Source organism: Magnolia sinica, chromosome 2 (assembly GCF_029962835.1).
Source record: "Magnolia sinica isolate HGM2019 chromosome 2, MsV1, whole genome shotgun sequence".
Taxonomy (NCBI): Eukaryota; Viridiplantae; Streptophyta; class Magnoliopsida; order Magnoliales; family Magnoliaceae; genus Magnolia; species Magnolia sinica.
In genome coordinates this window covers 31796350-31868438 of record NC_080574.1, presented here as the reverse complement: position 1 = coordinate 31868438, position 72089 = coordinate 31796350, and the positions used below count along the sequence as shown (strand labels likewise).

The window sequence follows — 72089 nt, the reverse complement described above, 5'->3', positions numbered from 1 at the left end:
TCAGAGCATTTCACGGTCATGCCCCTTCACTTCACGGTCATTTTCGCACATTTCACGGTCTAATCACCTCACTTCACGGTCATTTCCATGCATATCTCGGTCATTCCCGCCTATTTCGTGTTGATTCATGGTCATTTCGGTGCATTTCACGGTCATGCCCCTTCACTTCATGGTCATTTCCATACATACCGCGGTCATTCCCGCCTATTCCATGTTGATTCACGGTCATTTCGACGCATTTCATGGTCATTTCCGCACATTTCACGGTCCAATTGCCACACTTCACGGTCATTTCCATGCATATCTCGGTCATTCCCGCCTATTCCGTGTTGATTCACGGTCATTTCGGGGCATTTCACGGTCATGCCCCTTCACTTCACGGTCATTTTTGCGCATTTCACGGTCCATTTGCCTCACTTCACAGTCATTTCCATGCATATCACGGTCATTCCCGCCTATTCCGTGTTGATTCACGGTCATTTCGGCGCATTTCACGGTTATGCCCCTTCACTTCACGGTCATTTCCATGCATACCACGGTCATCCCGCCTATTCCATGTTGATTCATGGTCATTTCGACGCATTTCACGGTTATGCCCCTTCACTTTACGGTCATTTTCGCGCATTTCATTGTCTAATTGCTACACTTCATGATCATTTCCATGCGTATCACAGTCATTCCCACCTATTCTGTGTTGATTCACGGTCATTTCGGCGCATTTCACGGTCATGCCCCTTCACTTCACGGTCATTTCCGCGCATTTCCCTTCACTTCATGGTCGATTTCATGCATTTCACGGTCAATTCCCTTCACTTCACGGTCATTTCCACGCATTTTACGGTCGATTCGCTTCACTTCAGGGTCATTTCCGTGCATTACACGGTCATTCCCGCCAATTCCGTGTTGATTCAGGTCATTTCCACGCATTTTACGGTCGATTCGCTTCACTTCAGGGTCATTTCCGCGCATTTTACGGTCATTCCCGCCAATTCCGTGTTGATTCACGGTCATTTCCTTTCACTTCACGGTCAATTCCTTTCACTTCACGGTCATTTCCACACATTTCACGGTCAATTCGTTTCACTTCAGGGTCTTTTCCGAGCATTTCACGGTCATTCCTGCCGATTTCGTGTTGATTCACGGTCATTTCCCTTCACTTCACGGTCATTTCCACGCATTTCACGGTCGATTCGCTTCACTTCAGTGTCATTTCCGCGCATTTCACGGTCATTCCCGCCGATTCCGTGTTGATTCACGGTCATTTCCACGCACTTCACGGTCAATTCCCTTCACTTCACGGTCATTTCCACGCATTTCACGGTTGATTCGCTTCATTTCACAGTCAGTTCCGTGCATTTCACGGTCATTCTCACCGATTCCGTGTTGATTCACGGTCATTTTCACGCACTTCACGGTCAATTCCCTTCACTTCACAGTCATTTCCACGCATTTCACGGTCCATTCGCTTTACTTCATGGTCATTTCTGTGCATTTCACGGTCATTCTTGCCAATTCCATGTTGATTCACGGTCATTTCCACGCACTTCACGGTCAATTCCCTTCACTTCACGGTCATTTCCACACATTTCACGGTTGATTTGCTTCACTTCAGGGTCATTTCCGTGCATTTCATGGTCATTCCCGCCATTTCCGTGTTGATTCACGGTCATTTCCGCGCACTTCATGGTCAATTCCCTTCACTTTACGGTCATTTCCACGCATTTCACGGTCGATTCGCTTCACTTCAGTGTCATTTCCGTGCATTTCATGGTCATTCCCGCCGATTTCGTGTTGATTCACGGTCATTTTCACGCACTTCACGGTCAATTCTCTTCACTTCATGGTCATTTCCACGCATTTCACGGTTGATTCGCTTCACTTCACGGTCATTTCTGCGCATTTCAACATGGAATTGGCAGGAATGACTGTGAAATCCATGGAAATGACAGTGAAGTGAAGGGAATTGACCGTGAAATGCGTGGAAATGACCGTGAATCAAACCAGAATCGCCGAGACTGACCATGAAATGCATGAAAATGACCGTGAAGTGTAGGGAAATGACTGTGAAATGCATAAAAATGACCGTGCAGTGATGGGACTTGACCGTGAAATGCATGGAAATGACCGTGAATCAAAACGGAATCGTCGGGATTGACCGTGAAATGCATGAAATTGATCACGAAGTAAATGAAATGAATGAAATTGACCGCTAAGTGAATGAAATGGATTTTCGACCATCGACCTGATGGAATCTTGAAAAATAACCAGGTTGGTTGGTTAAAGTAGCTTCTCCTACCCCAAAATCACATATGGTATATTAAGTAACTAATTTTAGTTTAGAAGATATTCTTGTTAAATGAATAAAGAAAGAAATGAAAAAAGAGAGAAAGTTTTATATGCTTATATATACATATTTATATAAATATGTGTTAGAGAAAATTATAGGTAGAATAAAGTTCTCCATGTAAAATAAATAAATAAATAAATAAATTTATGGACCGTTGTGATGGTAGTTCGTTTATGGCTGCGGTTATAATCCGTAGCCATATGGGCGTGGCCCCGTCGGACAGGCTAGCAAGTGGCGCGGGTGCCGCTAGTTCGGCGAGCCCACCCCGGATAGACCTCTATGGCTACGGATTAGGGTATTTATGGTTATAATCCGTAGCCATAGATTTGACCGTAGCAAATGAGTTTTCTATTATGCTTTGAACGTCTAAACGTTGAAACCCTTTTAGGGGGTCACGGAAGTTTTGGACCATTATGAAATTTGTTTTTCCTCTTCATCCAGGTCTTTGTGGCCTTATTCAATTGGATGGAAAATAAATGTTATGGTGGGCCCTACAAAAGTTTCCACGGTGAAAATCAATTTTTTGCTGCTCTTTGTGGTGTGGTCCAGTTGATCTTTGGATATGATTTTTTTTTTTTTTTTTTGGATAATGCTCCGAAATGATTTCGAAATATGGATGAACGTCGTGGATATAATAAATACATAACTGTGGGGCCCACGTAACGTTGATCTCTTTGGACCGTTCGTACAACTCGGAGTTCGAGGAGCGTCAGCACTCGTCTTCGAGCACCAGCCGATCCGCTTGAAGGTAAAAGCAAGCGGCATTTTCGACCTTTGGCAAGTCGTCCGTACAGCCAGGGCTTATTCTTGCAAGGGAAAATGAGGTGGGCTTCGTCTCGTAAATGGGTCATAAATAGGTCGTACAGTCGTAAATTTCCCTTGATTATTTGTCAGGTTTGGACCATCTGTAATTTTTGGACCATGGGCCTATCAACGGTAGTGCTCGACAGATAAGTGGTTCTTATTACATGTACGATCATTGCTGCATGCTGGCATACTCAATGATGCTGGGGAACCGTTCATCCGCATTGATGTAAAGTACAGCGATCATAGATCTAAGTCAACCATTATTGGAGGACTTTTACCCGAAGAATGATGGCAGGTTGGATGTTTTTCTAGATACCGATAATCCTAAAGAGGCGTCGAACCAGGGACATGAATTTGAACGGTGTAATTTTCTGAATTTAGAGCATCCCCTGTGTTAATATAATGTAAGACGTGGCACATGTACATACACGACTTCATTCAAAAGAAGGCCAAACAAAAGTGGACGTATTTCCCCAATTTCAGGCTTAGTTATATATAGGGCATGACGTAATTAAGCATTATGTACTAATGGTGCGAAAAAATTCAATCCAAATAAGAAGAAATTGTTGTTTGAAGGCCACGATTGAAGAAATTCAATCCGAGTAAAGAGAAATTGGTGTTTGAAATGTGAACTCCAAATCAAGCATAACTTTTGATCCGGCATGACTATGAGACAAAATAACCTATTAATTTCTATCCTAACAGGCCATCCAAAGTCAACAAACTCACAAAATGAGTTGTCGCAGTCCATTTTTCTATCAATCTTTATCGCAACAGGTCTTCTAGAATCAACAAACCACAAAATGATTCGTGGCAAATTGTTTTGCAAGAAAATGTGTGCTTCCAATTGAAAAATAGGACTTTAAAAAAGATTACTATTTTTAATATTTTTAATTTTTATCATATATATATATATATATATATATTAGAGTTTTAGTCTTTCTATATATTTTTTAAATTACTTGTAATGATACTAGTAATCTTCTAGTAAGGTTTATCTAGACTTTAGTATTTTTGGTAAATTAAGTTTTAGATGAATTTTATTATTTTGGATAACTTTTATTAATATTAGAATTTTATAATTATAAATTAAGATTTATTTTTTATTTTATTTATCAGTGGTGTAATCGAAAAATCATGAACATTAGACATTATTTAATAAAAATATTTGAGTTATATCTTTTTTTCTTATGAATTTAAAAACTACCTTCTACATTTAAAGTTTTAATAATCTTGAAGAAGACGGTAATCTTTTCTTCATTATTTCACTCTTTCGTATGTTACAATAAATGTACATTCTATTGAAAAATGTGGGTAGTTACTAACTTAATTACAGAGTCAGCGTCACTGGCTATTTTGTGGAGGAGGGTAATAAGAGACTTCCCCCGTCATCAGAAAGAAATTCGTTGTGATGAATGATCATCACTTACGTATGACTTATAAGAGTTTCCATACCATCGAGCTTTGGTGATTAGGTAAGGAATCCAAACCGTGCATCAGGTTCCACCATCTCACGCCACCAAATGCTACAAACATAAAACTGTTTCGAAACCCAGTTCAGCCACACGGTAGGGAACAATGTGCCATCACCACCTAAAATGTCTCAAATCATGTGGTGTGGCCCACATGAGTAATGGGATGGAATTTTTCTCTTTTTTCTTTTTTTTTTTTGTTGGTACGGTGAATGGATTGGATGCTCATCTACGGTGGAAGTTCTATTTCCACGTCCGATGTTCCTTGTGAATGGGTGTACACGAACCGAGCTAGCTCGGTTAGCTCGCTCGACTCGACTCGAAAAAGCTCGATTCAACTCAGTTCGAAGTTGAGTTCGAGCTGATTTTTTGAGCTCGAAAATGAGTTCTAGCTGAGTTTGAGCAGGCCCCAGCTCAACTCGACTTGGATCGAATCCAGCTCGAATCGAACTCGGATCGAACTAGTTCGGAGACTCAGTTACTTTGCCATTGATGTTGCTCACCAACTGTTTGATAAAATGACTCAACGAGATGTGGCTGGTGGCAAGGAAGGTTTGGTTGGTGGCCAGGAAGGTTTGGTTGGTGGCAAGGTGGCAAGGAAGGTATGTACATGAAACAAATACTTTTTTTCTCTTTGTTTTTTTGTTTTTTTTTTTGTTTTTTTGTTTTTATTTTTGTGTTTTTTTATTTATTTATGTTACTTAGAAGGTGTTTGAGAAAATACATGTAAAACCATTGCCTCTGTTTGTAAAACAGTGAGATTTTGAAGTTGCAGTTCAGTTGTTTGTAGAAATGCCTCAAAGGTGAACTCGGCCCGAGCTGTTGATCGAACCAAGCCGAGTTGGCCAGTCAAGCTCGAGGACCGAGCCGAGCCGAGTTCTAGCTGAGGTCAACCACTGTTCGAGCCGAGTCGAGCTGAGGCTAGCTCGACTCGGTTTAACTCGATGTACACCCCTACTTGTGAAGTTACCTACCTGAGTTTTGGATGAGGCTAATTTTTTGGACCTTAGCCTTGGAAGCAGTGGCGCATATGACGCATGGTTTGTATCCAACGGAAACATCATTATGGGCCCCATGCATCTGGTATGTATGAGAATTTACATATACATAGTGTTATTATCAAAATCTGGTTGAACAAATGTGATTTATCGCGGATGCGAGACTACTAGTGGACCTGCACAAAAATATAAAGATGTAATCAATGAGGGGAGCCGGTGATGACTATAGACTCTCTGATGCCTAAGTTAGGTTGGTAGACTCAAATTAAAAGGCTTGAACTTGGGTTTGTTATCTTACCTCCCTTCGATTGTAGTGGGAGTACTTATAGGGTCCATAGGTGGTGTCGAGACCTGTGTATTCCTTGTGATTCTTGGATTCACTGGAAGATCCTTATTTGGATAGGGATCTACCTCTAAAAATATTGTCAAGTCCGCCTTGGTCGGTGTGATCTTCGAATAAAATCGTACTGAATCTTTCTTTTCTTAACTCAAGGTGGGATTCTCTTCGGGATTTCCGTCTCACCTCTGGATGTTGTTGATCTAGTTAGTTCGGGAGATGATCCCCACTGAGCTCTCCCCTTAAGCCGCTCAGCTCGGAGTTGGCTCAGGGCCCATCTCTTCGTTAGGAGAGTCATTTATTATATCTTCTGAGCTCGAGTCCTACTAGCTCAGAAAGCTCGTCCTGGTACCCTAATTGGCTCAGTTTCAAGATATTTTTCTTGTGATCGGTTATACTTCTTATGTAGTGGACCAGTTCGATTTTGCCCACAACAGATAGCATGCATGTGATTATTGCTGTTCTTTCTCCACCTGACAGTTGATTTGGGAGTTTAAAATCCAAATTCAAGAGAATGCTTGCTAGCCATACATGCACACACCCTTTCAATGCACCCGACTTTGAACGCAGCACACATGCAAACCTGACAAGTGAGTGGTGCATCTATTCTGTGCACAAGGTACATGTCTACACAAAAAATTAGTCTGGTCCACTACTCAGGTGAACCACCCTTATAAGAAGAGAACAAAGACTTAATAAACTTTCAAATGCATAGTTGGAAGATAAAAGGTGTAGATATTTCTCTACACACCACCTTATTTATGAAGAAAATAAAGTTATAACAAAAAGCACTAACTTTATATGGCAAGATCCAATAATAAAATGGAACACAGATTGGACGGTTTATCACAATATCCCAAAGACTCGACTCGAAAAAGCTCGATTCGACTCAGTTCGAAACTGAGTACAAGCCGAGTCGAGCTAATTTTTTGAGCTCGAAAAAAATTTTGAACTAACTTCAAGCTTGCCCGAGCTCGGCTCGACTCGGATCAAACCCAACTCGATTCGAACTCAGGTCGATTCAGTTCGGTGACTCGGTTACTTTCATATTGCTGTTGCTCATCAAGTGTTTGATGAAATGACTCAATGAAGTGTGGCCAGTGGTAAGGAAGGTAAGTATATGAAACAAATACCATTTTTTTTTTAATTTTTATGTTGTTTACAAGGTATTTGATGAAATACTTGTAAATCCATTGCTGTTGTTTTACATACAACAAGATTTTGAAAGTGTAGTTCATGTGTTTGTGAAAATGTTGAAGAGGGGAACTTAACTCGATCTTGGCTCGAACTTAGCTCGAACTGGCCCGAGCTACTGACTGAACCGAGCTGAGCTGGCCAGTCAGGCTCGAGGACCAAGCTGAGCTGAGTCCGAGCTGAGGTCAGCAAGTGGCCGAGCCAAGTCGAGCTCTCGGATTGACTCGTGTACACCTCTCTCTCTCTACACACACACACACACACACCACCGACGATGTAAGGGAAACATAACTGCTACTCACCCTGCCACTAGCCAATGGCTAGTGGTTGGTCCTATGTGGGCCCCACCATGATGTATGTGTTTCATCCATGCCGTCCACTCAATCTTCGAGATAATTTTATGATATAAACCCAAAAATGAGTTTGTTCCAAATCTCAAGTGGACCACATAGATTGAACGCCCACCATTAAAACCTTCTTGGGAGCCACAAAAGTTTTGTATCAAGTTGATATATATATATATATATATATATATATTCCCTTCATCCAAGTCTGTATGACCTAATCAATAGGTTAGATATCAAATAACCATTACAGTGGGCCGTAGGAGGGTTTTAATGGTGGACATTCAATCAGAACTGTTTTCCCATGGTGTGGTCCACCTGAGATTTAGATCTACCTCATTTTTTGGATCAAGCTCTAAAATTATCTTTTAAAATGGATGGATGGCACGGATAAAACACATACATCATGGTGGGGTACCACATAGCACCGACCACTAGCCACCTGGCTGGTGGCAGCGTCACTAGCCAAACCGCTTCCCAATATAAGTTGGGTGAAGCCGAGCTTTCCGTACGGTCATCTTTTATGGTGGGGCCTGAAAAATACTGGAGAGAAGTGATCACGGGATTTGTCGGGTCTTCCATAAGCACTAGTGAGGAATTTTCAGGTTAGCTTTGATTTACTTGATCGTTAGTGGGCCGAGAATATGGGTGGTGGGCCACCAATTTCCATCAGCACGAGCTTGGTTGGGCTTGGACTAATGCTCTTGAGCTCACGGACTGGATTTGGATATACTTGAATCTAGGTTGGCCTAGTTGCATTTATCTCCACATCTGGTACATATCCCTTGAGACACAATTTCTAATTCCATATAAGAGTTAGTTTCCTTGTTTAGAAATTAGTGAGTTGGGTTTCTTATAAGAAAGGATGGTCAGAACTAGACTTCACTTATGAAATGAGAAGTGAAAGGACTTGAGTGGATCAATGACTACCTAGTCAACTCAGGAAGTTTGAAGCGCACCACAGAACTGATATGAGCTGGTTCGTATCTCTCGGATGGATGTCCGACTCCTCAAACTGTTGGGTGTGACTTTTAGGGCTAAGAAGGCCAATGTGATATAACCTGAAGTTACTAAAAGTGAAGTGATAGGAGTGGTGATCAACTTGCATGCTGGATATTCTTCTTGTCGGAGGTTTCGGAATCTATGAAAGGACATCTATGGCTAGTATGGGTCTTTTTATTGGATAACTATACCCTTAAGCTTACCACAAGAAAGATCAGACAAGCCTACTATCCTACATGGCAGTTAACCCATCAAGTAGTTTGGTCTAATTGTAAGTTCCATTTGTTGGTGCCTCACCTAAAAACAGACATACACTGTGTTTTGGTCTCAATTCAATTCAAGTTTGGGTTACACGTGTGAGTGAGGGTGTGGATTTGATTAACATATGCGATTATGATGCATGGGCATGCCAGAGTCCATCTTACTAAGGGTTGATTGAATTGTTTGTGTCTCCTGCATCGAAACAAATAAATTGGAGACTAGACACAGGATCCAGAGTATTCTCGACCACCTATATTGCAATTTGTTCAAGCGATTTGTGAAAGAGTAGGAGGTTAAATCTTCCAAATGAGTTCCTTTTACTTTTTGATAATAGACATGAGTCTATGGATTTAAGCACCTTTTCTTTTAGTGTGATTCACTACCATAGTTTAACATTAAAAAATAATAACAAAAAAAAGAAGATAAAATTCAAAAGTGTTCTTCTATTAATGATTTTTACAATAATGACACACACGATAGGCTCGAGAGACGACGATTTATTCGTTGCTCAATCAGGACTGAATTCCCTAGCTGGACAGTCGTGATGTGCGAGATGGACGTCTGTTCATCGCTTGATCAGAACCGGGCGTCTTGGCATGATGACTACTGGAGAGCGGATCTTCAACAATCTATCTGTTGTTCAATCAGAATCGGGCTTCGTAGCGAGATGGTGAGGTGAAAGCTTGTTTGTGGTCTTGATTGGAACCAAGTATGTGGCGAGATAGTCTTTGATCGACTATCCGTTTGTCATCTGGTGTAGACCAGACTTCATGGCAAGATGGTTGACAGAATCACTTAACACATATAAGTAAAGCTCCACAACCTTCCGTTCGAAATTAAGTGATCTTCCTTGTGATCTGGCAGGGTGCTGTTGATGAAAGATGGAGAGTTAAATAAAGATTAAAAATTAAGGGCCTCATGATGTGAGAAACGATGAGACTACACTAAAATAAATAAATAAAAAGATAAATGTCCATGTTGGATGGGAAAGTAAAGACATATTTGGTTGTAATGGTTTGAGGCCTAGAGCTCTTCGTGAAATGATGTTTATATAGGCTTTTAGGAGGCGGTGGCTTTGCATAGTTTTTAATGTCACGAAGGATTTGGGCGATCAGCCGTAAAAATCTACTTTATTTTTCTATATCAGAACAACTTATCGTGTACGACCATGTATACAAGAGAGAGAGAGACTTTTGCTTTTTTTGAATTGTGCATTGGTTAGAGTCCTCAGTCCCTGGACTCTTACATTGGAAGGTTGTCGGAGTGCTTACGTTGTTTGGTTTTTCAATCCGTAAAGAGTTGCTTTTGGCAAAGATCTAGCATTTAATGTTAGATATAGAATTTTTTGATAGGATATTAACATTTAATACTTAAAGAGAGAGATGGGGAGGGAGAGAGAAAGACTTTAATGAGACTCTTGTTTTGGCATATAGTACTTTTGATAAGAATCTAACACATAATGCTCTCTCATATGCACATCTCTTACTCATCTTTTAAGTTATCTACACTACATGTGGCAAGACTACCACGTGTCATCTCCTGAACTGTTTGATCTAGACGCGCTACATCATATGTAAACAATGCTTTCGGTCTATGATTAGGATTTCACCTATCATTTAGCATGTAGTTCTGACACATGGTGACATCTCATTAGCCTATGTAGGTGTGCAAAAAATGGGTATAAACAATGCCCCCCACATTTCTTTGCATTCATAGAATGTAAAGAAATGTTGAATAATAATTTTTGGCTTCTTTTCTCTCCTTTTCTACCATTTACAGCCGACACTATTTGTAACACTTCGATTTTTAGGACCCGAGTATACAACTCGTTTCTTAAAAACTCGGGTGTTAACTGAAAATCAAACCAAATCAAAGTGCGATTAATGGAAACTAAGCGTAGTATAAATGTAACTCATCCAAAAGCAATATCTTGGGCCACTCAGCTGGGGCCCATATACAAAACCTTAAATCTCAAAATGTACTAAAATGATCATCAGTAACTAATCCATTGATTTAATCCAAAGTACGCAGCCGCTTCCTGGTACGACTCATCCTTGAATGGCTCCTCCTCTGCCGCGATGGTAGCAGTCTCGTGGTCCACTACGTAGTCGTCCACCCCTACTCCTGTATTCTCTGTACATTTGAACATTGATGAATGGGTGGCCAGCTCAGTGTGATTTTCTCTCAAGATTTCACATTGCCGTCCTAGACAAGAAATAACATAAAACATCCAGGCAATCAAAACATAGTAAATGCAATCTTATTATATGCATGGATGCGTGTATGCAATCATCGCCTCCGGGGATGCTCATCTGTGCGGGCATTGGGCTCGTCACCCATGCAATCATCGACTTGGGAATGCTCATCCAGTCGGATAGAGGGTGGCTGTTAGTGAAGCACATCACGTGTGTACATCGCATATTGCATAACGACTGCCGATCGTACATCACTTACGTTAGCGATAGATGTTGGTTTGTGCCATGTATGCATGATTAACAAAACCATTATTAGTCCAGTTACAATCATCCAATTTAAATAAGCTTATGGTCACTACGGGGGCTTGTCACCAGCGTAGGCCGATGGCTTGGACATAGTGTCTCATGACCACCATCCCCGGCCCATGAGTCTACCGTCTTAGGGTGTGGGTAGAACCCATCAATACGTGGTCAATCAACTCGTAATGTATGAGAAACTACCATCGTATGCTGACTAGGAATGAAGGGTTGAAGTTATTAAATACAACGACTAAATGAAGACGGTATGTATGATTTAAACGCGATTAATCCTCAACAATGAAAGTGTGGAAGGGTTCATTCCATAGTCAGGTAGGTGGAATCACTCTATAGTTGGTAAATCCCATGAATCAGACTACCACTAACATAACTTGCATGTTGAGGGTCTAGTTCTATCATAATTAATTCCGTTACACCCTAAGTACAGACTCTCTTCAATGGAGGTTTCCCTAAAGAGATTTTGAGTCACATGTGTCTTAAAATCAATATAATACTCTGATAGGATGACATGGAGATTTAATAGCATGATTCAAAAATCAAGTAAAGCTCATAAATCCATATTATTCAAGAGACCCTTAAGTAGTCAAGTCCTAACATTCATATGATCATAACTTATCAATTCTAAGACATATGTCTAAGCATGTTAATCAAGTGATTTAATTCATTCCAAAACATGTGTTCGAGTAATCTAACAAATGGTTTAATAAATTCTAAGACATGCGATTAGGTAAACTAATCAAGTGATTTAACCAGTTCTAAGACATGTGATTAAATAGGTTACTCAAGTGATTTGATAAATCTTTAAGACATGTTTAAACAAACTAATCAAGTGAACTTAATGGATTCTAAGGCACATATATAAGTAAAATACTCAAGTACTCTATTCAATCCTAAGGCATTTGTTTGAGTAGACTAGGCAAGTATTCAGGTCAATTCTTAAGGCGTTTGTTTAAGTAAACAATTCAAATATCCTTAATCAATCTATTTAAGTAAACTACTCGGCTATGTAAACTACTCAGATATTCAGATCATTTATAAGGTATATATTCAAGTAACTACCCAAATGATTATCCATTTCTGTGTCATCATTCGTAGTTATAGTGAAGACTACCCATAGCCTAGTTTAGAGATGGAAAGCTCAAGGGAAGAAGTCATCACCTCAAGAGTTGTAGTCCCGTCCTTGATCCGAATTACCGTATGAATCTTGCGGCCCCAAAGTCACACAAGGAACTTCCCAGAGTCATTTCCAAAATAATAACTTGCATTTAGAAGGCATTCAAACCCATGAAATAAATGGGGTTTGTAAGGGCCCGATAATCAAGGGAACTTGGGCCTATTTCATGGTGACCAGGTCCACCAACCATGGCCCGATGAATGAGGCCTGGGCGAGGCCTGAAATGGACTAAGACTAAGGCTCGAACTGGGCCTGGACATGGCTTAATTTGGCCTAATAGTTGTGATCCGAACTGGGCCTGGTTCAGCCCACCCATCACTGCCCAACGGTGGGCCAGAAACTGGTCTAGCTTGGGCACATACTGACCCAGCAGTGTGGCTGGGCAGACCGTTCGGCCCACCAATGTGGCTGGGCTAGTCGCCTGGCCCACCTGTGTGGCTGGGCCGATTGCCTTGGGCCTAAATCTGATGGCTGGGCTGGTCGCCTGGCCCGTCCCAGCTTCTGAGGGTGGCCCACCTGTACCATACAAGGTGAGGCCCACTGGTGTGTGTGGTGCGGCCTAACTTCTAGGCTGGTGTCAGCCCAGTCCACGCGGCTGATTCCGACCTAGTTCTGGGCTGGCTTTCAGCCATTGCAAGGCCTAGATAAGGGCCTTTTTTAGCTCCTCTTTGAGGTTCATCTTCCCGCATGATACCGGGCTCGGCTGAGACCTGATTTTAACATGATGCACAGCCCAGCTGGGGCCCATTTCCAGTCTAAATAAGAGCTCTGTTGGTGGGACGTTTGCAGCCTACATCAAGGCCTGATGAAGGCCTGATTTCGGTTAAATTCCCGACCCATTTAAGTCATGATTTTAGCATCGATTGAAGGCATGGTTTCAACTGAGGTCATGGCCTATCATGGCTCTATCTACGGCTCATTTAAGAGGTCGTATCTGTCCAGATTGGAGGCTGGAACTTGTTCACACCCCAAGTGCAGGGTTGTGATGTAGTAATAAACTCGGTAAGACCGAGGTCGAATCCACAGGGACTGAAACTTGTACGTGATCTGGAACTAACTAGATCTAGAACTAGCAAAAGATGTAATCTAAACCAAATAGAATTTAAGAAACAATTGTGGAATAATTATCTAAAACTTTAAGGAATTTTGAGGAAGGAAACTAGGGTTTCAGAGGATCCACTTGTAGAGATCAGGGAGATCTTATGCCTGCATCAAGGATTATGGAATTCAAACTGAACTTACTTGATCTGGTTTTCAAGAGATGAAAGGTATATGAATTAGAATGGATTCCATCATCTAACCATGCCCAGGAGACAAAGCAAACAACAGGATTAAACTAATTACCAACCAATCAATAGTGCATGAAAGTTAGGAAGGGTACTGTCATCCGACCATGCCCATGAGACGATGGTGAACAACAGGGCTTCCTGACGTCATAAACATAAAAAGAAAGGAACATGCTCAAAGCTATCTCAGACCCATTGTAATTTCAGTCACAATAGACCATTAAAAACTATAAACATCCCTTAATAATTAAACCATAATCAAGTTTAATTCACAATTAAATAATTAAATCAACAAATCGAGTCTCCCATCTCAATACAAGCTTCACCTCTTAGCCCTAGCTAAGAGGATTAACCCGTCATGATGTGGCTACCTTTAAACAAAAATAAAGAAAAAAAACCTTTTCCTTTCTATCTCTTTCCCTGCTCCACGTCCAGCTCCAAACTGTGCTCAACGTCCAGCCCAAAGCCTCCTCTTTTTGCTCACGTTCCCTGCCTCCACGGCTGCCCACGCCAAGCTTTTCTTTCCCCCACGGTCCCCTTTTCTTTTCTCTTTTTCTTTCTTTTATAAGCCAATAGGACGTCCGTTCGGAGAGAGCCAAAACTCCTCACGCACGCTGCTGAGTTGGAACCGTCCTTTCTTCGCAGTCCGATTCATGATAGGAATAGAATTCTTACGCTGAAGTTCCGGTGGGGCCCATTCTTGAATTCAAACAAGAGATCCACTCCGTTCACCAGATTCTCCTCGAAAAATTGACCGGAGATGGTCAGTTTTGGATCAGATTCAGCGTGACCCATGAAAGAGATCAACTGCAACAGTTGTAAGACAGTCCGTTTGTGATCATTGAAACCAGCACCTGCGCATGTATGAGTGCATAAAGACAACATGGGCTTGGCTAAAGCGAGCCCCTCTGTATGATGGGCGGTTAAGATCAGACATCTGATCATCGCCAGTGGGCCAGGACGATTCGGAACATCCGGTTCTTCCAGACCGCGAAACAGAGTAGCGTCATTGACGCTGTGACCCATGGTCGGACTTTCCAGAGAAATCCACCCCGTACATCAGTTTCTCCTCGAAAAACCGTTCGGAGATGGATAGTTTTGAATTTCTTCTGACGTGGCCCACTTGATTTTCTATTTTACCGTCCGTCCTCCGTTTGAATGGTTGAAATCCGCTTCATGCTATCTTCTATAATTCCTCCACCTAGGAGAGGGTCAAGCCACCCCTCTAGGACACATGGACGGTCCGGATCATGAAAAAGGATGATGGATGGGGCTCACTGTCAAAACCCAATCACAAGCACGTACTTCACTGGACGTTTTTTCACTATTTGCATGTTTTGTACAAAAATTGGTGGGGCCCACTTATGATGACATTCTTGGAGATCCACTCCCTCCATCAGCTCCTGTACATAGTGTTAGCTCATGGCTTCCAGTTTAAAGTAGATCTGACTTCAGGGTGGGCCACACGCTTAACCAATGTATTGATAACATTCACCGTTAATAATAGAATGGGCTTCACGTAAGCCATGCATGGCACATTTATTTACAGATTTGCCATTCTCTTTTGTTATATCTTCTGCCGTCAGTATCTCCCGATTGCACCATCCAAAAGAAGTGAAATTTGGTAAATATCCACCGTTTTTCGTGCTCTTTCCATCAATTCAGTTTGGGTCCAGATCTCCCAAGGATGTCCAAGATGCTTTCTTAATGGTTATTGTCCTCTGATCTCTCTGTTGGGCTACTTCCACAAGGATCTAATGGCTGAAATTTGACGTGTACGGTTAATTTATGGTCCTCAGGCCATGTATGAAGTTTCGACCCAATCGGATGGCGGAACTATGTGATCTTGCATTCTTCACCAATTTTGGGCCTCTTTAACGTGAATGGCCGATTTCCTCGGATCCCTGGTGTGTAATTCCATCGATCTTGGTCCCCGGAGTCCGTCCCTTGCCTTGGGTGTCATCAGTGTTAAATCCATGGTTTAAGCACCCTTTTCCATTTTGTAAATACACTCGCATCACAAATACAATTAAATCAGCTATTAAACGGTATCATGCTTGTAAATCCATGCAATAAATGGGTCTAATATGCAATATTTGACCCTCAACAGGTTTTTAGCTCGATCCAAGGCTTGATGAGGGCCTAGTTTCAGTCTCGTTTTGGCTTAGCTGGAGACCATTCTCTGCTTACTTTTGTGGCCCAGCTGAAGACCGATTTAAGCTCAGATTTATGGCCTAGCTGAGGACTAATTTCAGCTCAGATTTGACCTCAACTTGGCCCAGCAACGGCCGAGTTTCGGCCCGATTTTTGGACAGCAGTGGCCTAGGCTAAGAGAGTTAAAGGCCCTTTAATGCCGAAAATCAAAATGGAGTGACGGAATTGAGTGTTACCTGAACTCCAATGCCCGATACTTGAGCCGGCAACGACGTTAACCACTCGAGCTTGAGCTCGACTTGAACGATCCTTCAGAGATGCCACTGACCTGCATTGGCTCGACTTAGTCTGAACAAGCTGGGTCAACTCAGTGCAGAACTGAGTTTGCACCCACACACCCTCTCTTCTCCTTCACTCGTTCTCTCTCTCTCTCTCTCTCTCTCTCTCTCTCTCTTTCCTTTCTTTCTCTCTTTTCTTCTCTCTATCTCTCTGGTGTGAATCCCAAGAGAAACAATAGCTCTTTTATAGATGGGAGAGAGAGACGTCCAACGGTTGAGGTTCAAACGCCTCTTGCAGGGCTGTGATCGAAGAATGGCCATGCATGGGGCCAATCTGACCCTAGGGGTGGGTTGCTGATGGTCCGACATATTAGAAAAGTAAACTTTTAGTCTGGTGGGGCCCATCTCGAGATCAAGTTCAGGTGGGTTATCGCGAAAGATGAGCTGACCATTAATGGCAGATCACTACCCCATGTATTTCGACATAATCTGGTCCGTTTGAGTGGACCAGATGGGACCTTTGATCAGTGTGGGGCCCACTTTTTGGACCTTAAACGTTAGTTTCGGTTCATCTCGTGAGAATGTCCGATTCTCACCATTTTCTCATGAGATGAGATGCTCTCTTCTCTCATCTCGTACTACCTTCCAAGGAAGGGCTAGGATTGCCCCACGTGGCTCTGGGAACGGCCAGGGGTATGCCATTATCCATTTCTCAGAAGGAAAACTCTACCTTTTTTTGTTCTTATGCAGGCCCTCGCTTGGCTGTTTCCGGAAATGGGAGAGCGTGACTCTTCCTGGAAGATGGATGGCTAGGATGGCATGATTAGGCCAATCGTGGGCCACCCATGCAGCTACAGATTGGCCCCACGCTTCAGATCCTAGCCACGTGTGAGTCTTTGAACGGTTCTACCCTAGAATCTTCATCCCTTTGCATGGGCTTAAAAGCCTATAAGGTTATGATTAGACGGGTCCCACGATCCTAATGAACGGTTTGGATCGTTTAGAATGTGCCTAGGGTGGGCCACTTTGGAGGTTGAAAACCATTAGATTCAAACGGTTCGTTGGCAGGAGAAAAATCTGGATTTTGGTGTTTTGGCTCGGTCAACGGTCGTTTGACCGACTTGTTTGGTCTGGTGCACATCGTGCACAGTGGTACAGGGTGCATACGCACCTTGTGTGGGGGGTCAATTGTGATGGTCGTATTAAATCCACTCCGTCCAATTGTCTTGGGGGCCCTACTTAGGGGTCCTGGCCCAGTTTGGGGCGAATGTGAGGCCCAGGTGGGCCATATCACACTCCTTAGGGCTTATTTGGCCCATAAATCTCGATCCAATGGTCGGATTGATTTGAGACTTCGCTTTGATAGGTAAATGGGGATTTGAGAGGCTTCGAGTGCTTAGTTGGCCACTAATTAATCCTCAAGAGTTGATAGTAGGTGCGTTGACCCAATATGACTCGATCAAGTGATCTATAAGCTGCTTTAATTTGAGGTGTTTTGTTGAATTTACCTTTCTGACTGATGTAGGGTTCAACTCAGCTCCTAGGGCCTCGGACGGATGACTTTAATGATGACTGGGAGTCCCATCATGCATTTGTTGAGTTTAAGTTGTTCATTAGTCGAATTTGATGTCCCATGGTTACGAGCTTAAATGGTAACACTTGTGTACTAGAAATGTGGGGTGTTACACTATTCACCCAAGCGCTACTCACCAATCACTATTCATCGGCCATTATTCACAACTAACACTATTCATGGTCAATTTTTCTATTCACCTAGCCGTCAGCACCATTCATTTGGTTGTCGATACTATTCATCAACCACTATTTATCGGCCATTATTTACGACCGATACTATCCACCAGTCACTATTTACGATCGACACTATTCACCTGGGTATTGTCTATCCGACAACAGCATTATTCATTAGCCGATTTTACTATTCATATGTTCAACATCACTATTCATCCTGCGCGTATTACTCACCCACATTATTCACATGGGCACTATATATTTATTGGCTAGCACTATTCATCTGCGCACTATTTGCATGGGCATTATTCATCAGCTGACACTATTCATCTGACCATTTTCATTATACATCCTACTGACGACACTATTCATGTGGGAACTATCCATCGGCCAATATTCACCGGTTGACACTATTCACCTACGAACTATTCACGTAGGCACTATTCATCAATTACTATTCACCAGCCAACCAACCACCTTCACTATTCGTTCGGATGACGATACTATTCATTCGGTTAACGACACTATTCGTCCAGTCGGTGACATTATTCATCGGCCACTATTCATATTTTTTTAGGTGCCAATGACATGAGAAGTTGCCCCTCGGGCTATTTGACACTTGTTAACTGAAGCTATGGCTCCAGAGGCATGAGAGGTTGCCCCCCCCTCCTCTCGATTTGGTCAGTACTGAGGTAATAATGTCCTCCCAGGGTTATGATTTATTGGAGGTCATACTGGTCATATTGGCCGCATGGTCAGCCATCAATTGCCATTTTTTCAATTAGTTTGAAAATTGATGATCTAATTTAATCATACAAACCTTAATTACGGCTTAGCTGTTCTTCTTAAGCCTGTATTCACTGGAGAAATAGTAACTTAGGCTGATTTTTAATAAGTAATCTTCTTTCCATCAACATTTCGATGTTCTTCATCTACTTTCTCTACAATTATGAAATTTGTTGCATGGAAGCGAGAAAGTCATCTACGAGTATGCATATGTTGTTTAAGACATGTGTAATCTTCAATGAATTGTTATTAGAGGATGATCCAGACTCATGTATTATAAGTGTTGCGAGATGGTTGTCTTCTAAAAGCACATTCTTTTGCACTTTCCTTTGATCTTTTGGTTTCTTCCTGAGTTTATATCTTCAAACTATATTGTTAAATGGTTAAACTTTTGGTTACACACTTGTTCCACTGAGCATGTTAGAAAAAATATTTTTCTCTCAATTCAATCAAGTCTGGGCCATACTATGAGAGAGGTTTTGGATTTGACTAACATGTTCGATTATGATGCATGGACGTGCTAGAGTCCTCCTGACTTAAGGGTTGATTGAATTGTTGGTGTCCCCCTATGTTAATGCACTTATTTGTATATATTGTTTGTCAATCACGTGTGTTGGTATGTCAGGGAGTCGATTAAGCCCTTGGAAGTTGAAGATCGAAGATACATGAGGACATAGGTATCAAAGATCAAATAATATATATATGAAGTGCCTTAGTGACCCTAACCCTTGACCCAAAACAACCCTAAATATCTAGATAATCATAACTTAATAGGAAAACCTTGTTTAATTATCCCTTAGCCTTAGGAGCCTAATTGAAACATGATAAGTAAGGCTAGAAGAGATATGAAAAGAGCTGTGAAAACATATTGCCCAAAACAATAGTTTTCAAGTAGTTCTTGTTTCCATCGAGCAATCCTCAAGGGCTCTTCAATGGCATCGAGTAGTCATCTCAGATATATCCAACAAGTTAAGATAATTTTACTTGAGTTTTTTAACGACATCGAGGTCCCATTTAATGACATTGAATACCACGCGATGGCATCAAGTTGAAGTGTGTAAATAATCAGCAACATTTCAACTGAAATATGAGTTTCTTAATGGTATTAAGGACCAACTCAATGCCATCAACAAAGTTATTTTCTACCCATTTTTCACTGTTAGAGCTTGAACTTTTTATAAAGAGTATTCTGATCTTAGGATTTTTGGTACAATAGAATTTTAGGAGATTTGATGTTCATATCCTTCATTCCTAGCCTCTAATTTCATAAGTTTCAAGTCATCTTTATGAACTTTAACACTCTAATAAGGATTGCAACCTCAAATGAGAAAATGAATTTGAACTTTATTATGTTCTAAAGATTAGACTTGAACCAATGGTCAAATCATTTGTCTAAACCCTCTAGAACACCAATATACGTGAATCCTTTAGGATTACAACATTTTCAAGAGTTGTAGGAGATTCTACTACATTCCCATCACCTTGGTCACCTTAAATAGAGCATCATATGCAAAGTATTTGTTCATGGAGCTGAACTATCAACAACAATGGACGTAGGAGCATTTGAGGAGCAGATTCAAGTACGAAAGAACTTTGAAGAAGAAACTCAAATAATGCACTACAATGAGTATGCCCGGGACATCCAAGCCATACATTAGATGGCCTACACAGTGTAAATATCTTCGTGCACCACCGGTTCAGATAACTCGTTCGCACAACACGATTGTTACAAAACTTGTCAACGGTTGACGTTTGATGTTCTAGGTTTCCCTTTAATGACTAGATGGGCCTAATCTTTTAGCCTGACTCGTGTAAAAAGTGGAATCTTGATCTATGATCATCCCTCACATGCTATTGGTACGTGTGGTCTTGTATAGTGGTGTTGTTAAGGATTGCCTACGGCACTGCCATAGGTATATCTTTGTGGCACATTGTGACCCAAGCTTTGTGGGGCCACTGGGATGTATGTGTTTAATCGACGCCCCCCGTCCATTTTCCCAACTCATTTTAGGGATTAGCCAAAAAATTGATGTAGATCCAAAGTTCAAGTGGACCACACCATAGAAAACAGTCGGGATAGAATGTCTACCGTTCAACATATTTTCTTTGGTGTGGGCCACTTGAACTTAGGATCTGCATCATTTTTAAGCTCCTGTCCTAAACTAACCTAGAAAAATGAATGGACGGCGTAGATAAAACACACAAATCATGAGCTTCAGAGAGCTTGAACCACATTATGTGATAAGCAATCCTCACGAGTGAGCAAGACGCCCTTTTCAAAATAAGAAAAATTTTGATACTTTGTAAAGGGTGATAAATATCATGCAAGCACTTAAAAATTTCACCCTGTATATAAGTAATTAAATTAAACTGTCCAACCATCAATCAGAATGGTAACATCATATTGATGCCTAAGTTTACTTAGTAAAAGCGTGGTAAATATAATGAAAGCACTTAAAAATTTCACCTAGCATATAAGTAATTAAATTAAACTGTCCAACCATCAATCAGAATGGTAACGTAATATTGATGCCCAAGTTCAAGAATCAAGTTGATCCATCCATTAAGTGAGTTACAATTTACAAAACAAATGCATGGTCCAAAATACTTGGATGAGGTTTTTGCCAATCCATTCACATTCACATGTGTTTTAATATTGGGACCATGAGTTAATGAACCAGATTTTCTTTTGGGGGAAATATGTACAAGGTCAAACTAACTTAATGGATGGATTAAATCTTTTATGTATATGCCATGTAGGCACATATGTGGCATGTATGCCTGCACACGTGTGCTAGCAAAGCTCTTAGTTTCCTTTTATCAGGGTGAAGCGGATTGCATGGTGTGCCACAGCACTGATCTCGGTGGTGTATTTGGTAAAGTTATGTGGGGCCCACCATGATGTATGTGTTATATCCACACCATCTATTTATTATGTGAGATTATCTTAGGGAATGACCCTAAGAATGAGGCAGATCTCCTCAAGTGGAATACAACACAAAAAAATATAGTGGGGTTCCCACCGTTGAAACCTTCCTAGGACTCATCATGATTTTTATTTTAACATCCAACCAATTCATAAGGTCACGTATGCCTGGATGAAGGGAAAATAAAAATATTAACTTGATCCAAAACTTCCAGAGCCTTCAAGAAGTTTTCAATAGTATGCGTTCAATCGTCAATCTTTTTTTTTTTTGGTGGTGTGGTCCACTTGAGGTTTGGATCTGCCTCATTTTGGGTTAATCCGTAAGACAGTCTCATAGAAAGGATGAACGGTGCAAATATAACACATACATCATGCAATCCACTTCCTTTTTCAGTTAGTTCCACAAGAAGGGCAAATACGGACGCGGATACTGGCAGGTTGAGTAGCGAGACTCTTACTCAAGTGACGTCATCAAGCTCTGTAGGCCCTACCATGATGTATGCGTGATATCTACACCGTCCATCTATTTGAAGAGATCATTTTAAGGAAAGAGCCAAAGAATGAGGCAGATCCAAAGCTCAAGTGGATCCCACCATAGAAAACGGTGGGGACAGTGACATCCATCGTTCAAAACTTCTTAGGGGCCACGGAAGTTTTTGATCAAGCCTATATTTATTTTTGCACTTCATCTACTTCTATAATAACTTGTGAATAACTTGGATCTAAAAAATACATCATATTGGCCCTAGAAATATTTCAATCGGTAAGTGTCACTGCCCCACTGTTTTCTGCGGTGGGGTCCACTTGAACTTCATATATCGTATACCTCATTATTTGGTTCATGCCATAGAATGATCTCTCCAAATGGATAGGTGATATGGATACAACACATACATCATAACACATACATCTTGGTGGGGGCACATAGAGCTTGGTGACGTCACTTCAGTAGCGATTTACTGACATTGTCGTTAACTAACCCGCGTCAGGCAAATACACCATTTCACCCCTAGAAAAGGCTTATATGCATATTTTCGGAAATATAAAATCTCCAAGCATTTTCTCCTGAAGACGGCTATTGTGAGGAATATTTGGGTAAAAATCCCTAATAGTTATCTATTTACATGGTATTAACATTTTACATTGTAAATCGGAAATAAAAAATGAGTTGGCAAGATGGATAAACAGCACGGTTAAAAACAAACATCATGGTAGGACCAGCAATGCTCTTCCAACATGGCATTGGTGCTGTGTGCTACACCATCCAATCTAAGTCCATTGCAAACTGGTTCTGTTCTGCAAAGTCCAGTAGGTCTGACTATGCCACCGTTGGATTTACATTTATTTAGAAAATGCAAATTCAACTGTGGTCTGTGGTCTCGTAGTCTGTACAAATTAACTACCGTAGCATTTCTCTTCTACATCAGCTATTAGCTGTCGATCCATGCGTGCGCATATATTTATTAAGAACATGTTAATCCACGACTGAATACACGGTGTACGCTGTAGCATGTTGATTTATTTGATAATGACATTAATATATTTTAAATACTAGAGGAGTAATGCCCACACACAACTAGTTGGACAAATCAAATTGGTCCAACTAGTTATGTATTTAATAGCAAAAAATTACTTTTCTATACCAAGTGATATACTACACGTGAGATCCATAATATCAAGTTTTACATAAGTATGATAGAAATTATATGTCCAAGATCCGGCCTGTCCATTAAATAAAGCCTATTAATTATATTTTATCTGCCGAAATTTAATATACGATCATCATCAATGAAGCCACACACAAGTTAAATATGTACGGCTAAAATAAATTTCTAATAGCTCCGTTTTTTTGTAAATAGATATCTTACCATTAATCATTAAAAATAATAATATGAGTATTTGATAGCATTAATTGGTCCTCGAATAAATCAACTAGTTGGCACAATTTTAATAGTAGGAATTTAATACCCTCGGTTTGGTCTTACTTGAGCCTTGGATCTTCTTTATTATTTCTTGGTTCATAATCTAAACTGATATAAAAAAAAGAAAAAAAAGGAATGGACGGTGTGGGTGAAATCATTACATCACGGCGGCCCATCGAAGCCCAGCCTGTCCCCAGCTCGGAACAGGCGGGGGATTACCTAATCCGCGCCCGAAAACTGGATGGACGGCCGTGGATAAAACACATACGTGTCACGGTGGGCCCACAATGTCGGCGGTAAAGGGTGGTTAGCACATCCCGACAGAATCCGCCTCCCAATAAAACCCCCGGAAACAACCCCACCGTTTCATCTCTTTCTCTACACCTCACATAAATATGCAATTCAAGACCCCCACCCACTCCTTCTCTTTAATCACTCTTCTTCTCTTCTTCTCCAATCCAACCTCATCAGATCCTCAAACCAATCTCCTCACCAAAGACTGCAACCTGTTCGACGCGCCGGACAGTCCTTCCGTCCGCCTCATCTCTGCCAACCTCAACGCCACCCTCTCCGACCTCCGCTCCCAGCTCAGCTCCTCCCATTTCGCCACCGCCCAACGCCCCGGTATCTATGCCCTCTTCCAGTGCAGAGACTATCTCTCCGCCTCCGACTGCCTCTCCTGCTTCTCCTCCGCCGCATCGGAGATGCAGCGCAACTGCCCGTCCGCCAGCAGCTCCAGAGTCATCTACGATGGATGCTTCCTCCGTTACGAAGGCGAGGCGTTCTTCGATCAGGCAACGCAGCCCGGTAACGCCGGGTTCTGCGGGAATCGGACGGTTCTGGACGGGATCGACTTTAATCGGACCGCTCATATGCTATTGACGGATCTTTGTACGGCCACGCCGAGGAGCAGAGGGTTTTTTGTTGCGGCGAAAAGGGAGGGGGTTGGGGTTGGTGATGTGGTGTACGGGGTGGCGCAATGCGCACTTACAGTGAGTGAGAGCGGGTGCGGGGAGTGCTTGACGGTGGCGTATGGAAACATAGAGAGCTGTCCACCGAACGCAGACGGGAGAGCGGTGGATGTGGGGTGCTTTTTAAGATATTCGGATACGGCGTTCTTTAGCGATAACCAGACGACGGATCTCGCAGCGTTACTAAGGAGGAAAGGTGAGTGGTCCACGTTGAATATTTTGCAGGCCCACTTTTTGGTAATCTCGCCCGTTCATCTGATGGGCCCGACTTTGGACAGGTGATGCGTCGAGAACTTTCCGGATTCTTACAACGCATTAAGATGAAAACACAACAACCGTTTTCATTTCATAATAAGGCGTTAGCAGTGTCTCGAAAACCTTTCGCATTAGGTTGCAATAACTTACTGCAAAAGGCTTTCCACACGCGGAATGGGTATTTGCATGCCTGTTTGATGTCGTGACCGATGCCTGTTTGATGTAGTGACCGATGTGATGGGATTTGGTTAGAACGCAGGGAGATGTAGCTCTGTTAGGCCGTCCCATCTCTCAAAGTCAAAGCGGCTGTTTACACCGACCTCTGTACGTGCACGGCAGTAACTGCTCTGCGCAGGAATGATCATCTGTTTGGAGGAACGGACGCCACTTGCCCGTGGCCTTCATCCACTACGGTGGGAAGCTACGTAGGGCTCAAAAGATTGCCGTCGCAAATCCCTCTGTCCATCAGTTTCTCAAACTCGTAATAGAGCAGATTACGAAAATCAGGAGGATCCAAAAATCAGATAAGCCACGCTATAGGTGACTGCACCTCGATCATTGAAAACTTTGTGTGGGCTACGAAAGATTTGGATCAAAATGATATTTGTGCTTACAGTTTATTCAAGTGGTAATAACCTCATTAAGGGTTTCGATGGTATATAAACATCCAGTGGAATGACTTTTGGATTACCTGATTTTTGAAATCTGACCTATGTATTGAGAAAGTGGGAGTGGATTTGTTACGGCGGTGGATTCCTAACTGTGGGCCCTACCTTGATGATGTGCCTTACATCCAGGCTGTCCATCTCATGATCCCAAAAACTGAAGTAGGATGGTGATCTAATATGATCTGTAAAAGTGGATGGACGGCGTGTATGCAAGGTACATACATCGCAGTAGCCCGACAGGTCCACAGCTGAAATAGGCGTGTAATGATCAATTGCTCGGAGATAGAAGCATGTTCTTTCTTTCCAAGAGAGGGGAAGAATATATAATAATAATGAGTAGAGGGTAACACCTGCAATTCTGCTGAAAAAGTCAGAGATGCTTAAATGGGTGAGCCCCACCGCGGGATTGCCTCCAAAAGCTTACGTAGGAGCAGGTACTCCAAAGCAGTAAATAAGCAGATTCAAAACCCAAAGTCAAATGGCACGGCATAAAACAGTGAGATTGAACTTAGATCAGGCTAATATTTTAACGGTATGGATGGCCCCCAGGGAGGTTTCAACGGTTAGGAATTTCCCCACCTACGTTTTCCTATTGTGCGGCCTGCTTGAGTTTTGGATCTGCCTCATTTTTGGGCACATGTCCTATCATGATACGGTGAAACAGACGGACGGGGTGGATTTCTTACTAACATCACGGTGAGCCCCACGTAGCTTCCCACGCAGAAAGTTTCTGCAAAGGGCTTTAGCCGGCAATCCACGTACACGGCCCAATATCTCTGCACGAGTTCGGTAATCCACCCCATTGGTCTATTGAGTCCCATCGTCGACGGTAGACGTACCAAAATAGCCTTTCTTTAGTTGAGTGTGGACCGTTGCTGTGTTTGTTTTAGCCATCTACTTATAGGCCACAAAATGAATGGTTAATAACATTCACGGTGGGACACGTCGGACACGTGATCTGGATGTTCAAAATGTGGGCTCCAGGTTTCACAATTGAAAACCCTTGTATGACTTTCTGAGATGGGTCCGCATTTGCCCCCATGGTCTACAACGTGCCATGGACCGGAACACCAAAGCTATGTGGGACCCACCATGTTGTATTCGTGAGATCCATTCCGTCCATCATGTGCGCTCCGCAATGCTAGGTTCTGAATCCATAGTAAGCCGTATCCACAACTCAGGTAGGACACACCACAGGGGACAATAGGGATAGACACGAACCATAGGTTTGTGTGTGCAGCCACCATGATTCAAACCCGTTCATCAGGTGTTCTCACATAGATTAAAAAATAAAATAAAATCAGCTGACCTAAAACTTAGGCCCGCCCCAAAAAGCCAACTTAGGTGGCGGAAGGGTGTTGTAGGCGGTTCCGGCCAAAGGCCTAGAAGGTAATGTACTTAAAATATTTGATTGGAAAATCCTAGCCTCAGATCAGGCGGTATTTATTTACCCAATCAGGATTCAGTATGCCTGTAGGGCGGTTCCTGAGGGGAGAGATTGAAGTTGTGTTTGCAGCACGCTTGGCCTGATGCACACATGTGAGAGATCCCGACCATATGCGCACCTGATCATCGGCTGGCTGAGTTTTTTTTTTTTTTGGCCAGGAACGTCTACGGTACCCTCCGTCTGACGAGTGCCCCGATGCTATCGGCACGTGTTCGTTGAATGGGTTTTTAAATCTCTCCTCTCGCGGATAACTCGGTTCTCATCTGTCAACGCTCGCGTGGGGACATGTTCGCATGATCCGAACCGTTTATATGATGAGCTCACCGTGGATCTGGGACATTTAAAAAAAAAAAAAAAAAACGTGGGGACTACTTCGATCTTTGATCATTGAGCTCTTTCCCTTCGAATATGAACCGTCTCCTTAGACGTCTTTTTATGGCCCATTATCGAAAGGTGAGGATCTTCCAAACTTGGAAGTATTTTGACGTATCCTCCATCAACTGTGTATCTCATCAAATCAATGGTTAGGATCACCAAGCAGTAACCACACACGTGCCGTAAACAGACCCTATATATTCCCTTTTTAAATATACAGATTGATTTTGGATTTTGTGATATGTTCAATTTTTATCCGTCCATTTGATGGTCACTTTTGGACGATCGTGATCAGCAGGAATTGATTGGATTTGGGTGAAATGGTAATATGTGCAGGAGGGTTGGGTCGTCGTAAGAAAGACATCATCGCTATCGTAGCTGCCTTGCTTCTCTCGGGAATGCTGGTGTTAATCGTACTGCTGCTTCTTCGACGTTTCAAAAAGAACAAAATGTCTTTACAAGGTTCGAACAAAGCTGCTTTTCCATCCCTTCTGTTTCTCTCAATTCAGTTGTTGCAAAAATATTGATTTTAATAAAATATATTTTAATAATGAAAAAATAATAATATATAATATATAAAAGTTGTTTAGAAAAACATCGTTTTGTAAATTTTTTTGGGAATAATCCCACATTGGAAAAGGAGAAGAAAAAAAATTACTTCATATGAGAATGGTGGAGTATTATAATACTTACCCACATGGTATAAAGGAGAATGAAATTATGCATTGGAACACCCCTGCGCGCGTGCTCGGGCTCGGTACGAGGGCGTGAACATGTGAGGCAGTGTGGCTGTTGAGGTGCTAGTGGTGCACTTTGCACTTCGCGGCGACCCTTCGCGACTTTGAGCGAACCGGGGCGAGACGTGTGCGAGTCGCGGTGCGACTAAGTGGCTAAGGCAAATTGTTGGCTGGACGAAAAATCTAGAGGGTTAAATGAGAGTCTCTTTGAATATATAGAGGCTGGAAATATAGCTGTTGCACAAATGTGTAACAGCTATAGACTTGATTGTAGGAGTTATGTAGAAACTGGTACATGGCTAGCCCAACAGCTAAAAAACGGCTAACTGTTGTCTCACAACAATCAGCATGCAGCAGATTAATGGTCATGCACAACAGACAGAAAACGGCCATAAAACGGCTAGTTTTCTCCAACAGCTAGAAAACGGTCATGGGATTTAATTCCCTGACCCATAACCCCCAGCCACCATAGCCTATAAAAGGAGGGCCTGGATGGGTTTCCAAACCATCTCTCAACCCACTTCAGCAAACCCATATGAACTAAGCCTAAGCCACTCTTCCCATATACAACAGTAATTATTGTAGTATAGCAAGGTTCGTCTGAACCATTGCTTGAGAATTAGACCAGAAGTATGGTCTAAAAACGTTCATCTGAACCAATACCTGCTGAAGATCAGTAAAAACAGACCAGTGCAGTGGTCTAAGTTCCAAATATTCTTCTTCTCTTCTTTCTTATTTTGGGATTTTTTTTTTTATGAATTTCTGCCAAACTGTGTAACAGAGTTCCATTAGTGAGCCTTTGTGTTTGCTGAACGCAGACCCACATTAGGCTCGTCGTATCCTAGAAGTGGTTTGCCAGTAACCTATCAGCATACTCAATCTTTTGAGTAGGGGCAAATAATACTTTAAGGACAACGTCTCAAACGTACTTCAGCTTGTCCTTAGTATAGATCATTTTGATTTTTCGGGTTCCATATTTTACAGAAATATTATAATTCTGTATAATCTACAACATCCATCAATGTGTATCTGAACGGTAACGGAATTGTCTACAACACCTAAAACACCTAAGCTTTGTGGGGTCCATCATGTTGTGTATGTGAAATCCACTCCGTCCATTAGGTGATGAGTCCGATTTAAAACTCATATGGGCCACCACACTAATGGGAACAATGTAAAATTTCTCCCCTAATTGCTTAGTTCACACGATGTTGTCCACCTGAGTTCTTTATCAGACTGGTGTTTGTATCTTCTCTTCATCCTGGTGAGTTACACCTGATTAACGGGTTTGATGAAAGATACACCCCAGCAGTGACCCCATACACAAACCTACGGTTGGCGTCCATGGTGTACTGTAAAGGCCACTACGTAAAGCAGCACTTTACGGGGTCGTGATGGCAGTAACAACCCTTATGAAAAAAAAAAAGAAAAAGAGACCCATAACTGCTGTTAATGGCCCATTACGTCCCCTATAAGGCTGCAACAACCCCATAATGTTCTGTTATTACAGGACAGATACATGTTTTTCGGAATTTTTTTTTTTTTGTTTTTTTTTTTGAGTGTGTGTGTGTGTGTGTTTTTTTTCAGTGCTATGGGACCGATATAGGTTTTTCAAGTTTTTTCATTTCAATAAAAAAAGAGACCATAATGGTTGGTATAGGAGCCGTAACGACCCGTATTGTAAAGGTAATGGTGGTGGCCATTACGGCCACTGCTGCCGTTACAGAATACCTTGTCGGCATCCCATCTCCACTGTTCCTTGTCTGAGTAGTGGACCTAGCTAAATTTGGCCTCAGGACCTAACATCGAGCCTCAAACATATGGGAACTCAAGTTTGGATCCATGTGACGATTCCCTTATTTATTTTATAATAGAAATAAGATGTACTCGTTTGTCTATAGATAATGCGACGCAAGATACCTATAGGCTCAAATATATTAACCTCATGCACGGACCCCAATTTATTGATCCGGATCATCCACGGTGCAGCCCATTTGTCGTGGGCTGCCCTGTGAAAATTGCGCCAACCAGATGATTCTATCCATCTGATCATTGTCTGCAACAACAATGGTGGGGATCCTATGCATCAGACAAGTACAATCATCAATTTGATTCCATTTGGTAGGCCCCCGCTTTGGATTGCTTTTGGCTCTGAGAATCACTTCAATGAGATGATCTTAGCTGTCCCATTGGTGGCTTGGAAAGTGAACCTTTATTATGGAATGGTGATGTCAAAGTTCTAATGAATTATGGACAGGAACATCTGATCGGCATGGTTTTTAATTGTGCCCTTTGAAGAGTGGGTTGGGGTGAATGGATGGTCTAGATGATTTGATTGGCATATCCATGTTCATATGCAAGGCTGGTATAGGGAGCTTCATAGTACATCTATTACAGAGAATCTATCCTTTTGGAAAGTAAGAGATGGTACAAGAGAAGGATGTAATTGTCATGAGGAAATTATATGATCCTTGGCCCAAGGGTATGGATAGGATTCTAGACCCCTTCATTTTCTCTTAGCATAAGTTCTTGGGGACTGGTCCGTCAACTGCGGCCCATCAGATCAATGATCAGGATTACCAAACCATTTCCTGTCTTATACGACCTAATTTTATATATTTGCTTCTTTATAATACCGTCAAACTACTAAAGTATCTGAATGCTCTTTTAGTAAGAACATTGAGATCCCTTAAGTGATGTGTTTGATTACCTTTTAGTTCTGTCATTCAAGAAGATGGGGAAACTGACGAAGATTTTTCTAATAGAATTAAAGCTAGGTGGATAAAGTGGAGATATCACTCTAGAAGTGTTGTGTGATAACCACATGCCTGCAAAGACTAGGAAGGATAAAATTAAGAATGAGGTCATGGGAAGCAACCTAAAGGTAGTCCGAATAGGAGAGGCCATGGAGAGTAGATTGATATGTTATGGTCAGATGACGAACCCACTGAAACTGGTTGAGATTAGCATGCTGCTTAAGCAGTCATTCAGTACCATGTTAACCTTAATGATGTGCTGCTCCATCCCATCATTGATTGCAAACATCTTTCCGATGAAGAAGGAACTGCAAAGCCAAATCTCTCCATTTCACTGGCCAAAACAATGCACTTGGCCTGCTACAATGTCATCGGTGGACCAAATGAAGTTAGTCAGTCTATGCAATTAAACACCATCCTTATGATACAAAATAACTGGAATGAGATCAGTAAACCATGAAGCAATATGATCGACATGTAGTTTACACAGGCTAAAGGCAATGATTGATTGGCTTTCAAGGGCACAGAAAAGCCAACAGTTTCCAGGTTTTATTCCTTTCAAGCTACATTGCCTCGTTTTCCTCTACAACTCAAAGACTCATGTTTAGCACCATTTTTTCTGACATTCAATTTTGGTTATGGTTATCTTTTTCTGTACTGCATCCAAGCTTGTTTCCATGAGTGACATTTCTCAAATGGAAGCAGCCTGGAAGGTTTTGATTATCAGGCATCTACTTTCGGTTTGAAGGACTTTATCCTTGAGCCCTTCTTTTCTCTTCAAGTCACAGTTAAAAAAAAATAATTTCCAACACTCTTGAACAGACCAATTTCCAGGCCTGTTGGTTTTTAATTAGATACATGAAACAGTAGAGGTCCTCACTCCTTGTTTTGGCAGCAGAGATACTAGGGGCAACCGAGCTGCGTGGCACAGTGAATTTCAATTACCAAGAACTTAAATCTGCAACCAGAAATTTCAGTGAAGAAAATAAAGTGGGTGGAGGGGGATTTGGAGATGTATACATGGTAAGGTTCTTCACGTTGGCTATTTTTGAAGTACTATTGTCATGTAAGTGTAGTTGGTTGCCAAACATGAAAAATGAAAAACCGGTATTATCAACTTTTTTATGTGAAAAAGATAATCCTCAACATCTTTAATATATACGCATATCATGTATTTGATGCTCGCAGAAAGATTTTCATTCTTCCATCCATGGCAGGGTGTTATGAGAGATGGGAAAACAGTAGCTGTCAAGAAACTTGCAATCACCCAATCCGAACAAACGAAGGGGGATTTTGAGAAAGAAGTGAAGCTTATGAGCAATGTTCATCATCGGAATCTCGTCCGTTTGCTAGGATGTTGCAGCAAAGGCACAGAGTATCTACTTGTTTATGAATACGCCGCGAACAACAACCTTGCCAAGTTCTTATTTGGTATTGTCATCAATCCGAATTCACTACTTAATGATCTTAGTTTGCTTATACCTACCAGGCCCCATAAACTACTCTCTGGATAGTCTGCATAAATTCTTTCTCCCTTTTGGTAATCATATTTGACTGCTTTAAGGATATTGGGAGCTTAACAGGTCCATATGGAGATGATTTAAACCTTGAGTAGCTGTTCCTTGATTGTGTATTAGAAATAATGGGTTTCAATCTCAGATGGTAAAATCGAACGGTTTGGTGCCTTAGCAGCTTGAGCAACATTTCCAGTTTATAGAACCTGAGGGAGTTTGAATGGCCCTCATGGGTTTAAAAGCCCCCAGTGGAAACTAAAAGCATTAGGGTTGTATTGATAGCTCATGACTCACATCTCATTAGTAGAGTCCTAGACAGTTCCTTCTCAATGTCAGGTGGCCTATGTCATTTTCAAACTCTCACGTTTGCTTTTAAAATCTATTGGTGGGGTGAGTCACTTAGATTTTATGTAGTTTTACGGTGTACTTAAGCTAGAGGACTTCTTAAAGATTTCCCAATCAGTGGGGCAGGTATGGAGGTTACACCAATAAGGACCAAAAGATGGTTTGCTCGATTGATTTGAGTTTATGTGATCCAAGCCTTTGGTGATAGGAGAAACTGGGTTAAGTATAATGTATGTTAAATTCATAAATTGATCATGAATGTGGCAAAGACAGTGCTTGCGAATAGATATTCAAATTTCAAACTCTGTGTGAGGGTAGTTTACAAATTCAGTAAAACCTTGACTGCACCAAACTAAACAGTAAAAGGGATCTCTATATTTAGGTTCACTTTAACAAATTTGATTGTGTGTGTGGGTGTATGTTTTCCCATTTGTCCTGTTTGGGATGAAAACAAGTTTGCAGTTTTGACCCCACAGGTGAGAGGCGTGGGACCCTCTGTTGGAAACAACGATTTGATATAATCATTGGGACAGCTCGTGGTCTTGCATACCTGCACGAAGAATTCCATGTCTGCATTATACATAGAGACATCAAATCCAATAATATACTGCTTGATGAGGAATTCCAGCCCAAAATCGCAGATTTCGGGCTGGCTAGGCTTCTCCCTGCAAACAACCACCAACTCGTCACCAGATTTGCAGGAACACTGTAAGTCTTTCTATACTTGTTTTGTTGTTGATATTGTTAAAAGCCAAAAGATTCATTAGTCAGCCGCTGAAAGAGCAGCTTTTGCAGAGAATTTATACATATAAGTGCAAGATAACAAAAAATCAGGGGGAAACCACTCCATAGGGCTGTGGGGCCATCAAAAAGTTGTGCAAGCTTATGTACACATCAATGCATCCACACACTTGTATAAGGAAGCTTGTGTACGTGCCACACATGTGCAAGCATTGCACATATGGAAACGATCCAATCCATCCATCAGATGTGTTCCACCATATAGATACCCTTCCCGAATCAGGTCGGTCCACAAGTAGGCCACAGTTTATGAAGCAATATATGGATGAGAAAAACTTGGTTGAAGTTTCCTAATCCATCTATCTGTTTACAATATCGTGGCCCACCTGCTCAATGAACCACTTGATTTTTGTGCAAGGACAGCTACCAAGTTGGACCCACCTGATGGATGGCTTGGATGTTGCACTTGTCTACCACACTGGTACATGTTGCCTGTAGATGATAAGTTTTGCTCACAGCAAACATTCCAGGATGTTTCAGGTCATTTTCCAGTGTTTATTTTTTATTTTTAGAATGCTTGCAGTTAAGAATTTCAATATTTTGGTTGCAAATGCTAATCTCAGTGGTTAATGTGATGTCATTGGGCAGAGGATACATGGCACCTGAGTATGCAATCCGTGGACAGGTATCCGAGAAGGTTGACGTGTACAGCTATGGCATGGTCGTCTTGGAAATCATAAGTGGCCGAAAGAGTAGTGACATAAAGCATGAACCCGTCACAGAATACCTTATTGAGTGGGTAAGTATTTTCCAAGATCTTTTACCATTTTTTCTTTGGGCTCCTATCACTCTCTGTCCAACAGCTAATCATCTGATCTACAAAACTAATGCATTTGGGATCTACCAACAAGTGGAATGGCACATAATAAAAGGGGATTGCTGTTCAGCCATGCCTTCAATGTGCACAGGGAGCACCAAGAAACTTATCTTGGATTCAGCAATGGCGCCAGTTTGAGTTGGGTCATGTTTCTTAGTTCAAAATGCATAGGCTATTAGGGCTGTAAATGGGTCAGATTTTGCAAATCTGTATCTGATATCCGACTTGGACTTCGGATACGGATATGGATTCAGATATCGTCCAACAAAGTTGGATATAGGTTGGATACGGATATTATTCAAACAAGTCGGATAGTCAGGTAATCAAGATACAACTAATGTCTAATTGAAAAGTAAAAAAATTATAGTTTAAATACCTAAAAAAAATAAAAAAAATACCTAAAAATAGGGAAAAAAAAAAACAATTTCCATAACATAATTAGCTTTTATCAAGCAAAAGATCCTAAAGCATTTAAATAAACTTGCTGACATCGATAAAAGATAGTCAATTAACAACAACGGTCACCATATCAACCTTAGAATTTAATATATTATATAATAAATTTTAATATTTTATTTAAAAATATTATTGGTTGAGTAAACTATGAAAATGCCCTTTGGAAATTGAGTAAGCGGATACAGATATGGTGATATTCGTATTTGACCTACTTAGAAGTTGTGTAGTCAGATAATTGTTGTTTTTTGAAAAAAAAAAAAATACTTGGGTAAAAATCCCATATCCGCATCTTGACTTTCTTGGATTGGATATGTCGGGTAATTGGGTAAACGGATATCCATTGCCAGCCCTATAGGTTATGAACATTTGCACAACTTGGACAAAAAAATGCAAAGCAACTTGGAGACACTAAGAAAACAACCCATTCCCAAGTCCTAAATATTATACAGTAATTCCCAGATTGATATTTAAAACCATCCCTTTTATTCTCATACACCAATTGGGAATTTAAATAGCAATGTACCATGTAATTTCCAAAATGGAAATTGGGTACATGCAAAAGAGTGGGCCTAAATAGCAGGTCTCAGGTTATATTATTATACATAGTGTATTGTTGGGCATAATCGTTGCGGTGTTCGGTGAACATATTTGGGCGGGCTCTCTGTTATTTATTGCAACCAACCACTTGAGCATGTTCTTTCTACTTCTAGTCTGATGGTGGAACATGTTTGTGCCTTGGAGCCTGTACTTATTTCTCGTTAAAAGGGAATGTGCATGCCTCATGCTTTGTGGCATGTTTGGCAATTGTCTTTCCACGACCTTGTTTTTCTTATTATTCCTTTGGGGTGCATGTGTATTAGTTTGTCTGGGGTTTAGTACTAGCCTGCTAGGTGAGATGGTGTCGGCATGCGAGTGTTGACAATGCAAGCCTCTGCCCGCAGGTTATAAATACTACGTAAAAGGGGAAGGTTGATGTTTGGTGCACTGCCGATCACAAAAATTTTGCCAATCTACTATTTAAAAGCTGACCTAAATTGCTAGGAGAAGGGCTAGATGATGATCATGAAGATGAGGATGAAATAATATGACGTAGGGATGAACGTGATGAGGTCGACCACCATCTTCCTCAAGAGGATAATTGTTCTGAATCCACGGAACTTCTCTGGACTCCTCATAGAGACTTCTCGAATCCACGAGAAGGAAAGCAAGCAAAATAGAAAATAAATTCTATAAAATTCGAAATTAATTGATAAATAATCATCTAATGTATCTCCTTACACCATTAATTAAAAAAAAAAATCAAAATTCCTAATTACCAAAAATAGCAAAATTCTATCTCTAATAAAAATTCTAATTCTAATAAAACTCTTTTAAAACCTAATTTCTAAAAATAAAAATTCTAAATAAACTTTCTCTAGAAGAGTCCTACTATAATTAAAAGTTATTTTTAAAAAGGAAAAAAAATCTAAAACTCTAAAAATAGAAAACTATTAAAAAATTCAGAATTACTAAAAATAGTAATTTTTTCCTAAATATTCATTTTTGAGCTGAAAGTGCACGTTTTTTGATGAAACGGATCGGTTCACCTCGAATGGCCCATTTCAGCAAAGATTGATAGGTTTTGTGCCCCGTAATGATACCCAGATCAAAAGTTACGGTCAGTTTACGGTCCACCTTTTTTTGGCCGAACCATGCTAGGAACGTATCTGTGACACGTTTTACATCAGACCTTGAGTTACTCAAGAGACTTGGCACATGAGTCTAAGATAACTTCTGACGCCGATGTTCATTAGCCATTTTTTTTTGTATTTGGCATTAAGCTCTTGAGCTGACACAATACATGTACTCATGCTTTCCTTGACTTGATTAATATCGATCAGTTCCTTTACTTCTGTCTTTAAGATTTCATATTCTTTCTGATAATGTGGGCAATTAGGCGGACTTGCCCCTGAGACGGGATCAATGTGATTTTGTATATCTCGTACGGGAGGCAATTTATTAGGGAATTCATTGAGCACAATCGCCTTGAACTCTTGCAATACCGATTCCAAATCCTCTGGGATATTCATAGGCTCCACATAATTTTTCTTTTCAACTAATGAATATATATCTCTCGTTTCCTCAGATTGTTTATCATTGATGAATCTTGTGGCCTATCGTGATTCCATTTCGATGAGGTCGTTTCTCGCGGACAAATAATAGGATTTTTTTGCATAACCTTTTATCGATTGGCTATCCTGATAATAATTTTGGTTTTGTTGCAATTATATCTGATCGTAATCTCGGGGGAGGAATCGCGTGTACAATAACTGCTTCATCCGCGACCACGTGCGAATTGGCGCTTTCATCTGTCTCATACACTTGAGTTGAAGTTGTTCACACCAAGTTGAAGCTATGCCCTTCAATTTATAGGCCACAAGCTTAACCATTTTTGCTTCAGGGATTTTCATATATTCAAAGAATCGCTTAACTTCATAAAGCCAATCAAGGAAATTCTTAAAGTGAAGTTGGCCATTAAAGTTAGGAAGATAGACCCTCATCTTGAATTCTCGATCCATCCGATCACTGCCTCGTCCAGGATATTGTGGAATCAGGAGTGATCCTGTGGTTCACTGTTGGCACCATCCTGCGATCAGGGTGATTACGAGTGTCAGCAATTACTAGTGACGGATCACCACCAAGAACACGGAGTTGCCCTAGGGCCTCCACTATGCTATCTGCCATGCGATCGATGGAAGCCTGCAGCCCTTGCATGGCTTGTCGATTCTCTCGCTGCACTGCTTCGAAAGTTACTGCTGTTAAAGGTAAATTCCCTAGAGCATCATCCATGGGATTGTTGCTCGACCTGTCGTTAGAAGCCATCGATCCGAGGAAAAACCTACCTTTGATACCAATTGATGTAGGGATGAACGTGATGAGGTCGAGCACCGTCTTCCTCAAGAGGATAATTGTTCCGAATTCACGGAACTTCTCTGGACTCCTCACAGAGACTTCTCGAATCCACGAGAAGGAAAGCAAGCAAAAAAGAAAATAAATTTTATAAAATTTGAAATTAATTGATGAATAATCCTCTAATGTGTCTCCTTACACTATTAATAAAAAAAAAAAATCAAAATTCGTAATTACCAAAAATAGTAAAATTCTAACTCGAATAAAAATTCTAATTCTAATAAAACTCTTCTAAAGCTTACTTTCTAAAAATAAAAATTCTAAATAAACTTTCTCTAGAAGAGTCCTAGTATAATTAAAAGTTATTTCTAAAAAGGAAAAAAAATCTTAAACTCTAAAAATAGAAAAATATTAAAAAATTCGGAATTACTAAAAATAGTAATTTTTTCCTAAATATTCGTTTTTGAGCTGAAAGCGTACATTTTCTGACGAAACGAACAGATGCGACACACAATGTGGGTCGGTTCTCCTCGGGTAGCCCGTTTCAGTAAAGATTGATAGGTTATGCGCCTCGTAACGATACCCGGATCAAAAGTTACGGCCAATTTATGGTCCACCTTCTTTTGGCCCAACCATGCTAGGCACGTATAATAGCTCATAAAAAAAGTGTAAGATAAAAAAGGAGAAGAAGAAGAGGGAGAAGAGGAAGAAAGCAGGGAAGAAAGAAATCATAGATAAATAGAAACAATGTAAGAAAAATATGGCTAGCAATGCAAGCAATGGAAAGAGGAAGCAAACAACTAAGGTTTTAACCCATAAATCATGATGACTAGTTTCCAAGATACACATAAACACCTGTTTGACATGGCATTTCTTTTTAAAATGGAACCTTATTATATAACCATAATTCACTTTTTCCAGTTTTCAAGTAAAGAGTCCATTCTCTTTTCAGCCTTTAAAATGTGAAACTAATCAACTGGTTTTCAATGAATCAAAGTTACTCTGTTTCCTTGGGGCACTCATGCCAATTTTAATAGAATGTGATATGCCTTCTAAACCTCATCATGCTTCGCTCCATTTCTTCTTTGTGATTGATTTGATAGGATTGTATTCATTTCCTTGCATGGTTTAACGACAGGCGTGGAGGCTGTATGAGGAAGATTCACTGATGGAGTTGGTGGATGAGAGCTTAAATCCCGACGAATATGAAACAAATGAAGTGAAGAAAGTCATAGAGATAGCACTCATGTGCACTCAGGCTGCTACTACAAGGCCAGCCATGTCCCAAGTTGTGGTTTTGTTGCTCAACAAAGATGATGATCTGGGGCACACGCTGACCCGGCCTAACTTCATAAATGTTGCAAATACAATTCAGAACACGATACCCCAAAGAGATACTTCTACTTTGGCTGGGTCACCTTCATCCAATGCCACCATGTCCGTCAGCCAGTTCTCGCCTCGTTGAGGTTTGCTGACCCCACATGGATTAGGGAGGACATACGCAAGCCAACAGACGAGAAAATGTGTTAAATGGATGCGCGATCCAATCCATACATCAGGTGGATCTCACCGCATTGATGCCCTTGCCCAAGAGTCAGGCCAACCCACTAATCAGATGGGTAGCAAAGTTACATTCAGCTGTGCAATTTGTAATCTAGCTCGTCAGGTAAAGCAATGCTATGACTCCAACTCCAGCATCAATCTGGTTGTAAAGCAATGCCATGACTCCAACTCAGGCATCGACCTGGTTAAGTTCCCATGTTGGATCCACTGAGTCAAGTTGCCCGGTATGAGTTGGGTCAGTGTGACAAGGGCTCAAGAATCCATCCAGTGATTCCGGCACACGTTTGGAATATGGATTTTGCTATCGTGGGCTATGAAAATTGTTATGTTTTTTATTATTATTATTTATTATTATTATTATTATTATTTACCGCACCCACACACGCCCCCACACACTTACGCTAGTGGAATTTCACCACCTATGGGTACTCGAACCCTTGACCAGGTGTTGAAACTCCAGAGAGTCTACCACCGGAGCAAGAGTAAGGACCCATGTTTATTGGAAGTTGTTAGCTTTGTTGAGCACTGATTAACATTGAATGGTGCTCTCTATTCTGTAAGGCTACGCTATGAGTATCCTCCAGACATGAACAATCAAAGGCATTCCTTAGCACCAGTTAGTTTCTTACAGAACATGTCCTCCATGGGGGTGTTGGTCATAGGCCTGTGGGGCCTACTGGTGCTTTGGATTTGCATTGCCTGCCATAGGTGTGAGTGTCATGGGCTCAGGTGTTCATTATCTTATTCTTTATATAAATACTCTGATACTCCGGCAGTGTGTGATGAATGATACACAGACAGTTAGAAATTATTGTATATATGGCATATAAGTAAGACAAACTAAAGCAGTTAAAATTATGGGCAACTTTACTGTAACTTAGAAACAGTGAGTTCCATAATTTAATGGGTTTAATATGACTAGATATATGCCAGGCGTACCATTTATGAATGCTGGTGTATCAAGTTTCATACGATAGCCCCAATATTCTTTGATTTTTTATTTTTTATTTTTATTTATTTATTTATTATTATTATTTTTTTTTTTACGGTAGTTAATATTATAGAAAAATTAATCAACCATGATGATAAATGTATCCTCTACCTGAGGGATGCTCTTTGTAGACAATCCAGACATGCTAAAGCATCACACAACCATGATGATAAATGTATCCTCTACGTGAGAGATGCTCTTTACAATCCACACATGCTCAAGCATCACACATGTGAAAGATCCAGGAAATTCATTAGGTGGGCCCATCAACTCTGAGTATCCGCCTGATCGACTTATCAGGTGAGCCAATCATGTCTATTGATTATAATCCACGGGCCAAACTATTACAAATAAAGTAGTCACCTAATTGGTTAAGTTATTTGAATTCTCTTATACTTAAGCTTATGTAATTTTTGTGTAGTATGTTCTTCTTTTTGTAGACTGTTAACTATATTTAGCGGAAATATGGATGTAGATAAAATCTGCTTTGAGAATTAGTGATCTAGAGATCATTAGTGATTGAAACGATCATCAACCATGATGATCAATATTGATGATAGGATCCATCATCAACAATGATTATTAACGGTAATAATCGGATCTATCGCTAATGGAGATGATCACTGGTAATGATAGAACTCTCTTCATATCTAAGCACTTTTTATTTTTTAATGATAATGTTTATATGTGTGATATAATTAAGCTTAATGTGATTAAATCTAAGCCCTCTTTATTTTTCATTGGAAAATTGAAAACTTAGTACTAGAATGCTCCCTATATAAAAAGGTTGTGCATAACCTGAGTGGAAGTTAATTTTCCTCCACTTAATGATGCATGCAACCAAGTAATGAAAGGTTGCACGCTATACAAATATATTCTTATAAAAGCATTAATTTCATCTTAAAAAGAGAACTTGATTGATCTATACCGCCCATTCAGGTATGTGAACTTTTAGATCTCGTTAAGATGTGTTGACTACTTTTATATTTTGAAAATTTGAATAACACGTAAAAATGTTGATGATTAGTATTAATACTTTAGATCATAGCCAAGTAGTGATACTTGATGCAATGTAGAGATGACCACCAAAGCCTTAATAGCTGAACATCTCAAAGGACAACAATTCAATGGTAACAACTACGAAGACTGTTCCCGTGCGGTGCAAAGCCTTCTAGACGAGGATGACATATTGTATACACTTGATGAGGTTCAAGAGGAACCTATATTGGCTGAAACTAAAAATTTAGGAGAACATATGGCTGCAATGACCCGCTACAATAAGTGATGTTAACAGAATCGTTTACCCCATAATGTCCCTATTAGCACTATGCACAAAGAACTCATACTGACGTACGAAGTGTATGACACCGCTAAGGGAATCTGGGAAGCACTGACAAATGCCTATGCGCAGAAATCAGATGTGAAAGTTCGGGTAATGGAATTAGAATTTCAGGAGTATAGGATGCTAGTCGGCTGCCCCATCAAAAATCATATCCGTAAGATGGAGCAGATGATAGGTGCCCTTAGGAATGTTGGGTGTAAATTGACTGAAAATCAAAAGATAATAGCAATGTACTGTTCCTTGCCTAAATCATGAGGCCTAATTAAAATAATTCTGAACCATACTGATTCTATTATTACGTTCAGAGACTTTTGTGGCCATTTGGTATGAGATGTTGAAATGAATGCAATTCAGCAAGGTTTGGCCAAAGCCTTTGCAACAAAGACCTATAAGGAGAAAGCCAACAAGAAATGGTTCAAAGCTTGCAAGAAGGTGAAAAAGAATGATCAAGAACAAAAGCCCATAACACATCCTCCAAATCTTAAGAAGGGGAATGGAAAGAAGAAGCAGAAAAAGACTAACATAATCTGCATTGTCTGCGAAAATTTTGGCCATTATGCCCGACAGTGTGCCCATAGAAAGATGGTAATTCCTATGTCACTAAATGCTTTGTATATAGGCGTTTGTTCTGAAATCCTTTCCATTAATACTATATCTAACGAGTGAATTTTGGATTCAGGCGCAACAAAACATGTAATACGGAGTCGTTGAGGACTCGAGGAATTCCGACCTGTAGCCAAGGGAAGTTACAAGGTGTATATGGGAAATAATGCTGTTGAAGATGTACTAGAGATTGGCATTTATCATCTCCGTACACGCATAGGGCGAACAATAATCCTCCATGATACTCCTTATGCACCGGGTATTTGTCGGACTTTAATTTTTGTTTCTAGGTTATTATTTGATGGTTTTGATATTCGTTTTTCCGGGACGCGAGTTTCTTTGAGACTAAATTGTAATGCCCCGACTTTTTAGGACCCAAGTATATGACCCGTTTCCTAAAAACTCGAGTGTTAATCTATAGAGAGCTAAAATTACACACACACACACACATATTCTTTCATTCAGAGCAAGCAAATTTAGCGTAGGATGGACAAAACAGTATAAAATGAAATTTGTATTTACATTTGGAGTATACAAGAGGTTGAATATAATAACTTATACAAACAAATGTCTCAAACTTACAATTAAAAAGTGAAATGATGTTACATATAAACAAAGAAAATTATAACAAATTTGAAACTATAAAACCACGTAGCAACTCTGGACAATACAATCATGCATCTTCAATAGTGGTACTCTGCTTCTCATCAGTCTGAATGTAAAAATCAATTAAGCCACGTGTGCTACCTGTACGGTTATATATTTGATGGATGAGTGGCCAACTTAGTGTGAATTCCCTTTAAGATTACACACCGCCACATTAGATAAGCATAGTTATAAAAACATAACAAAACAATACATGATGCAGTCTTATTACATGCATGGATGCGTGAATGCAGTCATCGTCCCGGGGATGTTTATCCATATGGACAGTAGGCTCGTCACCCATGCAATCATCGACCTGGGAAACACATCCAGTCGGACAAAATACGTACATCACGTACGATAGCGATAGACGCTGGTCTATGCCATGTATGCATGATTAGCCAAATTATTATTAGTCCAATTATAATCAGCCAATTTAAATAAGCTTAAGGTCACTACAGGGGCTTGTCACCAGCGTAGACCGACAGCTCGAGCATAGGTCACATACCACCATCCCTGGCTTATGAGACTACCATCTTAGGATGTTTAATCAAAACCTGTTAACTAGTGGCCAATCCTATTATAGTATATGAGGCTTACCATCGCATGATTGCACAAAATAAAACGTCGAACCCATCTAGGGCAAATACTAAAACAAAGCCACGTAAGGCGAATATCAAAACTAAATCACATAGGGCAATTATTAAAACTAAGACACGTGGGGCCAATATCAAAACCATGCGATATTTAGTCTTAAACTTAAATCCTAGGATTTGGATCCTAATTTATTATCAATATTGTTATCATTATTATTATTGTATAATGGGCCAAATAATATTCATAATAGGGGTATTATTCCATCCATATTAATAATGATGGTCTATAAGTTCATATTTAAACGTATTGACATCATTTAATATTTTTATAATTACTGATAATCCCTTAAATAATTCAAGTAATGATAATAGAATATTTACTAATGATAATACAATAAGGATTAATACTAATAATTATATAAACAAGTGTTATACTAATCCTATAAGGACAATGATAAATATTTTTTAATGCTAATGGCCCTAACTATCCGCAATGAATCTAGTCGTGATATAAATACTATGGTCTACCATGAATTATGAGTTCCTACAATTAGACCTAACTTAACACACTCTCTAGGTTTAGGGTTTTATTTTAGGGTTTTGGTCTATGCTTAGGTCTTTAGATTTGTACTATATAATTGATGTATGATTAAGGAAAATGTTAATAATGGGAGCATTTACAAAATAATTATCAACACAATAATATAATTAATATTAATTAACATGCTAATAATAATCATTGAAATGACAATATTTTAGAATGATGAATAAAATACTAATATTTAGTAATTAAAATTTTATCCATACTAATTAATATTATCTTGAATAGTCCACTAATGGCTAATCATTTAATAATCATCATAATAATGACAATTAATGGTAAATCGAAAATCAAACTTAAGGAAAGCAAGGTGACTCACATTGGTTGACTTAGTAGTTCAACTCGTCCTCCATTCAAGCCGTCGACCTGCTCCACGACTCAACCTGACCTGACTCAATCTCAGCAAAGCCTGGCCAGGCCCAAGCATGACTCGACCCTGTTGGACTTGGTCCGAACCGAGTTGACTCGGCCCCTACTCTCTCTTCTTCTCTTTCTTCTCCTCCTCCCTTTCTTTTCTCTCTTCTTCTTAACTCCATAAACCACCGACAAGATGACCAGCAACTCGTTGGATTTATAGCGACCAGTCCAGCCAGTGAGTCGACTCGGCTTCGATCAGGTTGGTGCAACAATAACACCCAGGTCGACAGCTCAAGTGGTAGACTAAGTGAAAGATACCTCGTTTCAACACTGAGGTCTTGGTATCAATTCCCTAGTAGGGGTGGCTAACACTGAAGTGTGAACTGACAGTGGGTGTACTAACAAGCTAACAAAAAAAAAGAAGGTTAGTGCAACAATGCACCAACCACCTCTTCTCCTTTCTTCTCTCTCTCTCTCTCTCTCTCTCTCTCTCTCTCTCTCTTCTCTAGTTCTTCCTTCCTCTTTCTTCTCTCTGCTGGATCTCCAGCAACACTGCTGAATTCGAACCAGTCACGATTTGACTGAGTCGGGCAGCGGTTTCGTGTAGCTTGTAGCCGCACCACCCTCATTCTCCCCTGTTTTCTCTCCCTCATTCTCTCCTGCTTTCTCTCCCTCATTCCTTTTTTTTCTCTTTCTTTCTGTCCAGTTAGAAATGCCCCACAGAGGACGCCAATCCAGCCGGCCTCGGTCCAGACTCGACTCGGACAACGTGGTGCGGCTCCAACGAGGAAGAAGAAACTGCCATTAATGACGTTTCTCTTTCCAGCGCTTTTTACTCCGTTTTCTTTCTTTCAGATGGTCCATATGGACCGTATGAAGCTTCTAGATAAGCTTCATCAAAGCTTTGGAGAAATTGGACTGGTGGGTTCGCGGTTGGAAGGTTTCGGCTGGTTCTCTCTTGGCTGCTGCGTTAGACTGAAGGGGAGACGCTGCTGTTAGATTTCTTCTCTTATTTAGTGTTACTCTAGCCTTTTTTGAGCCGTCGGATCGACAGGAAATGGTCCGGATGGGGTCTATTTAAAACTGCTCCTAAAATCGGCCGGTATTGCAAAACCGGCCGTGGTTTTGTTATGCTAAGGTGGGACGACTGAGATTTCATTGGATGGACGTCCGAGATGAGAGGAATCCTCCTCACTCGGATCGTCGAGCTGGCATGTGGAAAGAGAAACAGCCACACGTACGCAGGCTTGCGCCTGAGATTATGCATGTGTACGGGTACCTGGACGTGTACGTACGACTTGGATCTGTTCGGGCCCACCTCCTTGATCATATGGAAGGTCTGGATCTCCCATTTGGGGCGACATGATGGGCCACTAGCTGATCAAACGTGAGGAGTAAAACACAAGCATGTTTTCCTCTTCGTACAGTTGCGGGTGGGAAGCTCTCCCGTTTGGGAATTTTGGGTCAGCGCCAGTTGACCGAGCTCATCAACTTGGTGCTCATCATGTGCACATGCTAGCGTACACGCGAACGGCTAGGTGGGGTCCACAGGAACTGTTTGAGTGAAATCCACTCTGTCCATTCACTTCAGAGGTTCCAAATTAGGATCTCAAACCAAAAATCAGGGTAATCCAAGATTCAAGGGGCCCTACAGATGGATTTGGGTTTCATTTGCTGATCCCTGTCAACCTGACGGTCGAAACATTTCGAAATTGTTGGGTTTCATTTGCTGATCCCTGTCAACCTGACGGTCGGAATGTTTTAAAATTGTTGAGTTTCATTTGCTGATCCTTGTCAACCTGACGGTCGGAACGTTTAGAAATTGAACATCAACGGTTAAAAGGTCCTCATGAGTCATTTTTAAGACTTTCATAATAGATTAACAATTAAATACTAATATTAATATAAATTTTATTACTATTGCATATTACTTATAATTACAATAATTAAAATCTCATACATATATATAAATATAATTTTAATATTAACATACTCCTATATACATGCTATTGGTTACATATTCATTAATATATAATTCATAATATACAATATCATATTATACATATAAATGAATTGAAGATTGTACAATATCATATTTAATTAAAATCATATTTGTATTTAATAATATTGTCAAATAATATATAATTCTATTAAAGTATCTAATAATTTTTGTATACATACTTATAAAAGATATTTAATGCTACATTAATATTTATAATTCGATTTTATGTTGTGAAATTATTATTCATTATGTTCATTTAATATAATATTATTTCCATAATATCTTATATACATTAAGTACATATATATCACTCTATTACCAAGCATTTTCATACATTATTTATTTGATAAATAAACTATCAAAATACATCCATAATCTTTTGATCCATGTTTGTGTAAAATTTATAATATAATATAATAAATAAAATAATATACTTATTATATATTATTTGACTACTGGGTGCTCTGATCGTGGATAGGGATTACCTTCGATGGTCAGATTTAAACTAGGATGCATGTGAATGGTCATTAAGCTAGGTTTGCATCCTACTAAATCAGTTTATATAGTAACACTTGAGTACCAGAAAGTACGAGGTGTTACATAAATAACCTCATCTTTGAATGAAGAAATTTAATTTCAGATTTATTTATTCTGGATATAGATAGTGATAATGCACCTCTTGCTTTATCTGCTATGTCGAATGAAACTGTGGTATCTGAATCTAAAAAATGGCATGCGAGATTAAGTCACATCAGAAAGGATTGTATGACAAGACTAGTACGTTCTGGTGTGTTAGAATCCTTATCTAAAGTTGATTTGTCATTTTGTGAACATTGTGTGTTCGGGAAGACTTTGAAGAAACCATTTCCTAAAGCGACTAAGTCCAAGGGCCCACTAGAGATAATCTATGCAGATATTTGTGGACCATTTAATGTATATGCCATAAATGGATGTCAATACTTTGTCACTCTTATTGACGATTACTTGTGCTATGGATATGTGTATCTCATCTCACACAAATCTGAGGCTTTTGATTGTTTTCTTAAATATAAAGTTGATGTGAAAAATTAGCTTGAGAAAAAGATTAAAATCCTTCGATCTGATAGAGGTGGAGAGTATACATCTGAAACGTTTAAATTATATTGTGAAAACGTTGACATTGTTTGGCAGTACACAATGACTTACACTCCACAACAAAATGGTGTTGCAGAGAGAATGAATAGAATACTATTGGACACGGCTAGATCGATGATGACACAAACCAATCTCTCTACCATATTCTAGGGAGACGTACTGTTAACAGCCGTTTACATCTTTAATAGAGTCTCATCCAAATCCATTCCTAAGACTCCATATGAGATGTGGTCTAAGAGGATTTTTTCTTTAGCCAACCTACGCCCTTGGGAATCTTTGAGATATGTTTTGCTACCTACTCCGCATAGAGGTAAACTTGATAGTAAAACCATTTAATGCGTGTTCATAGGGTACCCCATGCATTCAAAGGGATACGTTCTAGTTTATGAGGACCATGAACGTTGGATTGAGATAGAATCTCGGGACGTGACCTTTGTCAAAGACAGATACTTCAGCTGAATGAAGCAAAAGGTTCCAATAAAACTCTTCAAAATACTCGATGTATCTCAGGGGAGTGGGAGTTTTGCTTCTCAAAATGATGATGCTCCCATAGTTCATTAGGATAGTGAGAGGATATCTCAGTAGGTTCCTGAGTTACGTCGAAGCGAAAGAAGATTAATTCCCCAAAGATACTTTGATATTGAGGGGCAGACATTCTCTTGCGTTGCCCTTGATGATGATGAACCTGATTTGTATAAGGATGCATTATTATTATTTTCTAACTCGGCCGATTGAGTGACTGTTATGGACGAAGAGATCGTTTCCATGGAGAAGAATAAAATCTGAGAACTTGTTGATCTGCCTTCTAATCTCAAAGTGATAGATAACAAGTAGTACTAAAAATCAAAAGAAAGACAGATGATACAATGGATAAGTATAAAACACGATTAGTTACTTAAGGTTTTACACAAAAAGAAGGCATGATTACGAGGAGACTTTTTCACCTGTTGAAAAGTTCTCCTCAATCCACATGATCTTGTCCATTGTCGCAAGTTTAAACTTAGAGTTATATCAGATGGATGTAAAGACCGCATTCTTAAATGGTGACTTGGATGAAAAAATATACATACAACAGCCCGTAAGTTATGTGGACAAAAAGTATCCAAAGAAAGTCTGCAAATTGTTAAAATCTATCTATGGCTGAAGCAATTTTCAAGACAGTGGTATATGAGGTTCCACTTAGCCATTACTACTTTTGGATTCACTGGGAGTGAAGAAGATCATTGTGTATATATGAAACAATCTGGAAGATCTTTTTTTATACTATTTCTATATGTAGACGATATCCTGCTAGCTGGTGATGACATGCAATTGTTGATATTGACTAAAGATTGGATATTCTCGAACTTTGAGATGAAAGATCTCGATGAAGCCAACTTTATTCTTATGGTAAAAATCATCAGGGATCGCCCTAAGAAGTTTTTAGTCTTGTCTCAAGCCACCTATATACAAAAGATCTTAGAGTGGTTTAGGATGAAAAATTCAAAAGCTATTGAAACCCCTATGGATAAAGCTACCAAGTTAGAAAGAAAATTGTGTCCCCAGACTGAAGCCGAGAAATTGGCTATGTCCTCAGTACCTTATGCAAGCGTAGTAGGGAGCTTAATGTATGTTATGCTTTGCACCAGACCAGATATTAGCTATGCAGTTGGTATAGTTAGCCGTTATTAGAGTAACCCAAGACAGTCTTATTGGCAAGCTGTCAAACGTATATTCTGCTATCTCAGAGGAACAAAAGACCTAATGTTGTGTTATGAAGGCATAAGCCTTGAACTCAAAGGATATTCTAATGCTGCTTGGGGTAATGACGCCGACGAGGGAAAGTCTACTTCAGGATATGTATTCTTACTCAGAGGAGGAGTTATCTCATGGTCGAGTAAGAAATAGACATCCACAACACTTTCATCTATGGAGGCCGAGTACATTGCATGTTGTGCTGCAATTCAGGAGTATGTATGGGTTCGCAGATTTTTACTAGGTCTGGGTGTTATACTGAGCGTTCGTCAACCTATATCGCTGAAGATAAACAATACTTTTGCCCTTGACTTAGCGAAGGACCCTAAACACTACCAGAAGTCCAAGCACATTGAGATCAAGTATCATTACGTCCATGATCAAGTGAGAGATTAGAAGGTCGCCCTCAGCTACATTCCTACTAAGGAGATGATAGTTGATCCCATGACAAAACCTATAGCCAAAGATCTATTTCAGGTTCACATCCGGCAGATGAGATTGAGGAAAGCTTGAGTGATATACTTGTTTTTAGTACCTTTGATTTTTCATTAATAAATAACACATTTCATTTATTTAGCATTAAACACTAATATAAACTAGGTAAGTAGATCATCAACATTTGCCATGAGATCATGTAAGATTTCTATTTCTTTGTCGGTAGGCTGGTCACCCACTCGCACAGGTTGACCAACCTTGAATGAATAAGAGAGGTACATTTGGGGCGATTTTCATACGCTGATGTATTGACTTCTCTTTATTGTGAATAATAAAGGATGAGAATATGAGTGAGTCGTATCCGCCTATAATCTTAAAAGATTAAAGACGAGACTGATAAAGTCGAATAACAAAATCGCACCATTCCTTTTTATGAAATCAATGTTATGGCCTTAATTAATAGCCAGGTTGTGAGGTTATGAGATGAGTCGTACCTCATGTAGAATGATCTACGTATTGTAGACCTGACATACACTTAGTATTGTCTACTTTACGACGTGGATTGTAGCCATGTGCTGAGACCTTTTACCTACAGATTGCTTTGATTCGATCTAATCATTGTAACGTGCGAGTAGCTAGTCTCGTAGGTGACTCTTTGTGTTCTTAGTTACCCTCCTCTTGTGTATATGAAGATAAGATTGAGTATCGCTATTTTAGTGTACTATGACGAAAGGTCCTTGATTAGCCAGACTCAGTTACGCTAGGAAATGGGCTTGATTGATTCCAAATTACACATCTACGTGGGGAAGATCCCATGATAGTTATACTAAGTTTCTAGAACTATAAATACGCACTTGAAGACTTATCTGCCGACAATATCGAGTTATTTTTATTAGAATTTTGTAAACAATATTTTTCTTATATATATATATATAAGTATTGCTTTAAATCGATTTTACTTGAAGTTTATGAAAAATCGAGTTTTCAGAATAACTCGATAAGTTGGATAAGTGCGTATGTTGGTCAAGTACTCCAGATCAAGAGTTAACTCCATCTGGTGTGGTCATGCGGACTAAGATAAACATTGCAAAGCTTGAGTTATTGAGTACTAGTTAGGTGGTCACTTAATACTTTAACACCTGTGAGAAGATTACGGTGATCCAGCTGGTCCCACGCCTCTGATTCTTTTGATCGCGATATTTGGTTTTGAGTGTTATTAGGCAAGTTAGATGGACAAATTTTTTTATGCCTATCCCACAATGTGATTGAGTGAGAGATGTTGGTCATAGGCCTGTGGGGCCCATTAGTAGGCAATCACTAGTGGGTGGGTCCCCCAAGTTTAAGGCCTCTTCCGGCCTCTTTCGTTAGAAGATGATTTTCAAATATAAATTTGAATGAGGATGAGGAGAGAGGGATAAGACTGGATAACTTCTGGTTGTTCACTCCCCAAGTATAGGGTTGTGATGTAGTAATAAACTCGGTAAGGCCGAGGTCGAATCCCAAGGGACTGATACCTGTATGTTATCTGAAACTAAGTAGAACTAGAACTGAACTAAGATGTAATCTAAATCAAATAGAATTTAAGGAATAATTGTGGAATAATTATCGAAAACTTAAACAATTCAGGGAAGGAAAACTGGGGATTCAGAGGATCCACTTGTAGAGATCAGGGAGATCTTATGCCATCACCATGAAAATTAAACTGAACTTCTTTTAATATAGTTTTAAAGAGATGAAAGGTATATAAATTAGAATGGATTCCATCATCAAACCATGCCCAGGAGGCAAAGCAACCAACAGAATTAAACTAATTACCAACCACTCAACAATGCATGAAGGTTAAGAAGGATACCGTCATCCAACCATGCCCATGAGACGATGGTGAACAACAGGGCTTCCTGACGTCATAAACATCAAAAGGAGGGAGAAATACTCAAAGCCATCGCAGATCTATTGTAATTTCAGTCACAACAAACCATTAAAACAAACTGAAAGTATTCGTCTTAATTGAACTAAAATCAACATTAATCAGTCTAGCATAAATCAAAGGCACAGAGTCAATCCTATCACGCCACAAGCTTCCCTTCTTAGCCCCAGCTAAGAGGTTTAGCTACACATAAACATGATTAGGCTAAATCTCAAAAAGAAAAGAAAAGAAGAAGAAAAAAACAAACAAAGAATAGGAAAAACAAACAAACTCTCTCTCATGTGCTTCACATCCTAGCTGTTCCCCAAAACTCTCCCTTTCTCCAGCTCTCCTAGGACGTTTTTATAGCTATTAGGGCCGGTGGAGAAGCTGTCGCAGCAGCTACACACGCGCAACGAAAGCTTTTTCGTAGCAAACTTTGGAGCCTTCAAACTTGTCACTTTTCTCGCTCAATTTTCAAAGAAACACCATCCCTTAGGATGTTTTTGAGTGTTCGACATGATGGACGGTTCAGATTTACCATATGATGAAAGATGGTGGGCCACAACCGCCTGAAAATTTTAATTTTTGCGGATGTGCGAAAGCTTCCGCACCTCTTCGCTGTCGTGATCGGTGGGCCCCACAGAGGTATTTTCGGGAAAATCCACCCTGTCCATTAGATTCAGGACGAAATTTTAGTCAAGAATGGGTGGTTTTGAACGTCCATTCACGAGGCCCAGAGAAGAAATCACGCCAAAAATCATTTTGAACGTCGCAGGACCGCCTGTTTGTGGCCTCTGTATCGCGCACATGTGCATGCTTGGGTGTAAAATTTCAGCAAGGTTTTGTAGTATTCGAGGCCCTCTACACGATGGACGGCTTGGATCATCCGAAAAGTTACTCTGTGGGGCCCACTAACGTCCGCAAAACGGACGCCGTCCGTCTGTTATGCAGCGCAAAAAGCGACTGCTACCGTTTTTAGAAACAGATGCGGGTCAACGCCTGCTGACCCGCTGACTCGGTTCGGTGCGCGGCGGGAGTGCACAGTACTGTGCACTTACAAAGACAGATGGGGTCTACTATGATGTATATGTAAGATCCGATCCATCCATTTATTTTGTTAGCTCATTTAATGAGTTGAGCCCAAGATTGAAGCATTTTTAGATACCAGGCGGGCCCCCAAATCACTGATTTATGGGCTGATCTATCCATTGGGCCACTTCCAGAGGGATCCAATGGCTGAAATTTGACGTGTACGGTTAGTTTTTGGTCCTCGAGTCATGTATAAAGTTTCGAGCCAATCGGATGGCGAGAACCCTGTGATCTTGCATTCTGCACCAGTTTCGGGCCTCTTTAATGTAATGGCTTTATTTTCTCGGATCCCTGGTGTGTAATTCGTCGATCTTGATTCCCTGGAGTCCGTCTCTTGCCTTGGTGCATTCTGAACGTTAAATCCATGCTTTTAGCATCCCGATCCAGTCCAAGCTCGCAATTACACCTTGCAACACAAACATGATTAAAATGGGCTATTAAACGGTACCATATTCATAAATCCAGGAAATAACTGGGTCTGATATGCAATATTTGACCCTTAACACTGGTCTCATCTAAACTCCCATCATTTCTTATAGAAAGGATGAGGTTCTCTCGTGAAATCAATTATCAAGAAATACCAAGAGTAAAAAGAGGAATAGTGGTTGGTATATAGAAATCTGTCCCTTTAGCTTGGCCTTGGGACGATCTAAGCTATAGATCATAATCCGGGGCCATCTATATCGTAGAATCAGAGGGGTGAATAGACCCATCTGCTCCAGTAGTGAATAGGCGGGCCGTTGGATCTGGACCATTCATCTTTGACTTCGTGAAGGTTTTATATTTTGTAGACAGTCAGATCTTGAGGGCTCACACTTCCGCGCGTCCTAACAAGGAGCCCACTTAAATTGTACATTTCTGATATCTCCATCACACAAGTATTACATGGCGGCAGTATGTCATTTGTGGTTGAGAAGCAGGACGCATGATTGGTGAGTCAAATGTCTTTTCTTTAACCTGCGCAAGGTATTAATTTTGCAGTCATGTTTCTTTTGAGTTGGAACTGAAAGAAATGTAATTGCAATTCGAGGGATAATTTCTTACTCTAAATGCTGAGGTACCTGCATGTTGGTCTTTTTTCTCTATTGAATTCGTTATCGCAATTTGATTGTATCGAGGGGTCCTTACTCTTGCTCGGGTGGTATACTGTGAGGAGTTTCAACACCTGGTCAAGGGTTCAAGTACCCATAGGTGGTGAAATCCCACTAAGGCGTGAGAGTGTGGGGTGCGAAAAAAAAAAGAAGATTGGACAGAGCATCCAAACAAAGCAATGGTTTCTAGCCTAACAAGAATGGATCGATGTGGTTCTTTTTTGAAACTCTTGGGAGTCTGTCACCGAGGCATGAGCAAAGACCTTGTTTCTTACTACATGCATATTTTAATGGTGCTATTGGAGTTTCATTATCAGTCAGGACTCCCACAAATCTTTTTTTTTTTTAACTCATTGGAAGGTAGTAGTTTATATAGGAGGTTCATTACAGATGACTCTACCGAATCATCTTCCCTAACACAATACATACACTTCTCATAACTAGCATGCATTCAGATGAAAATGCAATTCTGTTGAATACTAATCTTCATCATCATGATTTTACGAGCCTTTATCCCAACTAATCAGGGTCGGCAGCAATTATCCTGGTCCACCATTCTACTCTATCAAGGAACATAGTCATTGTGTTTTTTTCTTACTGCCTCCATTCATGTCCCTTTAGGGCTTCTCCTTTCTATTTGTGCCTTTAACTTGCACCAACTCACTCTTAACTAGTGTAGTTCTTTGTCTCAGCTGCAAATAACAAAACCATTTAAGTCTACTTTTCCTTCACTTATTACCAATCAATGCCACCTTTAAATTCCCTTAAATGCATTCATTTCTCTATCATCACTCATCTTGCTACTTGTACATCTCAACGCCCTTATTTCAACTATGCTCATCCTATAGGCATGCTCCTTGACTAGTTAGTGTTTTGTCCCGTAAAGTATGAATCCATGCCATTGACCACACATGCGCACCGAGTTCGGTCCGGGTCTTGGTCAATGTGAGGACTAAGGGCCTGTTTGGCTAGCCGCATTAGGTGGGATTAAGGTGGATGGAATTATAAAAGTTACAATAAATGCATGTGTAAGGTATTGTCCCTGGATTGAGTGTATCCCATGTTTTCTAATACTATGTTTGGAATGTATACATTAAAAAGTAAATCCCATGATTTACTTTCAAATTGCATTTGGATTGAAGCTAGATGAAGCAAAAATTCATCATCCATGGGAATAGTAATCCCATCTCACACTTTCCAACACAAGGCTCATTTTCCAAAGCCTACAAAATTAATTTCAATCCCATCTCACACTCCTTCCAAACATGCCATTCTTAATTTCAAAGTGGGATTAGTAATGCAATCCCATTTAATACAACTTAATACCACTGTCCAAACAGGCCCAGAGTATAATCGTGCTAACAGTTCTATTTTGTACTTGATGAGTATACTCGCACTTGTTGATTTTGCACGAATTTTAAACTAGAGACACGTCTATTTAGATGGTTGCACTAGTTGGGTTCCAACCCAATGAACCTAACCTATTTGAAACAGTGTTTTAAGTACCTAATTATGGTGTATATGTAGAAATGCTCCTTTTTCGAATTCTTTAAAATAATAATAATAATAATAACTAACGATTTCTCTCCCGTTCTTTAAAATTTATCTCTAGTTCAATGTTAAGTTCGTTGCCAAGTCAACTCACTTCGATTAAGTTCTGCACACTAGTTTGAGCTCGTGTATAATGAGTACACCGTTGAGACTGAGTAAGAGTCATTGTATCTTGGAGGCCAATTGTCCAATATTCCTATTTCACTTGGGACATGGTCCAAGGAAGTCAGATTTGGTTTAAAGCCGAGTCACCCAATCACGCTTCAACTCAAACAAACAAGTTTTATACACACACACACACACACTTTATTTTATTATTTAATTTTTTTATTTTTTCGAATATTACCTACTATTTTCAACACAAACTGCCTTGTTAAGGTAAGCAACACTTAGATTGTGGACCAAGATCAGATCCACTGCAAAGCTTGTAAGTTAAGCGTAACCCAAACTTCTGTGGGGCCCATTTAAATGGCATCCAATCCATCATATGCACTCCTAAGTGTTCTCCTTGGTGCCCAAAAATCAGGCTGATCGAAAACAAGTGGGTCACACCACAGGGAACAGTTGGGATGGGGACTCGCACCATTAAAAACCTTCCGAATGGTGTGGGGCCATATTTTGTATATGCCATCTACTAATTCAGAATATGCTCCCCATCACTAACGAGAATAATAGGGGATGCACGCGACAGAAGGACTTGATGTCAGGGATACATCATGGTGGGCCTCACACCAAGCTTTTTAAATTTAGCTTAACCTCCATAGTTTTATAATAGATCCAGCCTCTCGCAGCTGAATGCCTTTGACTATTTTTTTTTAAAAAAGGGGATGCTTATTCCAGAAGCCCCGTAAGAGCAGCAATGTGGCACATGTTTACATGATCTGGGCCGTTCATAGGTGGTCCTCAGGATGCCTGTGTTTTATGGAAAAAAAAAAAAAAAAACTGCTGATACATGAGAGAGCAACACATGCACCTCGTATAACCGTTGGCTATCATTTTCTTACTAACCATTGCGGTGAAATCCTACCATGGTATGAGTGTGTAGGTATGTGTGGGGTGTGAGTATGTGTAAAATAATAAAAATAAATAAAATAATCATAATGAGGATTCCTAGGGCCTGTTTTGATTAAGGGTAAGCCAGGGAAGTATTGACTTTACATGACAATATATAATTTGTACTTGCTTCGAAAGTCAATGATGTTGTTGGAAATTATTTTCCTTTACCTATCCTACCTTAATAAGTAAAACTCTCTCTCTCTCTCTTTGAAAGGTCAACTAATAGGAAATGAATTTGTTCTGAGATAATGTTCTAAGTGATAAAATTGAAGGAAAAAAAGTTTTCCCTTTTTAAGGTTGTAATCCAAACGCTTTCAAATATAAAGGAAAGACATTTCTATTATAGGACCTTTATTTAATAAGGTAAATAAGTGCAAGCCATTTACTTCCTCTAGTGCTGATATTTTTATGATTTATTTTATTTTATTTACACACATTCCACATGGGCACTCAAACTTATGACTTTAGTGTTGAAACATGGTGCATCTACAACTGACTCATGTATTGAAACCCGCTTATGTTACAATTTTTATTTCCTTTATATTTTCCTAATTCACCCTCAATCCAAACCGGCCCTTAATATCAGGGATCCTTTGTAGGTGGACCCCATTCCTTGGCTTGGCGAGCTTCTCTTGGTTGCTTGAAGAATTAGCTTTTGCAATGCACGCCGAGAGAAATGAATTGGTCTGCAAAGATGGGAGGAGAGAAGTTTTAAGAGGTGGTTTCTTTAATACTCTGGCATAGTGTGATTCTTGAGACTTGGACATAGGTACATGTGGCCTAGATTAAATCAATTAAATCATCCAACTCATGAGATATATTTTAGACAGGTCATCATCCAAAGTTCAAATTGATTTAATGATCATATTCTTTTATTTATAAGCATTTGGTTGTTGCATTTAGATAATAGATTGTTTACATTTTGGCATCCAATAAGAATTTAAAATAAAAACATAAAAAATAGAGGAACTATCCAATCCTAAAACCACTTATATCCAAGTTAATCGTCATGAAGTCAACAAGGTAGGTGAGATACAGACCTCACCTATCACGCCTTTCTGGCTATCTTCGAAAGATCTTGTGACCTTAGACATTAATTGAAGTATTTTTGCCCATTGAACCTGGACCGTTGGTTTAACAATTAATAATTTCTTATTTTTGGAGAGACTTAAGTGGTGTGGCCATTTCGAGTATATATACATAATGCTGGTAGCGTTTGGCCAATCTTACCCTTGCAATTTGCCCGCATAAGGTAGCCTTGTAATTTTAAATGTAAAAGGATTGTCTCTGGTCCTTCTATCAAGCTCATTCCACTTTGCATGAAGCGCACACTTACCATAGTAGGTTGGGAACCTGTGCAACAAAGGCTTGTGGGGTCCATCGGGATCTACTCTGTAAGTTTGTTGATGTGGACCATGTTAGGATGTTAGCCAAAAAGATTGAACTCAAGTGAGCTATTGAGCACGAAAAGGTGCAAAAGGTCATATGCGGCGACCTTCTTTTTTGTGAGTAGTATGTAGCTGCACCCTTTTACTCTGTCTCTCTAATCTTCTCTATTTTCTCCACATGTATTATATATGTCATACACACTCCCTATTACAGTGTTAGAGGTGGGTCCCAATAGATAAAAGGTCTAAATCTGTTAATATTTGAATTCTCAATAGCTAACTCTGCTGAAAAATATGGACCTAGAACCCCCTCAAAAATAAAAATAAAAATATAGAGAACTGATCGTCTACTGGCAAGCTATTATAACATGTGCTACTTTACAATATTTTTTGACCTCCATATGCCTACAACTAGGGGTGTACATCGAGTCGAACTAAGTCAAACTGGCCTAAGCTCGACTCGGCTCAGCCACTAGCTGACCTCAGCTCGAACTCGGCTCAACTTGGTCCTCGAGCCTGACTGGTCAGCTCGGCTCAGTTTAGTAAGTAGCTTGGGCCAGTTCCAGCCGAGTTCAAGCCAAGATCGAGCCGAGTTTGCTTATGCAACATTTTCACAAACACATGAACTGCACCTCAAATTCTCACTGAATGTAAAACACCAGCATCAGTTTTATAGGTATTTCATCAAACACCTAGTAAGCAACATCAAAATCAAGAAAAAATGGGATTTGTTTGATGAAACATACCTTCCTTGCCACCAACCGACACTTCGTTGAGTCATTTCATCAAACGCTTAGTGAGCAACATCAATATCAAAGTAATCGAGTTATCGAACTGATTCAATCCAAGATCGATTCGAGTTGGGTTCGAACCGAGTCAAGTCGAGCTGGGGCTAGCTTGAACTCATTTTCGAGCTCTAAAAACCAGCTCGACTTGGATCGAACTCAACTTCGAACTGAGCCGATACAAGCTTTTTCAAGCCAAGTCGAGCGAGTTGACCGTGCTAGGTCAGTTCATGTACACCCCAACCTACAACACCTATTTTACATATATAGCGGCCTAAAAACTATAGCGATGTGCCTAGCTGAAAAAGAGTGATGAGGTATCGCCTTTAACCACTTTCAAAAGATACCGCAATTGGGATATATATATATATATATATATATATATATATATATATATATATATATATATATAGATAGAGAGAGAGAGAGAGAGAGAGAGAGAGAGAGAGAGAAGAATGCTCATGTGCTCACCTTCTTACATGAGCACCCATGTGCACCTTTGCATACGTGTCATAGGCACAGAATTTGAATGGTCAATGTGATGCGGAACCCTTCAAGACTATATGGGCTCAATTTTCATCCTCATCCAAAGCCCTAGTGGGCCATAAACAAGAAAAATATTGAAAATCAAGGGAGGAAACTATTTCCTTTTTTCATGGCCCACTAGAGTTTTGTATTAGGCTGAAAGTTGGGCTTGTGTGGTTTCAAGGGGTGTTGTATCACATTGACCGTTCAAATTATGTACCCATGACACGTGTGCAAAGGTGCGCACATGTCCTCAATTAAAAAGGTGGGTAGGTGAGCATTCCTCTCTCTCTCTCTCTCTCTCTCTCTCTCTCTCTCTCTATATATATATATATATACATACAATCCATTCTATCAATCAAGTAATAACCCTTATCTTCACGGCATATAAAAATAATAATAAATAAATAAATAAAACCTGCCTGATAAGAAAACTAAGATGGGCTGTACAAATGCAAAAATGAGAAATTATACCTAAAATTTTAAAGACCATACATTGAGGCCCATCTCACTTTTGGATCGGGCAGACGCTACGCCAAAATGGCCAATTTGCGACGTATCAAAATCTCTTGGTTTAACGACGGCTTTAATCTATCGCTAATGGAAAAAGTCCATCGCTAAGCTCGTCTTTCTCGGATCTAGTCCAAACGTCGCGGAATTTAGTGACGGACGAAATACGTCGCAAATTTTGATTTGGTGATGGAAAATGAACAGGTGCAAATTCCCACCCAAAATACCAAATGACGCGCTTTTCAGTTGCTTTTACGATGGATCATGGTCCGTCGTAAAAGGACTTTTGCCTTAACATTTTTTTTTTTTTCATAATATGGTAGAAAATTAAGTTTTTTTGTAGTCTAACAATTGTTTTTTTAATAGAATTTCAGTGGTTTAATTGTACATATTTGTATCTAAGATTATTTTTTAACAATTGATTGAATGCAAAAAGAAAATTTATTTTGTTTTTATATCAAATGAGTGGAATTTTTATTTTTATTTTTTAATTTAAAACTAATATTTAAATGATTTGTAATATCACATGAAAAAGAATATTGAGAAGTTTAAAAATTTTAACAATGTTTGAGAAAAAAAAATAGATTTTGAAAAAATAAAAATTGTTATTTAATAAAAATCTATTTTGTGGGAACAAAAAGCAATATTTAATAAAGTTGATAAATTTGAAAAAAAAACATTTGATTTTGAGAAAAAATAATATCCTAAAAAAGAAAATTAAAAATATTTTAAAAAATGTGAAAATTTCCACAATGTTGAAAAATGAAAATATTTTAAAAAAGAAAATGAGAGTTTGAAATTTGAAAAATAAAAAAAGAATTGTGAAGTTCAATAAAAATTGACAAGTTCAAATAAAATGCTTTTTAAAAAAATGGAGAAGTGAAAAAGAATTGAAAATTTTAAAATAAAATGATATTAAAAAATCGATACTTTATCAAAAAACAAACATTTTGAAACGAAAAATAACTAAGTTGAAAAATTTTGTGATTTTGAAAAATAATTGAAAATGTTCAAAATTCGAAATTAAAAGAAAAAGTTATTTATAAAAACACTAAGATTTTGAAAAATATATATATAAATTTTTTTTAAAAATAAAAAGTTGAAAACAACATGATGCTTTTGAAGAAAAAAAATCGGCATTTTGGTATTTTTGGGAAAAAAATTAAAAATTGTGAAAATTTAAGATATTTTGAAAATAAAAATTCAGAATTTGTATTTTAATTTATTTTTTGAAATATTTTATAATAAAAATGATATTTTGTTAAAAGTTTTCAAAGAAAACTTTAGAGTAAAAAAATATACATTTTGAAAAAAAATGTTATTTTTTAACAGAAATTGAAATTTATCTATGAAAAAATATATTTTTTAATAAATTATTAGGCACATCCACTAATTGAACCTTTAACCATTTTTGGACATTCTAATTAGTCCAGATTGAAGAGTAAATAACTTCATATATTTAAATCAAATTTCACTCAAATTGTTGATCAATCTTGTATGCCCAATATCTTTCTCATGTGTTACTTGATCGGGGCGAGTAACTAGTCAAATTTGCTCCCTACAGGTGAGGGTTCGATTCCCCTCCTTGGCTTTACCCGATACATGTGGTTGTGGGTGATTGCGTGTATCCACAGGGATTAGTCTCACTTCAAAAAGAGGTGGGGACACCCTCTGTCTTCAAAAAAAATAAAAATAAAAAAATTCATTGAACGCCTTTATTAAAATTGAAAATAAAATATCTCAATTGGTTCGCTCCTATATTGAACTTGGTTTCATGAGGAAAATATGAGAGCTTAAAAGTCGCAAATCACCGGGTAATGACTAGACCATAATGTAAGAACTTGAAAACTTGACTCACCTAGAATGTCTGTTGAGTCAAGCTGAGTTTAGTGACTTTGATGAGTTCGAGTTGCATTGACCAATCAAATGGCTTGGATTCTTCATCCACATGGTGTCACCCATCCATAGGATTGCTAACCAAATGATCAATTTGGATACTGAATGATGGACCACCACTTGTACTAAATGTTGGATGAAACGAAATGTTGGTAATTCAGCAGATCATATTGTATTGTTTATTTCTTAGTGAAATTGTATTGGCCAAAATTTCTCTCTAATATTTTTTTTTCTAGAGCTGCTTTACAATCAACATTATGCATACTTGTATTTGAGGTTCTTTCATATCTACAGATATCAATTTCAGATATTCATGTGCATCCCATTTGTTTCAGGTACCCACTGTTGAGGTACAAAACCTTCTCGTTTCTGGTAGAAGGAAAGAGGCTCTACGGTGTGCACAAGGTCAGTTGTGGGGCATCTTTTTATTGATTTAAGCGTGCATATGTGGTCTTATGAAGCAGTTGGACTTGTGGTCTTTTGACTTCATGAGCCATCACCCGAACCTTGCTTTGCAGACCACAGTTGCAGCAAAAGATCCTTGTCATGAGGAACTGATAAGTGTGGTGACTCATGTGCTTCCGCTGCTTTGAAAAATGTCTCTGCTGCTGCAGATAATTTTTAGGATGCAAATAAGCTTAGAAAAGACTGGATTTGGGCCTGTTTATAAGGTAACTTTCATGAAAACATAATTTTGTGATCTACTACATATCATCGTTGTTCTGATCTATCACTGTAACGTCTCGTCAAACCAGAACAGTATCCTGGGGCATCCACGTAGGATTTGCCACATGACCGTTCGTTTAAGCCACTCGTGGTGAGGTACCACAAATAAATTAATCCAAGATTAGCCCAATTGAATAGACCAGACGGATCATGATAGGGCCTAGTGTGGGCCGCCAAGCCAAATGGCCGTTTACACTTTGCAACTGCCCGTGCGGGCTATACCGCGACGAGGGAAGGTTAGAAAATTATAAAAATTTAGGGAAGCATAGATCTCACTGGGCTTGTGGGCCATCGTGGACCACGGACCTAGTGGACACCCAAAAGTGGAATCTGGCACCTGCCAAATGCACCCCACCAATGCCAGAATTGGAATCTGGTACTTGTAAATAAAACTGAGACACCGGGCTTTTCAGCCGTCGAATTTCTTCAAAATTTACAGTGAAGGTCTAATGTATTTTTCTACGCCCTTTCACAAATTCTGGAACCCGATCGTGAAATGGTGACTGTTGATCGCAAATCGGACCCGTGCGACCAAACCCCATATCTGATCGTTCTCAAATTTTGCATGGCCCTTCATCAGCCCATGGAGCACTTATCCTGTAAGTTTCATGGCCAGAGGGCCATCAGAACTGCCCCAACAGCTGGAATGGACCCCACAGGGCCATTTAAAGATCGGAACCGTATGATCAAACCCCATATTCATTCATTCGTTATTTTTCAAACTTTGCATAACCCCTCATCGGGCCATGAGACACCTACACACTAACCTTGGTGGCCAAGGGGGTGTTAGGGCCACCCCTAAGCCAATATGAATTCCTAGAGGGCCATTGTGGGCATTTAAGGAAACTTAAGGCCAAAGGGCCCAAGTTTAGGAAATAAAGCCCTAGCTCTCTCATAACTCCCTCCTTTACCACAACCACCAAGGAGTAAAGAGAGAAGATAGAGTGAGGGAAGAAGAGCAAGGTGGACTTTAGATTGAGGTGGGGCCCAAGGAAATCAAACCTTACAACTCCCTACCCATTCTCCGAGGAGAAACCCTCCTCCGTGACTGTCCACTCATTCCGTTGATCGTCTAGGTGAGATCCATCACCCCTTTTCTTGAAACCCTTGCGATGAGAAGGGATTTACATGATATTCTAACATACGAATGTATGCTTTAGGGATTTCGACCGTTCGACCCAAAATCCACGCTCCTAGGTTATTTTCCCAAGCCTACAACGATCCAAAGGTGCGGACTATTATCCTTAGGTGGCCTAGCACCAACTATAGGAGTTTAATGATTTTGTTTGTTTGGGATGTTGTATTGAAGAATCTAGAGAAAACCTAAGAATGGTATATTATTGGAATTGTATGGATTTGCATGTTTAGTTCTCATTGATGTTGATTTTACCTCTCACATGATTTGGTATATGAATGATTACATGCTCATGTTTGTTTGATTCCTCTCATATATGTTACTTCCTAGTATGTATGATTTATTACTCTTGTGTATTTGACCTCGTGAGGTGTAGGAAGTGCTTAACTTCCTCCCTAATCCACACCACTCGCATGCACCTTGTTCATGATGTTGTAGCTTGCTTGTTAGGAGTATTTGAACCATATGTTGAGATGTATATGAACATGATACTGTTATGCTAGTTAATCACTTTTATGGTTGGTATGTTATGAATCGTTCTCAAACTTTTGGGTTGGTCAGGAAACACGAGGAGAGACGGTAGTTTCGTTAGTAGGGCTACCCTGAGGCTAAACCTATGAATTTAGGCAGATGCCCGTGGATGGTAGTAGTTCGACTACATGGGCCTCTTGTGCTTGATGTCGTTCGTCACATGCTTGCCTGACTCATGGGTCCATCCTACTTACTGACCAACCTTGTTCGTTAACCCTATATGCTCACATATGTATGAAACTTGGAATACCCTACAACCGTTGTAGCCCATCGATAATCAAATTAAAAACTGGTCCACTGCCTCGTGAGCTGGGCATGGTGGAATGGGACGCTGTGTCCGAGCTGTCAGCCTACGCTGGGGTGCCGCGGCCCCCCATAGTGACCGCGAGCAATCCCTTTCTATCGACACTCCCCATGTGCTTGAAGTCGAGGAAGGGAAACCCGACGGGATTAAGGAACATGGGGCCTCGGTCTCACACATTGGGGGTTTCAGCCTCGCAACTAGTTCAGGGCATTTGATATGTGGGGTGTAGCAGAATCCTTAACTTGCTGGATAAATGAACTTAACTAAGAACTCGGCTAACACTATCGTATTACATCGCACTAGCTAGAGTGGCCACTTGGCAGTCGAGGTTGCTCTGAGGGAGTGTTGTTTATATGCGATCGTTAGATGGAGTTGTTCGAGGGAGTGTTGTGGTGAGGGCATGCATTATATCATCCATCATGCACACGCATTAATAAGAGTAGTTAGTTGTTTATGAATGAATATTTTTCATTAAATTCATGTTATAACTAATGCTTATTACAACTTAAGACTAATAGCACCCACTGAGCAGATCACTCACTCCCACTCTGGGATGGTGTTTTAAAACACCAACCAGACTCCACTGTAGCTACAGGTGACGAGGAGTACGAGGAGCCTATCGATGTGAGCTTAGTCGAGGCGGACAAGCTGTCCTACTTTCAGTTGATGGGTGGCTCTCCATCGGCTTGAGGGTGGAATTTAGATCGCTGAGTTGTGGACTCAGTCTTATATTTTTTTGGACATAACATTCTTTTGTGATTTTGTTGGGCGATGCCTGGTGCGATCCATTTATATTTTGGACCCGCATATATATGCTTGATCTCTCTCATTTCAGTAGACTTATGTGGCTGTGCTTCATGTTTAGAAAATTTCAGGCTGCACAATTTAACCCGATTAAACGCAAACTAATAAAAATCGGTTATAAGTGACCCCAGGAACTCGGGAGCCGAGTGTATGCATGACCCCCAAATTCCAGGGCGTTACAAGTTAGTATCAAAGCGAGTTTGGAATCCCTTGGGCCATGGGTCGTGAACCCACTAAGCGTCTGCTGACTTAAGAGGAAACGCGATAGAGACTAGAATGTTAGGAACCATCCCAGGCCTTGAGCTAAAAATTGTAGATGGAGGGTAGGACTTCCATGGTGTTAGGATTGGGTAGGGAAAGGAAGCAATGACACTAGGAAGGAGGTCCGGGAGGCTTACAATACCTTAGCTCGATGATAGAAACGAACTCGAACTGAATGATTGGGTGACTGAAGCCATCGTTCAAGTCCAAATGAGCTAATACCAGGCTGAAATTAATAGTTCCGACTCGTTCGGGGATAGGTGAGTGAAAATTTATCGGAAGTAGTGAGACTATAGAAAAATTAGATTTTGACCCCTTACTAGGAGGAAACACATGAAATAGATAGGACCATTGTGTATAACAGCTTCTTCTACCCCAATTTCATTTATGGCGTGTCAAGTAACTCATTCCGATTTGGGAGATATGGCCATTGCAAGGCCACGCCACAGAGTCTTGGCGCCGCCAACGCCCACGGTCCAGGCCGACGCTGCAGCACCCAGCCTTGGTGCAGCTAGCACTCGACGTCTAGAGGGCTGGCGCCATTAGCGCCCAGCTCCACCGCCGTAGCGCCCGACCGGTGTCGCCGACGCCGGCGTCCAAAGTGGGGTTTTTTTTTCTCCCTCCCCTTCAATACACACACGTGTGGGGCCCATTTTGCTGCTATTTAGGGATGTTTAGAACCCATTTTCCCTATTTCCACTACCTCCCATCCCTTCTAAACCCTCTCTAAAACCCAAACATCCATTTCCCTCCTCTCTCACTCTCCCATCCTAGATCTCCTTCAACCCATCTTCTTCTTCCTCACCTCCTTCTATCTCCCTAACCCATTCCCTTCCTCTCATCTTCAATCCCTCTTCCCCATTCCCAATCCCACTCTCAAATCCCATTCTCAATCCCATCATCTCCTTGAAGTCTCATTTCCTCAACACCATCTTAAAACCCATCTAAAAAAAAACCCTTCCACAAATCCAACGCTAGACCCATTTATTTTTTTCAACACATCCTCAACAACCATCCATTCCTTGTCCAAGAAATGGCATTCCTAGCCACCATCGCCACCTTCTTCTCCATCTCAGTGATTCTTTCACTTATGGGGAAGAAAAGACCGACACCCGCCGAGCCAGGTCCGAGCCGAGAAAGAAGGCCAATCCAAAGGGGAAGGTGGTCGCAGAAGTTCGATCCAAGCACCGGAATGATTCCCAAAGGGGGCTCGCCTCCCAACCACCCGTTGAGGATATGGGAATTTTCTTGTACGCGGCATCACCTTCGAAGCCTCTGTGGAGGAGCATTTGTTTGATGAGTAGGCCGTACTCGACTGGCTTATGGATAAGGAATGGGGTCCAATCTTCTATGAAAATTACCAGGCAGATGCAGGACAAGTTAGGGCATTCTATGTGCGGATCAGAAACCCTCAATTCAAGCCCCTGGGCTTTGATCTGGTAGTGGGGAGCGAGAGAATCCCATTCGGGGTGGCGGATATTGCCGACGTACTCGAAGTACCTCAGGGTGAAGTACAAATTGATGAGGGAAATTTAGATACGAGCCAAGCCCACGATGTGCGGACCCGCTTTCTGTGTGGTCGGGTAGGCTAGTGGAAGCGAGCGGAGCGAGGGCAAGGTCTAAGCGTGGCCAACTTGACTCCAGAGTACCGAGTACTTCACCGCATCTGCACCCACAACATGTACCTGAGACTGATTAACTGCACCAAGTACTCCCGCTATATGGTGCAGTTTTTATATCAGGTGGGGCGGGGAGCAGATACATGCCTCCCCAGTGTGGTACTTTACTAGATTGTGTGGGTCGCACGAGCTACAAGGAAGAGTGTATGCCTTCCGTTCGGCCGCCTGGTCTGTCAGTTGGCCAAACAATACGGAGTACGCGGATCAGACGGGAACCCTGTACTGACACAGCTACTGGGTGATGAAATGCTGAACAGCCTGAGGGATAGGTCCCAAGCAGCAACAAGCCCACATCGAGTAATACGGAGAGCCTAATGAAGAAGAAGAGGAAGACGAGAATGAGGATGAAGATGAGGGGGCCGAACGAGCTGAGGAAATTGAAGAAGTTGGCAGGGAGCCACTTACCATTCCAGATATATGCGAGTGCTTAGATGCACTCAAGGTCGATGTAACAGAGATCAAGGAGAACCAAGCGAAGCAGGAAAAATGGAATAAGAAGATATACCGAGCCATAAAGGCCCTGATCTGCTGCAACAAAGGGGAAGAAACGCCTCCACTTTCGTCCGATTCAGACGAGTAGTGGCACCACCTTACTAATGACTAGTGGTTTGCTTTAAGTTGTTTAGGTCTAAATCCCATGTACTAGAATTAGTTAGGACCTTTGCTTAATTAGATGGTATTTTCTTTTCGTCTGGCATGTTTAGTAATGCTTGTAATCCATGCTGTAATATGTAATTGGTCGTACTTCTGACATTTTGAAATGAATGTGAATGTGTGGATTGCCTCGAAAATTTCTTGTCGCCATGAGAATGCTTGTATGCATAGTTGCCTATGTTCACAACTAGAATATACATGGATCTTGTATATGTATGCATAACTTGGGTATGAGCAATATTCTAGTACCTAACCTACTCGAGAACGTTCTTCCAAGAAATGCCTCCGCGAGAAGATGGTCGATATGTCCGCCTCCCTCATGGCGGTTTGGTCGAGGGGGACCAAATCCTCGACGATCAACAAGGCCCTCAAGGGGCGAGTGGTTCCCAAAATACAGGTAGCACTACCCAAGAGGCGGCCTCGAATGGCCCGCCACCGCAAGTCGTGGCGCCCGCACATCCCTCGCCACAGGTCATGGATTGAATGGATCAGATGTTGCTTCTCATGTAACAATAACAACAAATGATGGCTACTAATATGCAACAACAACAACAAATGATGGCTACTATGATGGGAGCCATGGCCCATAACATGGATATGCCGCAACCGGTGCAACCGAGCTTGGCCGCGGCCGCCAACAATGTAAGCAACCTATTTGAGCGGTTCCAATGGTATAGGCCGCCTATTTTTGCCAACACCCACCGCCCCGATGAAGCGGAATATTGGCTCAATCGAGTCTCTAAGCTATTGCGGCCTCTCCACTACTCTGAAGCGGAGAACGTTGAGCTCCTCTCATACCTCTTTAAGAAAGAGGCCGACCTATGGTAGGAGAGCATCCTCCGCTCCATCCCTGAGAACCACATGTGGACGTGGGAGGAGTTTGAAGGTCGCTTCAATGAGAAGTATCTCCCTCAGACGTACCAGCATAAGAGGAAAAATGAATTCCTCCGCCTCCAACAAGGGGGAATGACCGTAGCGCAATACGAAAATTGATTCACAAAATTGTCACGCTACGCTTCTAAGATGATCGCCAACGAGGCGATTAAGATGAGGTGATTCACAGTGGGGTTGAGGAGCGGCATCTACTGGAAGATGTGCTATGCAAACATCCGAACCTATGCAGAGCTCGTTGAGATGTCCATACAGGCGGAATAGGATGAGGAGCGGGTCACACGGACCCGTTCACAGTTAGGGGCCCGAAACAGGATGGAGGGACCGTCCTCTTCTTTTGCAGGAAAAAGGCCGCGCAATTAAACCCGATTAAACGCAAACTAATAAAAATCGGTTATAAGTGACCCCGGGAACTCGGGAGCCGAGTGTATACATGGCCCCCAAATTCCAAGGCGTTATAATCACACTCAATGTAATCATAAGTACATAGCTGGCTTGCAAAGAGATTTAAGAGTTGGGTCTTTTGATAGCAGGGATGATTCATGGATTTTTTTCTGTTTTCCCAGAACTCATGTAGTGCAGCTGTTAGAACATCACACAACCCTGCAGCAGAAAGATTTCCATGGTTATATCGGCTCTTGTACCTAATGCAAACATTTTTTCCTGGTAATGGGTGAGTTGATTGTTGACTCAGATGGTGTTTTGGATTGGTAGTCCATTATAGTTTTAAGACTTGTCATTGGTTCTGGAAGACATGGGATCCACCCAATAAGTGATAGGACCCTCTATTTTTCTTGTAGGCGCTCTATTTCGGCCTTGAATAAGAAGCTAAAAAAGGTGAGCTCTATGGTTTTGGTGTACTAAAATGATTTTTGTTCTTTGCCAATCTTTTAATTTTATTTCATGTGTACTTGTGAGAAACCCAAAAGTACGAGACGAGGGTGCTTGATGCACCTCATTCTCATCCTGAATGTCCTCCACCCTTGGTTGGGATAGAGGGGGTTGGTTTTCAGCCATCACTTCAATTAACTCAGGGGATTTCGAGTGGTGTTTAGTCCTACGATGGATAGTTAACCCCTCAAGCAATCCTCCTTCGGTCAAGAGACATCGAGTGTTGTTACGGGCCCACTTGGGCATGAAACACTCGCAGCCCTCAATCAAATTCGAAACATAATCCTAAGAAAGGAAAAGAAAATCCAGAAAGAAAGAGAGGGTTAAAAAGAAATTACCAAATTGGAGTCCCTAAGTTAAAAACCTGCAAAAGAAAACAAAACAAGTTAGTTTCTAAAGAGAATGTCTAAGATTAGAAAATCCTTAAAAAGAAAGATAGAAGTAAACCAGTTTCTAAAAGAAGAAATTCCTAAAAGAAAGTAAAAATTTCTAAAATAAATTAGGAAAGTCCTAAACTAGAAAGTAAGTTACTAAAAGAGATCTGAAAAATAGAAAGTAGAGAAAGAGCTTACCGAATTAGAAATTTCTATCTTAAAAGCCTACAAAATAGGAAGGTTAGTTTCTAAACAAAAAGTCTACAAGTAGAGAATTTTTAAAAATAAATTAGGAAACAAAGTTAGATTCTAAAAGAGTTAGAATTAGAAACTTGCTAAAAAAGAAAACAAATCCTAATATAGAAATAGCAAGGAAGAAATTAAGAAAGAAATTACCAATTTAGAAACCTATCTCAGAATCCTACAAAATGAGAAAGTTGGATTAGTTTCTAAAAAGGGAAAAACTTTCTAAAATAAATGAAAGCCTAGAAATAGAAAACTTCAAAAAAAAAATAAAATAAAATAGAAAGTTAGTTTCTAAAACTAAAATCCTAATTCTAAAAATAGAAAAAGTAGAGAAATTAGAAAGGGTTTACCAAAGTTTATATCGAGATCTTACAAAACAGAAAAACAAAATAGTTTCTAAAAATAGAAAAAAATTCTAACGTAAAATTAGAAAATCCTAATCTTAAACTAATCCTAAAACTAGTTAATCTTAGAAAAACATAACCGTTAATCCCCGGCAACGGCGCCAAAAACTTGTTCACTCCCCAAGTATAGGGTTGTGATGTAGTAATAAACTCGGTGAGACCGAGGTCGAATCCCAAGGGACTAAAACTTGTACGTAATCTGAGACTAAGTAGAAGTAGAACTAGACTAAGATGAAATCTATATCGATTAAATTTAAGGAATAATGTCGAAATATTTATCTAAAATTTAGAATTCAAAGGTAGGAAACTAGGGATTCAGAGAATCCACTTGTAGAGATCAGGGAGATCTTATGCGCGCATCAAAAACTCAACTGGACTTAGAGTCTATCTTCATCTAGTTGAAGGGTGTTACCATAAAAATCAAGACTGAACTTCCTTTGATCTAGTTTTCAAGAGATGAAAGGTATATGAATTAGAATGGATTCTATCACCAAACCATGCCCAGGAGACAAAGTAAATAACAGAATTAAACTAATTAAAAATCAATCATCATGATATGAAGGTTAGGAAGGGTACCATCATCCGGCCATGCCCCAGGAGACCATGGTGAACAGCAAGGCTTCCTGACATCATAAACATAAAAAGGAAAGGAACATGCTCAAAGCTATCGCAGACCCATTATAATTTTAGTCATAACAGACCATTAAAAACTAAAAAAATATTCCCTTAATTAAACTAAAATCAACAGCAGTTCAGTCTAAACAAAAAGCACAAGCAAAAAGTTCTCCCATCATGCTATAAGCTTCACCTCTTAGCCCTAGCTAAGAGGTTTAGCCCAACATGATTAGGCTATCCTCAAATATCATAAAGAAATTAAACAGAAAACTAAGAAAACAAAACTCTGTAGAAACTACTTCACGTCCAAGCTTCCCTGCTCCACGCTCAGCACAAAATTGAATGCCCTTTCTCTCTTCTTTCTTACCTCTTTATAGGAGCACCAGGTCGGTCGGTGGATTGTTTCTGCACTCCATGTAGTTGGTGTGGAAGTTTTATGTAGGTGCCTAAGACTTACGCAGCTACCATCCAAAAACAGGATTCTTCCGTTCGCAACAACCTTCAAGAACAACAATCCAAGAATTCTGTCCCGCATCTGATCCAGACACTCATCTTGGGGGTGGTTGGCCATGCTATGGAACAAGTTTGGACGGTCCAGATGGTTGGACCGTTACTCACCATGCCTGTAAAAATGGCTCAAATTGGCCTAGTGCGTAACAGAGCTTTGACGCTGGACGTTGGTGGGGCCCACTTCTTGGTGTCAGGTGAAATATCCACACCGTCCATTGAGATATACTTGAAAAACCATTTGGATATGTTGATTTTGGCTCGGATTTGGTGTGGCCCACGGACTCTTTCTTGGTGACGTCTACTTGGCATTTGAACAGTTAAAAACCAATCGTCGTTGTCTTTTTCAAGTCCGTCACCTAGGCGTGAATGAGATGGAATGAGGGACTCTTGGACGGTCTGGACCAAACCGTTGACACACGGTGATGGCCCACAAGATTTGTCCGCAGACTCTGTTGCGAAACAGAGCCTGCGCATTCAGCGCTGTGATGGCTGGTGGGTCCCAGATTGACCTCAGGAGGAAAATCCATGCCGCCTATTGTCTTTTCCTTTAAAAAACATGCAGACTTGCTTGGTTTTGGATCCAAATCGTGGTGGCCCATGATATTTTCATTCCGCCATCCATCTTAATGTTGAATGGATATTTCTTGTGATTAGGTGCATGGGACCAAGAGGTCACCTTG

At 40.3% G+C, this 72089-nt stretch overlaps 1 protein-coding gene and 1 long non-coding RNA gene across 6 annotated transcripts; both read left to right on the top strand.

Moving 5' to 3' along the window:
• The first annotated feature begins 23802 nt into the window (after nucleotides 1-23802).
• On the top strand, nucleotides 23803-53632 carry LOC131236896 (cold-responsive protein kinase 1-like). Of its 5 annotated transcripts, none has more exons than XM_058234418.1 (9): nucleotides 23803-24717; nucleotides 27606-27728; nucleotides 31655-31782; nucleotides 31977-32190; nucleotides 33095-33326; nucleotides 34008-34158; nucleotides 38720-39466; nucleotides 39628-39793; nucleotides 53421-53632. In XM_058234418.1, exons 1-7 carry the CDS (start codon nucleotides 23946-23948, stop codon nucleotides 39044-39046), a joined length of 1947 nt encoding a protein of 648 aa, XP_058090401.1. In that variant the 5' UTR covers nucleotides 23803-23945; the 3' UTR covers nucleotides 39047-39466; nucleotides 39628-39793; nucleotides 53421-53632. The 5 variants fall into 5 exon arrangements, with proteins under 5 accessions (XP_058090401.1, XP_058090398.1, XP_058090403.1 ...); XM_058234415.1 differs by having other exon boundaries at nucleotides 27603-27728; XM_058234419.1 differs by having other exon boundaries at nucleotides 23807-24717; nucleotides 31658-31782.
• An 8086-nt stretch (nucleotides 53633-61718) lies between these two features.
• Nucleotides 61719-69291, top strand: LOC131228276 (uncharacterized). The gene is made up of 4 exons (XR_009162792.1): nucleotides 61719-61789; nucleotides 61999-62055; nucleotides 68936-69042; nucleotides 69170-69291. It is a non-coding gene; the product is annotated as an uncharacterized LOC131228276 (long non-coding RNA).
• Nucleotides 69292-72089: the final 2798 nt, after the last annotated feature.

What these genes read in the sequence shown, in the direction of transcription:
- LOC131236896 (XM_058234415.1), top strand. Translation starts at nt 23,946, where the DNA reads ATGCAATTCAAGACCCCCACCCACTCCTTCTCTTTAATCACTCTTCTT. An exon ending in GATTTGGAGATGTATACATG is followed by an intron (nt 31,783 to 31,976) that starts GTAAGGTTCTTC and finishes CATCCATGGCAG; the next exon opens with GGTGTTATGAGAGATGGGAA. An exon ending in ACCAGATTTGCAGGAACACT is followed by an intron (nt 33,327 to 34,007) that starts GTAAGTCTTTCT and finishes GTCATTGGGCAG; the next exon opens with AGGATACATGGCACCTGAGT.